Here is a 72,089-nt window from a genome sequence, read left to right as displayed (position 1 = left end):
TTGCCTGGTTATAACACATAAGTCATAATAACAATTAAAGAGAAAAGGAACATTTGCCTTTGCAATGTGATTGTGCCAAGTAGATTAGACAACCAACCACAAACATTACAAGTCAACAGCCAAACGCATGCGAAAGTCCTAAGGTAAGCTCCATAATACATGTTGAAACCAAAAGCCTAGAAACCATAAGAAAGGTAGCTCCACATCACAGTTCCACGACAGCAGCATACTGATCATAAAACATATATTAAGTCAGGACAGCTGCACCACTGGGTAAGCATCCATGGGGTCTGGCTCAAGAGCGAAGACTGTGTGAATGCTGCAAAATGTGGCTCTTGCCTCACCCCACCCATACATCTTATCATGGAACCTTACCAAATCAGCATGAATCATCTTGACATAAACATAGCTCCTCTCTCCATGCTGATGGGATTGAAGAATGCGCCAGTTGCAGTGCTTCAGCTTGTCAAAGAGTATGCAGGAGATGACGAAGCATGCTGGCTGGTCTTTTGTAGTGACAATGGCTTGGAGTAGCTGGTCCTGTGAACCACCCAACTGGATCTTTAGAGCTTGAAGGACAGTCCGTGCTATATAAGCTACCGTTGCTGACTTCAGCTCAGGTTCAGGTGAATAACAGCTGACATCTTTTCCTAGAGATGTAGATCCTTCTTGATCAGATTCAGCGGAATCATCACCACTACTTACAGGTGCGTCAGGTTCTACAGAAGGCACATCAGGTACATGCACCAGTTCATAGTGAGTCGGGTGGGATAGCACCGTTTGCTGAAATCTCTACAATACCAGCTCCAGGTAGACCACCAGTCTCTATAGAGGGTAAACCACCAATATCCACTTCAGAGGATTCTCGTGGCACGACACCTTTCGCTAGAGGCTCTACCCTACCAGCTCCAGGTCCACCACCAGTCAAGATCAGTGGGCATAGTCATGACGGGTTCTACCAATACAAAACCTCCTTCGGGTGCAGGATCAGCGTGCAACTCCAGCATCGGCACCCGATTAAATCGGTCTTGACAATAGGTAAACCGTTTTGCTCCAGTTCAGAGAATTCCCGTGGCACGACACCGTTCACTAGAGGCTCTACACTAGCAGCTCCAGCTGCACCACCAGTTTCTACAGCAGGGGGTAAACCCAATCCACAACCTTCTTCATGTGGCACGATGATGCCAGGTATAGGCTCATCAGTACCAGGTCCAGCTGCATCAGTCTCCATAGACAGTTAACAAGGTGGCATCGGAGGTTTAAAAGATTGGCATGCCATTTCACCTTTGTCATCAGACAATATAGAGTTTTCTTCAACTCTATGTTTCTGCAATAATAAGCACATGAACAGAAATTAGACCAGAGCATCTAGCCATCTAACAGGGGCAGCGGCAAAACAAGCGTCGGTCCATATGTTTACCTTGTCATCTCGGGATATCGTAACACACAGATTTAGAAGTCATTTCACATAGCATCCGCTTTTTCGTTCCTTCCCCTACGTCCATCTGGAATAAGTAATACTATTGATCACATAAAACTAATTAATCAAATATATGCATATGTTGAGAAGTTTGCACGGCAAATTGTGGATTCTGCTTTTATCACCTACGAATTGTCGTTCTATATATTTACCTTGTCATCTGGGATATCAGAAGTCACAGAATGAGAAGTCATCTCACTAAGTATCAGTTTTTTCGCTCTTTCCCCTCCATCCATCTGCAATAAGAAGTACTATTGATCACATAAAGCCAATTCATTGAATATATGCATATGTTGAGAAGTTTGCACAACAAATTGTGGATTCTACATCCAATCACCAAGTAATCTCGTGAGAAATGCATGATCAAGATATGTTTCTCCCTCTTGATCGACATCTGCATCTCCATTAAGACTAATCATCATGCGATGGTGCTCTTCAGAAGAGCGCATACACTTCCAATCACCAGACAAGCAAAAAATTGTTATTATGTGAACAAAAGTTGTGTGTACATATATATCGGTCAGAGAACCAAGATTGCATATTCATTGCCTGGTTATAACACATAAGTCATAATAACAATTAAAGAGAAAAGGAACATTTGCCTTTGCAATGTGATTGTGCCAAGTAGATTAGACAACCAACCACAAACATTACAGGTCAACAGCCAAACGCATGCGAAAGTCCTAAGGTAAGCTCCATAATACATGTTGAAACCAAAAGCCTAGAAACCATAAGAAAGGTAGCTCCACATCACAGTTCCACGACAGCAGCATACTGATCATAAAACATATATTAAGTCAGGACAGCTGCACCACTGTGTAAGCATCCATGGGGTCTGGCTCAAGAGCGAAGACTGTGTGAATGGTGCAAAATGTGGCTCTTGCCTCACCCCACCCATACATCTTATCATGGAACCTTACCAAATCAGCATGAATCATCTTGACATAAACATAGCTCCTCTCTCCATGCTGATGGGATTGAAGAATGCGCCAGTTGCAGTGCTTCAGCTTGTCAAACAGTATGCAGGAGATGACGAAGCATGCTGGCTGGTCTTTTGTAGTGACAATGGCTTGGAGTACCTGGTCCTGTGAACCACCCAACTAGATCTTTAGAGCTTGAAGGACAATCCATGCTATATAAGCTACCGTTGCTGACTTCAGCTCAGGTTCAGGTGAATGACAGCTGACATCTTTTCCTAGAGATGCAGATCCTTCTTGATCAGATTCAGTGGAATCATCACCACTACTTACAGGTGCGTCAGGTTCTACAGAAGGCACATCAGGTACATGCTCCAGTTCATAGGAGTCGGGTGGGACAGCACCGTTTGCTGAAATCTCTACAATACCAGCTCCAGGTAGACCACCAGTCTCTACAGAGGGTAAACCACCAATATCCACTTCAGAGGATTCTCGTGGCACGACACCTTTCGCTAGAGGCTCTACCCTACCAGCTCTAGGTCCACCACCAGTCAGTACTGTGGGCATAGTCATGACGGGTTCTACCAATACAAAACCTCCTTCGGGTGCAGGATCATCAGTAGCAACTCCAGCATCAGCACCAGTTAAATCGGTCTTGACAATAGGTAAACCGTTTTGCTCTAGTTCAGAGAATTCCCGTGGCACGACACCGTTCACTAGAGGCTCTACACTAGCAGCTCCAGCTGCACCACCAGTTTCTACAGCAGGGGGTAAACCCAATCCACAACCTTCTTCATGTGGCACGATGATGCCAGGTATAGGCTCATCGCACTGTGTCCAGCTCGCATCGATCTCCATAGACAAGAAACAAGGTGGCATCGGAGGTTTAAAAGACTGGCATGCCATTTCACCTTTGTCATCAGACAATATAGAGTTTTCTTCAACTCTATGTTTCTGCAATAATAAGCACATGAACAGAAATTAGACCAGAGCATCTAGCCATCTAACAGGGGCAGCGGCAAAACAAGCGTCGGTCCATATGTTTACCTTGTCATCTGGGATATCAGAACACACAGATTTAGAAGACATTTCACATAGCATCCGCTTTTTCGTTCCTTCCCCTACGTCCATCTGGAATAAGTAATACTATTGATCACATAAAACTAATTAATCAAATATATGCATATGTTGAGAAGTTTGCACGGCAAATTGTGGATTCTGCTTTTATCACCTACGAATCGTCGTTCTATATATTTACCTTGTCATCTGGGATATCAGAAGTCACAGAATGAGAAGTCATCTCACTAAGTATCGGTTTTTTCGCTCTTTCCCCTCCATCCATCTGCAATAAGAAGTACTATTGATCACATAAAGCCAATTCATTGAATATATGCATATGTTGAGAAGTTTGCACAACAAATTGTGGATTCTACTTCCAATCACCAAGTAATCTCGTGAGAAATGCATGATCAAGATATGTTTCTCCCTCTTGATCGACATCTGCATCTCCATTAAAACTAATCATCATGCGATGGTGCTCTTCAGAAGAGCGCATACACTTCCAATCACCAGACAAGCAAAAAATTGTTATTATGTGAACAAAAGTTGTGTGTACATATATATCGGTCAGAGAACCAAGATTGCATATTCTTGCCTGGTTATAACACATAAGTCATAATAACAATTAAAGAGAAAAGGAACATTTGCCTTTGCAATGTGATTGTGCCAAGTAGATTAGACAACCAACCACAAACATTACAGGTCAACAGCCAAACGCATGCGAAAGTCCTAAGGTAAGCTCCATAATACATGTTGAAACCAAAAGCCTAGAAACCATAAGAAAGGTAGCTCCACATCACAGTTCCACGATAGCAGCATACTGATCATAAAACATATATTAAGTCAGGACAGCTGCACCACTGGGTAAGCATCCATGGGGTCTGGCTCAAGAGCGAAGACTGTGTGAATGCTGCAAAATGTGGCTCTTGCCTCACCCCACCCATACATCTTATCATGGAACCTTACCAAATCAGCATGAATCATCTTGACATAAACATAGCTCCTCTCTCCATGCTGATGGGACTGAAGAATGCGCCAGTTGCAGTGCTTCAGCTTGTCAAACAGTATGCAGGAGATGACGAAGCATGCTGGCTGGTCTTTTGTAGTGACAATGGTTTGGAGTAGCTGGTCCTGTGAACCACCCAACTGGATCTTTAGAGCTTGAAGGACAGTCTGTGCTATATAAGCTACTGTTGCTGAGTTCAGCTTAGGTTCAGGAGAATGACAGCTGACATCTTTTCCTAGAGATGCAGATCCTTCTTGATCAGATTTAGCGGAATCATCACCACTACTTACAGGTGCGTCAGGTTCTACAGAAGGCACATTAGGTACATGCTCCAGTTCATAGGAATCGGGTGGGATAGCACCGTTTGCTGAAATCTCTACAATACCAGCTCCAGGTAGACCACCAGTCTCTACAGAGGGTAAACCACCAATATCCACTTCAGAGGATTCTCGTGGCACGACACCTTTCGCTAGAGGCTCTACCCTACCAGCTCCAGGTCCACCACCAGTCAGTACTGTGGGCATAGTCATGACGGGTTCTACCAATACAAAACCTCCTTCGGGTGCAGGATCATCAGTAGCAACTCCAGCATCAGCACCAGTTAAATCGGTCTTGACAATAGGTAAACCGTTTTGCTCCAGTTCAGAGAATTCCCGTGGAATGACACCATTCACTAGAGGCTCTACACTAGCAGCTCCAGCTGCACCAGTTTCTACAGCAGGGGGTAAACCCAATCCACAACCTTCTTCATGTGGCACGATGATGCCAGGTATAGGCTCATCAGTACCAGGTCCAGCTGCATCAGTCTCCATAGACAGTAAACAAGGTGGCATCGGAGGTTTAAAAGACTGGCATGCCATTTCACCTTTGTCATCAGAAAATATAGAGTTTTCTTCAACTCTATGTTTCTGCAATAATAAGCACATGAACAGAAATTAGACCAGAGCATCTAGCCATCTAACAGGGGCAGCGGCAAAACAAGCGTCGGTCCATATGTTTACCTTGTCATCTGGGATATCAGAACACACAGATTTAGAAGTCATTTCACATAGCATCCGCTTTTTCGTTCCTTCCCCTACGTCCATCTGGAATAAGTAATAATATTGATCACATAAAACTAATTAATCAAATATATGCATATGTTGAGAAGTTTGCACGGCAAATTGTGGATTCTGCTTTTATCACCTACGAATCGTCGTTCTATATATTTACCTTGTCATCTGGGATATCAGAAGTCACAGAATGAGAAGTCATCTCACTAAGTATCGGTTTTTTCGCTCTTTCCCCTCCATCCATCTGCAATAAGAAGTACTATTGATCACATAAAGCCAATTCATTGAATATATGCATATGTTGAGAAGTTTGCACAACAAATTGTGGATTCTACTTCCAATCACCAAGTAATCTCGTGAGAAATGCATGATCAAGATATGTTTCTCCCTCTTGATCGACATCTGCATCTCCATTAAGACTAATCATCATGCGATGGTGCTCTTCAGAAGAGCGCATACACTTCCAATCACCAGACAAGCAAAAAATTGTTGATTCTAGTAATGCTTAATCAGCAGTAGCCATGGAACAACCACAGATCGACCAAGCAAAAAAAAATCATCAGCCTACTGACCACCAGGCAAAACAAACTAGGCCCATACATGGCCTCACAAATCATCATCAAACGTCGATCAAACTAGCAAGTTTGAACATGGATTACTAATTTATTTTCTGATAAAGTGAGTATATTAATATCGAAAGATATTGATTACACTGAGCCTCAGCAACAACGCAATACCTTACTGGTAGTACGGATGCACATGGATTCCTAATACTCCCTCTGTTCGGTTTTAGTTAGTCGACGCGAGGGAGAGAAGAAAATGAACCGTCGATGCTTTCAACTAGAGTCAATTAAATACGAACGGAAGAAGTACGTAGTAGTATTGACAAATATCCGGATCTAGTCTAAAAACAAATTGGCATGTAAATCCTAGTAGTCTACTAATCAAGGATCAATACCCTAGATTAGGGTTGCAAGCGGCGTCCGCGAATCGTCCCGCAAACCAGAAAATTAGAGCAAATAGTGGTTGAGATTAGAGCAGATTTAAAGCACTCACACTGAAACTAGCTAGCCCGCTACCCACCCCGCTTGACACCCTGCCCTAGATGTGAATCTACACCAAATATTCAAACAAGGATGAGCAACCACCAATAAAATTTTATCCGCACATCATCATCTCTACCATACACAAGGGTATGGTGATTTCACATATAGCCATTGTTGCCGCGGGACGAGGATGAGTGATGCGCCGCGGAGAAGGTGCCTCACGCCTCTGTCGCCGCCGCCGTCGAAGAGGAAGTCGAAGCCGCGCGATTGTGGTCCGTCGCCGATATGGAGGTGGAGCTACTAGGGAAGAGGTGGAGGTGGAGGTGGAGAGGGAGTGATGGTTTGTACTAGTGGCGGCCGGTGAGGTAGTTATAAATACAGCCTCTCTCTCTTTTTTGGCAAGGAATGTTGCTTCTCTTGGAAGGCAACGAGGCAACGCACTCCAGATTTCGTATATTGCTATAATATAATATGGGCGGAGAAATTTGGACGCATCTGTGTTGTCTTGTCAAATGAATCACCAGGATTTGCTTTTAGTACTCCAGATTTGGGCGACCCAAGGAAGTAGAGATAGTAATGTACGCCATCTAGCTGCACGCTATCAAATCAAATAAATGGTCATGCCATTTACTTTTAAGATGGTGCAGCAGTTATTCTGACCAAAGAAACATGCACGTCTGCTGTTTATTTTGATAGTACTACTAGTAGTACTAATATTTCTGATGGGTATACATTTACCGTCCGCTAGCAAAGATTGTTTGGCACATTGTTCTTATGGCTTTCAACATCACACCCCTTAATAATATTATTAATCAATGTTTGGGCAATTAATTGAGTGTGTTAATAAAAAATTAAAACCCACAAATCCAACTGTACTATTATAAGGGCCATATGAAGGACAAGGAATGATTTTAAATGCCATATGGAGTACCTCCAACCATGTGAAATATGGTTCTGTCATGCAGGTGATACCCATGGCTTTGCATTGGATCCGTATGTTGTCCTACATACAGTCAACTATGAAGTACCACGATTTGGTTTTTGGGTGCAACCGGCTAGAGAATGATGCACGGGTTTGTACAGCCAGTACAATTCACATTAAGATTTTCTGATAGGATGTTGATGTGTATATGTAAGAATCATACACTAGAATGTCTTCTATGTTTAGATGGCTGATCTACGTTTATACTTTCTGTGAACCATGAGGTTAAGACCTTTGTACTGTAATAAATATTGCTAAATAACAGTATATATGTATGCCTCTAGGGACACTGAAACAGCCAAACAACCATGCATGTGTATAGACCGTATTTGATCAAATTACAAGAAGCACCTGGGTTCATGCAAATAGCATCAATTTATCACCTAAGTACATTAGCTATAAATAGTTAAATAGGAGTCAAGACCAACTGAGCTAGCTAGTAGTATGATCCTACTATTACATACATATCCCTAACTTTGATTGTCTTTGTTCCAGTCCAGCGCGTTGGTGTAGCTTGGGATGAACCAAAACCCCGTATGCCAGTTGGCCGCTGGACCGCTGCTTGAGAAAGAGATGCTTTGGTGGTCTTCGCCATTTAGACTGAAGCGGAAAATTTCTTGATGTAATGTGTCAAACTGAGAGCCAATGGCCTGAGGCGTGGTGTAGATGCAGTTTCTTCTTGTCAAATATCCTGGGGGAAATGTTGCACCACCCACTGGCATGAAAATCGGATAGTTCAACCCAGGGAACATAGAATAGTCTCCAAGATTAGTAACGCTTTCCCACGGGTTGGCTGGAAGTAACCGACTAGTGTCATTCGAGAATACCATGCAGGTATACCCCGAATAGCTGTGAACAGCGCGACTGCAATGGACAGAAGGGGTACTATCATAATAAGTTGGAGCACCGTCAGCGTCAAAATACATTACGCCACGTGCATAGATCAGGAGAAGTCTAGAACGATCTTGAGATCTTGCCAGCCACCACGTACGACTATTAGAGTCAAAATCATCATCGTCATCAAATCCAGCCGTCCACGGAAGGAATGGAGCAGGGAGCACTATAGGACCTTGAAAAAGGAAAGAACACGTCACATGAAAATATATTTCATGATTTATCTACTAGTGATATTGATTTGGTATTGTAGATGCCAATACTAGTACTTTATAAAATCATGGTCGAACATAAGATGGTTTGAAATATATTTCGAGCATCTTGGTAAAACTTCATATGGATTTAAAACATGTTCACCAAAATATTGGTCCAAATTTTAGATGGTTTGAATATAGTACTCCTTATTCTCTAGAACCGGGGGAATATAAACAAATGAAAGTCTTTATCAATATTGCATGGCACCTTTATTGATTCTATTTCTACTCTACCTTAAATTTTCCAGGGAGTAATAATAAAGAAACTTAATTACTAGGGGGCCTTTTTCCTACGGAACAACATGCACATTAGACCATACTAAAATTCCTATAGATGTTAAATTCTATATATGTCCATACCACAAGAGAGTTATGGTGTGCGCCTATGGAATTCCTTTAAGCCAAAAGATGCCAAGACAGTTCAACAAATAAGAGGTGAAATACTATATAAGTTACGTATATAAAAAAGATAGGGAGAAAATGTTACCAAATTGATTAGGATCCCATGCATAAACATTTCCAAGCTCAGTAACGGCAAACACAAGTCCGTTATGTATAATTGCATCGCAGTATATGGCGCCATACTGAAACTGGTTTTCAAGAAATATCCATGTATGAGGATATTCACCATGGAGGTAGGCAATTGCAGAGTCGAAGATTGCGACAAGGGAGAAATCTTTATACCCCCTAGCAGCTGTAGGAACTTGGCAAATAGCTATCTTCTCCAGTTGAATAGCATCACCCTGATACTCGAATATAAGTGGATTGCGTGTGGTTTCAAACTTCTTCCTCAAAGATGGAAGCTTAATCTTGCGATGAGTGTAGACATTGAGGAGGTTCCACTTGCCTTTGGGGCCAACCATGGCGATCCAATCTCCATTGGCGCCTGCCCGCTCCTCATCCTTACCGTGTGGCATTAGGCAATCATAGGAGAACCTGTCCAGCGGCACTAGTTTGCACTTGCTGTGCACCGGCAAATCCTCCTTAAACTCCCATGGTTTATCCGCCGGGTCACAACAGAGAACACACGGAAGGCCAAACGGCTGAGAAGCAGGCAGAGTGGTACTGTATTTGGCTGACTGAAGAATACTTTTGGAGGAACCGACTAGGGACGCGGCGGTGATGGCGTCGCACTGGCTAATGAGCACTTCAAGGGGGCCTTCCGTAAACACCTTGTGAAACAGCCCAGATCGACCCTGCTCGATTTCGCCATCGCAATGAGGCAGGTGGTACAATGGGGTTGGTATTTTCTTGGGAGATTTACTAATTCGAACTTTGGGAGAGAGATGGCGATCAATGGCGGCAGGTGGGGGTTTGAGTTGGAGAACAGAGGCTATCAAACTGGACACTGCTGGATAGGATGCGAAAGCGCCATGGCGGAGACGCAGGCGCGTGCTATTGAAGCTGGGCGGAGTGGGGATAGACGACGGAGGTGAACCGAGACGCTCCTCCTCTTATGCATATACTGCCTACTGCAGTTTCGAGGAGAGTGTGAATGTGTTCAAAAAAAGAGGAGAGTGTTAATGTGTTCAAAAAAAGAGGAGAGTGTGAATGTGTTCAAAAAAAGAGGAGAGTGTGACTGTGACCCGACACCCGAGTAGGAGCAGACGGACTATAGGAGTAGCCCCATCATTACAGTCCATTAATCGTGCTCCCTACAATAAATAAGTGAAACGTCCCAGGCTTGTGTTGTCTAATCAAATCGATGGCCATGTCAGTATTATGGTGAACAAATAAAACAAATACACACCAACCTTGTTCTTTTTGCAACATACACCAACCTAGCAAGGCATCAACCTTCTCGCCATCAACTAGGACTCCGTGGCTCCATCCCACCAAAGTTGTCCCAACTTTGTAAAAAAAAAATACAACCAAAAAATACACCAAAGGACTCCGTGGGACCGAGGGAGTACAAAAAAACTTTACTACTCCATGCTAGTATCGGCCACTTTTCGAAAAGTAATTCAAATTTCAACTCAAGGCGTGCTATTTTATGGTCCTGAAAATTGCCAAAAAAAATACAACCAAAAAATGCAACAGATCCATGTTAAGGGGGTACACCCTACGCAATACACATTAAGAAACTTAGAAACTTCAGCGACCTTGTAAGAATGCCCATGACAGTGCAGTTTTGCCAAATTAGGAAGAGACGAAATATGAATTCAACCAAAGAAATCTAAACGAATCCTTAGACAATAGCATAGTTAACACGTTCAGAAAAAAATGATGACTCCAAGAGAACAACATTAGCAAGAAATACTCCATTTTAGTTTGAACTTGCAGTCACATATATATAGTACTACCAAAATACTAATACTCCGAGCTGCATTCTAGCACTCCAACTAGCTAGCTAATAGTTCTGGAGTAGTAGTACTACTATACAAGTCCAAAATACATCCGAACGAACCCTATTTCGAACTAAACTACTCCCTCCGATCTTCGAGTAACTAAACGAAGATTATTGTATAACCTTCTTGTTGATGCAAACGCAGATAGGCAACACACGCTGCCCTCCATTCTGCTTCGCGTAACGGGGCGGCACCGCCAGGAAAGAAGTGAGCTGCTGCAACATGATCGAGCTAGGCTTCGGGGAGCTCGTCGGCTCGATTACCGCCATCAAGGTGTCCGTCGAGAGGTCACTGGTCCCAGCCGGCGCCGGCGCCGGTGGACCAATCACCAGCAGCTGCGCCTTGTACATCGGAAAAAAGCACGCGGCCGACCTGATGCACACACAGGACACAATGGTGGTCGGGCCGAGCGCGCCAATGGTGATGGCGAACACGCTACCGTCTTCTTCCCCACTGCCGATGAACAGGTGTCCCTGCGGTTGTACCGGAACACAAACTATGCACCAGGCGGGTATGCCATACTGGAACGTAAACACTGGGATGGAGTGGGATGCTTGGAGGTGTACCAGGAGCTCCCGCGGCGGGCCGGTGAAGCTGCAGCCGGTATTGATGGCCTCTGTGCAGCCGCACGGACCATGCGGGCACGCGATATAGTGCTTGTAGGACTCCGTGGAGGCGACCAAGCTCTGGCAGCCGACGCACTTGACCATTGCCCTAGATCGATTCGACGGCGGCAATCTTGCCCCAGATCGATTCGACGGCGGCAACCTCGCCGGCTGCTCGCACTTCTTGCACGGTGTGACGCCCCGGAACCGGTACCCTGAGGATTCCAGCGATCCCGCCGAAATCCGCACGATATCGATCCAGAGACGCCCTCAGACACGACGTGCGCGACGAATCACACACGTGATGCCAGAGGAATTAACACGAGCGGTAACATTACAACAGGATTACAATAGAGCCCACAAGAGACATATATACAACAACGACTCCAACGAGTCAAGATACAAATATACAATACAAAGATCCAAATCATACAGAAGATCGAATACGTCCGAGTACGGACAAGATACAAATTGGACTAAGAGTCCTGAAGATAACCAGCGGCGTCCATAACCCTGCCCAGGCCAAGCCGGAAGGGTAACCTTGCTAACGTCGTCTTCATCGAACATATCTTCATACCTGCCCGGTTATATCCCGTAGAAGCAGCAATAAGTACGGGTTCGTACTTAACAAGACTTCAAGACGTATAAGCATTCGTCAACCAGTCGTCCTTTGTACTTGAGGCACGCAGGGGACTTAGAGGACGCAAGAGGAACGTCATAGGAAATATGGTGGGGTTAAGCGGCAACGCGCAAGCACTAAAAACCTATAGAGACACTCTACAACATTCGTCTAATCAGAGAAGGTGAGAGAGCGCATAAACTAATAGTTCTATACTCTGCAAACATAACACAGCCGATGCGTTCCCCCTTCGCGAAGAAGTACTTACAAAGGCACTCACACGGTTGTCAAGTTTTAACCATTTATTATTAGAGTTGTGCTAACTTACTACACAAGTTATTATGATTGAAACAACAGGTGTAAGTTGTCTATGGTCGAGTCATACAGCTCCAAGTCGTCCATAACCGCGGACGCGGCTTATCGATAAGATTGTAACCCTGCAGGGGTGCCCAAATGTGCCCACACGCACGATCAACCCATTTACGACAGGTGGATATCACGACACGCACTCTCCTTCACTACAACAATGTCCAGGAAGCCACCTAACTGAGTTAACCCGTTTCGGAGCCCGATCGAAACTCCGACGCGGACTTAGCTGTTTGCGTCTACGGCTTTCAGATGGAAACAAAGGCTCCGCAGGGTGAATCCATCTTCAGCAATACGTACCGCATCCTACGAGCGTGCAAGAGACAACGGGGTTACAAGGCAACATGGCTTCCCCAAGAGTAACATCATATCATCTGACCACAAAGAAACAAGCTTGCACGCCCGGGAGAAACAAAACAAACATCCAAACTAGTTGTGGCCACTGGACAAAGCTGTAGATTCCGGCAGTGGTCGAGGGGAGACCCGGTAAGCATACCCACGTGTGGTTAGAGCGCTCAGTCTCGGAACAGATAACAAGAACTCGGGGTCCTAGGTTATTTAGGAAACACAAGTGAGCCGTCACAAAACGATCAGCTGACCCACCGATGCCTCCTCTAAACAAATATCAACAACTAAAGTAACCATGATTCTTCCCAACATATAACCCAATAAGATAACAATAACGGTAACGAGATAAAACAGCGCTAGCATGCACTACGACTCGCAAGGGCAGACTCGATAACCAAACAATAGCCGTAGGAGGTGGTGGTGGCAATATGGGCTGCTTGAGGTAACAAGTGGAAAGAACACGTGACAAGAACGCAACTTAAGGATAGCATGAGGGAGAAGGCAAAATAAAATAGGTGAGCGACTTCTGCAGGGGCAGAAGTATAGGGGAAATGCTTGCCTGTTAAGCTTGTCGAGGGACATCCGGAGAACTTGTCGTATCTCACAACACCACTTCGCGATCCTATCCGGGAAGAAGCAAATGCTGGACAAACAACGGATGCAAACTTACAACTACGGAAGAAGAATCGGCATGCTCATGATATGATATGCATGCATGACATGGCAAGGATGATGCGATGCACTTATCCAATTTAAGCGGAGTCGAAACCCCGGACAAACAAGTTAGGTTGGAGTTGCATTTTCTACCGACAAATTTAAGGGTGGATTAGCATAGCAAACATGGCAGGGGTGAGCTACTTCAATATTAAACGGAGCGGGGAAAACCTAGTTGGAATTCCGAAATACTCCGCATATATGTTAGGTGAACATGCACAACTATCAACGCGCGACATGATGCGAGATGCAAACAGATGAATGGATGGCATATTCATGTTCCTTGCATTTTTCTGATCAACTTTCATGTATAACACTTATTATTTGGAATTATAGTTTGCAAGATATGATTTTAGCAATAATTACACAATTCCTGCAAAAACAAAACAGAACCAAATGGGCAGAGACGAATTGGGCTGAACCTGCGCTGTTTTCTGGGCCGGTTCTAGGCTATTGCTGGCGCAGGATAGAGGACTGACGCCGGGAAGGGAACCTGGGCCAAGGCCCATCCACGGATCTGAAGAAAACAACAACAAAAAGGTGCTGCTTAATTGATAGAAGTAGGGTTTGAACTCAGGCTTCACGGGATCAAGATTAAGTGTCAAACCACTGAGCTGGAGACTCGGGTTTTGATTAGAACGAGACGTGCGGCCATTTTGACCCAGTACAAGGCGGAGGTCTGGGACAAAAACGCCATGACTGAGCTCACAGTCAAGCATGAATCTGGAGATTCTGGCCAACCCGGGACGGGCGAGACGGCGTCGGGGGGTGCGGCAGAACGTGGGGAACCGGATGGTGGTGGTGAGGCGTCCAGGGGGTCGCCGGAGTACCGCCGGCGTCGAGCTCCTGCGGAGATTACCGGTGGTCAACGTCGGTAGAAAAAAAAAAGGACGAGAACGAGACGGGGAAGAGGTCTGGAGGAACGAGGACATCACCAGGGAGCCGTGGATGAGGTCGGAGAGGACGGGGGAGGCCTCCAGCGGCCGGAATCGACGATTTACTCGCCGGAGTCGGAGAAGGTAACGGCGAATTTGCCGTTGATTGAACGAGCCCCGGCTCGATTCCTTGGAGCAGGTTGAAGAGGAGGCCGAGGCGCATCTACGGGTGGCATTAGATTGACGCGGGGAGGCCGGAGTTGGTCGGGCGCCGGCGAGGAGCACACGGGCAAAACCCTCTCCGGTTGTTCTCCTTGGAGAGGAAGAAAGGAGGAGGGAGGAAGAGACGTGGGCGAGGATGTGAGCCAGCTGTGGCTGCTGTGGTCCAGGAAAAAGTAGAGGAGGGGGAGGCTCACGCGAGGGAGGTTGGAGGTGGGGATCGGCTTCGACAACGACAGAAAAGAGACGAGCACGCGCCCTGCGTGCGTGAGGAAGAAAGCGAGGTGGACTCGGTCTCCTTGCAGTGAAGGGGTACGGGCCGCGTGGGGAAGGTGGGTCGGGCCAGGATGCTGCTGGGCTGGACTGCGTCGGAGGAAACAAAGAGGGCCCAGGGAAGGATAGCTGATAGGGTTTTCTGTTTTCTTTTATTTCTAGAACTATTTTGAATTTGAGGCAAAGGTGAGAGAGATTTAAAATGTAGTTTTCAAAATATTTACATTGTTTGTTATCAAAAACAAAACACCTTTTTATACAAAAAATTATTTATTGGAAAGACTTAGTTATAAACTAAGAAATATGAGAGGAAGAGGATAAGGTTTTATTTAAAGGAAAGACAAGGGAGGGGTTTATAAAATACTTTTATTTAATAAAATCATGGATGACATGATGCATATGCCATGATGACTTGGAACGACACGGAAAAACGAGCTGCGAAGAAAAACTAATATATGGGGTTTTTCCGGGTCGTTACAAACGACACCACTAACAAGGAATCTCGCCCCGAGATTCCACGCCATGGTACGGGGAAGAGAGGTGAACTATCGGATCTTCGGGCGTCGTGTCGATCTCCTCGACACCACTAACAAGAGTTCTTGCTCCATGTTGATCGGCGACACCACTAACAAGAATTCGTTGTTCCGCTGTTGATGATGCACTTCTGTCGGATCCTCCGAAGAACAAACCTAATAGGTGAGGGGCAAAGATCGTCCAACCCACGTCGGAACCTAAGACTCAGAGAACTCGGATAAGGGAGAAGACTCAAAACGCGCATAGGTAAGAAGAGAAAGAATAATATAGGTAAGGAGAAAAATCAGAGCTAGTCAGATCTATCCAACGAGTTTTAGAAAATAGTTTTAACACTCTAAACTGAACGACCGTTGGCAAGGTTAACCTACAGGCTGGACTAGTGGGGTATCGCAACCTGGCTCTGATACCAACTTGTGAGGTACCGTCAACCTGGCTCTGATACCAACTTGTGACGCCCCGGAACCGGTACCCTGAGGATTCCAGCGATCCCGCCGAAATCCGCACGATATCGATCCAGAGACGCCCTCAGACACGACGTGCGCGACGAATCACACACGTGATGCCAGAGGAATTAACACGAGCGGTAACATTACAACAGGATTACAATAGAGCCCACAAGAGACATATATACAACAACGACTCCAACGAGTCAAGATACAAATATACAATACAAAGATCCAAATCATACAGAAGATCGAATACGTCCGAGTACGGACAAGATACAAATTGGACTAAGAGTCCTGAAGATAACCAGCGGCGTCCATAACCCTGCCCAGGCCAAGCCGGAAGGGTAACCTTGCTAACGTCGTCTTCATCGAACATATCTTCATACCTGCCCGGTTATATCCCGTAGAAGCAGCAATAAGTACGGGTTCGTACTTAACAAGACTTCAAGACGTATAAGCATTCGTCAACCAGTCGTCCTTTGTACTTGAGGCACGCAGGGGACTTAGAGGACGCAAGAGGAACGTCATAGGAAATATGGTGGGGTTAAGCGGCAACGCGCAAGCACTAAAAACCTATAGAGACACTCTACAACATTCGTCTAATCAGAGAAGGTGAGAGAGCGCATAAACTAATAGTTCTATACTCTGCAAACATAACACAGCCGATGCGTTCCCCCTTCGCGAAGAAGTACTTACAAAGGCACTCACACGGTTGTCAAGTTTTAACCATTTATTATTAGAGTTGTGCTAACTTACTACACAAGTTATTATGATTGAAACAACAGGTGTAAGTTGTCTATGGTCGAGTCATACAGCTCCAAGTCGTCCATAACCGCGGACGCGGCTTATCGATAAGATTGTAACCCTGCAGGGGTGCCCAAATGTGCCCACACGCACGATCAACCCATTTACGACAGGTGGATATCACGACACGCACTCTCCTTCACTACAACAATGTCCAGGAAGCCACCTAACTGAGTTAACCCGTTTCGGAGCCCGATCGAAACTCCGACGCGGACTTAGCTGTTTGCGTCTACGGCTTTCAGATGGAAACAGTGCCCGCAGGGTGAATCCATCTTCAGCAATACGTACCGCATCCTACGAGCGTGCAAGAGACAACGGGGTTACAAGGCAACATGGCTTCCCCAAGAGTAACATCATATCATCTGACCACAAAGAAACAAGCTTGCACGCCCGGGAGAAACAAAACAAACATCCAAACTAGTTGTGGCCACTGGACAAAGCTGTAGATTCCGGCAGTGGTCGAGGGGAGACCCGGTAAGCATACCCACGTGTGGTTAGAGCGCTCAGTCTCGGAACAGATAACAAGAACTCGGGGTCCTAGGTTATTTAGGAAACACAAGTGAGCCGTCACAAAACGATCAGCTGACCCACCGATGCCTCCTCTAAACAAATATCAACAACTAAAGTAACCATGATTCTTCCCAACATATAACCCAATAAGATAACAATAACGGTAACGAGATAAAACAGCGCTAGCATGCACTACGACTCGCAAGGGCAGACTCGATAACCAAACAATAGCCGTAGGAGGTGGTGGTGGCAATATGGGCTGCTTGAGGTAACAAGTGGAAAGAACACGTGACAAGAACGCAACTTAAGGATAGCATGAGGGAGAAGGCAAAATAAAATAGGTGAGCGACTTCTGCAGGGGCAGAAGTATAGGGGAAATGCTTGCCTGTTAAGCTTGTCGAGGGACATCCGGAGAACTTGTCGTATCTCACAACACCACTTCGCGATCCTATCCGGGAAGAAGCAAATGCTGGACAAACAACGGATGCAAACTTACAACTACGGAAGAAGAATCGGCATGCTCATGATATGATATGCATGCATGACATGGCAAGGATGATGCGATGCACTTATCCAATTTAAGCGGAGTCGAAACCCCGGACAAACAAGTTAGGTTGGAGTTGCATTTTCTACCGACAAATTTAAGGGTGGATTAGCATAGCAAACATGGCAGGGGTGAGCTACTTCAATATTAAACGGAGCGGGGAAAACCTAGTTGGAATTCCGAAATACTCCGCATATATGTTAGGTGAACATGCACAACTATCAACGCGCGACATGATGCGAGATGCAAACAGATGAATGGATGGCATATTCATGTTCCTTGCATTTTTCTGATCAACTTTCATGTATAACACTTATTATTTGGAATTATAGTTTGCAAGATATGATTTTAGCAATAATTACACAATTCCTGCAAAAACAAAACAGAACCAAATGGGCAGAGACGAATTGGGCTGAACCTGCGCTGTTTTCTGGGCCGGTTCTAGGCTATTGCTGGCGCAGGATAGAGGACTGACGCCGGGAAGGGAACCTGGGCCAAGGCCCATCCACGGATCTGAAGAAAACAACAACAAAAAGGTGCTGCTTAATTGATAGAAGTAGGGTTTGAACTCAGGCTTCACGGGATCAAGATTAAGTGTCAAACCACTGAGCTGGAGACTCGGGTTTTGATTAGAACGAGACGTGCGGCCATTTTGACCCAGTACAAGGCGGAGGTCTGGGACAAAAACGCCATGACTGAGCTCACAGTCAAGCATGAATCTGGAGATTCTGGCCAACCCGGGACGGGCGAGACGGCGTCGGGGGGTGCGGCAGAACGTGGGGAACCGGATGGTGGTGGTGAGGCGTCCAGGGGGTCGCCGGAGTACCGCCGGCGTCGAGCTCCTGCGGAGATTACCGGTGGTCAACGTCGGTAGAAAAAAAAAAGGACGAGAACGAGACGGGGAAGAGGTCTGGAGGAACGAGGACATCACCAGGGAGCCGTGGATGAGGTCGGAGAGGACGGGGGAGGCCTCCAGCGGCCGGAATCGACGATTTACTCGCCGGAGTCGGAGAAGGTAACGGCGAATTTGCCGTTGATTGAACGAGCCCCGGCTCGATTCCTTGGAGCAGGTTGAAGAGGAGGCCGAGGCGCATCTACGGGTGGCATTAGATTGACGCGGGGAGGCCGGAGTTGGTCGGGCGCCGGCGAGGAGCACACGGGCAAAACCCTCTCCGGTTGTTCTCCTTGGAGAGGAAGAAAGGAGGAGGGAGGAAGAGACGTGGGCGAGGATGTGAGCCAGCTGTGGCTGCTGTGGTCCAGGAAAAAGTAGAGGAGGGGGAGGCTCACGCGAGGGAGGTTGGAGGTGGGGATCGGCTTCGACAACGACAGAAAAGAGACGAGCACGCGCCCTGCGTGCGTGAGGAAGAAAGCGAGGTGGACTCGGTCTCCTTGCAGTGAAGGGGTACGGGCCGCGTGGGGAAGGTGGGTCGGGCCAGGATGCTGCTGGGCTGGACTGCGTCGGAGGAAACAAAGAGGGCCCAGGGAAGGATAGCTGATAGGGTTTTCTGTTTTCTTTTATTTCTAGAACTATTTTGAATTTGAGGCAAAGGTGAGAGAGATTTAAAATGTAGTTTTCAAAATATTTACATTGTTTGTTATCAAAAACAAAACACCTTTTTATACAAAAAATTATTTATTGGAAAGACTTAGTTATAAACTAAGAAATATGAGAGGAAGAGGATAAGGTTTTATTTAAAGGAAAGACAAGGGAGGGGTTTATAAAATACTTTTATTTAATAAAATCATGGATGACATGATGCATATGCCATGATGACTTGGAACGACACGGAAAAACGAGCTGCGAAGAAAAACTAATATATGGGGTTTTTCCGGGTCGTTACACACGGGTTCGGCGCAAGCTCGCCGACGCAGCGCCGACAGCCCATATGACCGCCCTTGCACTGCACGGAACAACGTACGTGGCATCAGTTGTCATTGACATTTCTCACAGGTGAACCTAAGAATGAAATCGGAAGGGAGCGACCTTGGATATGGGGGGTTTGAAGGGCAGCAGGCAGAGGGGGCACAAGAAGAGGGCCTCCTCCATCTTCAGAGAAGAGTGATCGGGAACACGAGAACGGGATGGGTTCTTTTTTATATACATGCCTTGGAGTGGAGTATGGATACTACTACTTATAGGAAGAACTTCCTTGCTAAGAATCGGCGTCGGCCGTACGCAACCATAGATGCACCAGCGGCTCTGCAGTTTGTCAAAATAAAAGGACAGAGCTGTAGTGACTTGAAGCCTCCAAATCTCATTGTGACTTGGTGCCACCATCTACCATCCATTTGAGATCCAACGTTCCAAACTATCTCTTATTTCGAACATAAAAACAAAAATTATTCAGAAAATTATGAAAAAAAATCCAGTAAAATGTAGATGCATTGTTCTAAAATCTGTGAATATTTCACTCCCACTCGGACGACTAGCTTGTGATTAAAGAGCTTTTTACGTATACAAGCACTAGTTTAAACTAAATACTCCATATATTTTCTCACAAACCTTTGATTCAAATCGAATGAAACTTCACCAAAATATAAATCGAAATATGCACGATTAACGGGAAGTTCTTGAAATATTTTTGAGCAATTATAATAATTATTTACTTTAAATTCTAAGTTGATCGCATACATTGGATCTGAGATGTATGCTGGATGGTGGCACCAAGTCACTATGAGACTTGGAAGTATCAAGTCAGTGAAGCTCTATCCCAAAATAAAAGCTTCATGAAGGGGGCAGTTTGGTTCAAAAAAGAAGACAGTGCCAAGCAGTTGTCAAACAGTACCCATATAGTCAGATGTACTCCCTCTGATTCAAAATTATTTGACTCAACTTTGTCTAGATATATGGATGTATCAAGTCACTGAAGCTCTATCGCAAAAAAAGCTTCATGAAGGGGGAAGTTTGGTTCGAAAAAAAATACAGTGCCAAGCAGCTGTCAAATAGTACCATAATGTCAAATGTACTCCCTCCGATTCAAACGAAATGACTCAACTTTGTATTTTGCATGTTAAAGGTTTTTCGTAAAACTTGGCCAATCTTAACATAGTTTGCCTTTCTAAAAATAAATATAAGCCCTAAGGCTCCTTTGATTCATAGGATGGGAAAACCATAGAAATATGAAAAACATAGGATTGAGATGCAATAATAAAATCCTTAATATGCCTTGAAAACCCACACGTACGCTCTTTCTAGGACAGAGGCAGTATGAGGTAATGCACCCACATGCTGTCATCTGCCCGTTCGTGCTATGTCTCCCAAATCTTGAAATATCGTCAGTTATCCATTTCACGTCCACACTTCTCCCTCTCTCCACGGACTAGGAAAAAACCCTCTCTTCACTTCCCCTTCCCATTCCACCGATGGAGAGCCCAACCGACGCCGTCAACAAAGCGAAAGCGAAAGCCGCGCGGCTGGCCTTAGCCGCAGAGGAGGCGTCCAGAGCCGCGACCGCAGCACGCATGGCCGCAATGGCGGCGATTATCGCCGCAGTGGATGCCAAAGACGAAGCGGAGGCCATTGCCGAAGGTCGGGCCATCGGTCGCTCATCGGCATCTGATGCTGTTGGTAGATGGGTCCACTCTCTTGGGAAGCATCCCCTAGATGACGAGGACGAGGTTGAACTCATCTTTGAACCGCCGCCGCCGACCTTCGACGAGAATATCGTCGACGAGGGGGAGGAAGTATGTTCCGATTCTCCTCTCTCCCTTATTCAACATAGCCCTGTATCGATTTGCGCTACGGTCTCTCCCTCTTTTTTTGCGCTATAGCGTTTTGAATTAGCGGCATAATCTTTTTAGATTCATATTCAGTATTAGTTTCAACTGCTACATATTTGCTTCACATCCGATTCACCTCTCTCCCTTATTCAACATAACCCTGTATCGATTTGCTCTATGGTCTCTCCCTCATTTTTTTTGCGCTATAGGGTTTTGAATTAGCGTCAGAATCTTTTTAGATTCATATTCATTATTAGTTGCAACTGCTACATATTTGCTTCACCTGTTTATTTGGCATGTATCAGGTTGCTACTGATGAGGTTGACAGCGATGTCGAGTCGCGTCATAGGAAGGCCAGGGCCACTCTCAACAAGCTTAAGGCGGGGAAGTTCGACAAGTATTGGAGTGAACCCCCGGATCGGTGCCAGGAACAGCTGCCCCTTCTGCACAAAGAGCATAAAGGTTGACTTTCAAAGCGTCCTGCAGCATGCCGAAGCCGGTGGATCCGGCTGTGTCAAAGTTGGGGAAACTGTTAACCGATCCGGCTTCATAGCCAACCACATGGCCTATGGGCTATTCCTAAGGAAGAAATTGAACCAAGCTATCGAGACCGGTCGTGTGCCTCCTCCCAAGCCCAAGCCACCAAAGATTAAAGGTATGGGTAGCAAGAAGCAGAAGAAGCGGTAACGGGAGGAGGCGACAGGAAGAAGATGGTAAATATACTCCGTAACTGTTGTGCATGTTTGTCTCTCCTACTGCTTCAAAAGCAGCATCTTTTGTTGAACTCTGTTTATGTTTGCTGCTCAGCAGCGTTTGTGGTGAACCTATTAGCTTAATTAGGGATTGTTGAACTATGTATGTGTTGAACCTTGCTTAATTAGGTTGTGTTGAACTCTGTTTGTGTTGGCGTGGGAAGGGGGGCATGATGCTACCCTGAATTTGCGGGACCCCCAAAAAACTTGCAAATACGAGTGATGCATCCAAAAGGAACAAACTTTTACATGGTAGACCCCAGTCAAAGCAAGAAATGCAATCGGGTCCTTAATGTGCCCACCGCCCGGATTGATCGGGGATTTTGCCTGCCTACCGCATGTGACTTGTGCTCACTGAAGTTTGGGACCTCACGCATGGGCACCACACGTAAGTGACAGACCTGTTGGTGTAAAAACTCGGGTGATTATTATACTGCATTAGTACAAAGTTTCCTATGGATTCAAGGGTTTGAAAGCCAAGTTAACTCATTTTCATGACTAAGAAGGAGCTAGGCTTACTTTTTCATTTTCATGTTTTAAACTTGTTTAAATCTTGGTCAAACAAAGGAATTGACCAGGATTCAAATGGGCATAAAAATTCAAAAAAGAAATAAAAAAAAACAAAGCACATAAGCTTCTTATGTCATATATTAAGCATTAAAGTTGATCAACGAAGTATAGACATATTCAAACCAGAAAAATCATGTATATACCCCCTAACCTTAAACTCTGTCTTATGAAGTCAAGCATGAAGAAAAGTGGTTATGGGTTTCAAACATGGAAATTAAAAAAACTCCCAAAAGCTCATTTTGGAGTGACTAACAAGAATCCAGGCTTACCTTTTCATTTTCATGTTTTAAACTATTTTAAATCTTGGACAAACCTAGGATTTGACCAAGATTCGAATGGACATAACAAATTCAAAAAATCAAAACCAAACACATAGACTATTGATGTCATATAGTAAGCATTCAAGTTGATAAACAAAGTCTAGACATATTAAAACAAGAAAAATCATGTATATACTTGGCCCCTAACCCTAAACTCTGTCTTATGAAGTCAAGCATTAAGAGAAGTGGTTTTGGCTTTCAAACATGGAAATTCAAAAAAACCTACCAAAAGCTCCATTTTGGAGTGACTAAGAAGAATCCAGGCTTACTTCTCATTTTCATGTTTTAAACTGTTTTAAATCTTGGTCAAACCTAGGATTTGACCAAGATTCAAATGGGCATAACAAATTCAAAAAAAAACACATAGTGTCTTCTGATGTCATGTAGTAAGCATTCAAGTTGATAAACAAGGTCTAGACATATTCAAACCAGAAAAATCATGTATCTACCCCTACCCCTAAACTTTGTCTTATGAAGTCAAGCACGAAGAGATGTCATTTTGGGCTTCGAACATGGAAATTTTAAAAACCCTCCTAAAAGCTTCATTTTGGAGTGAATAAGAAGGATCCATACTTAATTTTCATTTTTATGTTTTAAACTTGTTTAAATATTGGTTAAACCTGCTAGGATTTGACCAAGATTCAAATGGGCATAAAAATTCAAAAAAAAGAAATAAAAAATTAAACCGAAAACCACTTCTCTTCGTGCTTGACTTCATTAGACAGAGTTTAGGGTTTGGGGTATATACATGATTTTTATTGTTTAAATATGTCTAGACTCCGTTGATCAACATGAATGCTTACTATAACTTAAGAAGCTTATGTGCTTTGGTTTTTCATTTTTTGAATTCTTTATTGAATTTTTATGCCCATTTGAATCTTGGTCAAATCCTAGGTTTGACCAATAATTAAACAAGTTAGTAACATGAAAATGAAAAGGTAAGCCTGGATCCTTCTTATTCACTCCAAAAATGAAGCTTTTGGTAGGGTTTTTGAATTTTCCATGTTTGAAACCCAAAACCATTCCTCTTATATGCTTGACTTCATATGACAGAGTTTAGCGTTAGGGGGTAGATACATGATTTTTCTGGTTTGAATATGTCTAGACCTTGTTTATCAACTTGAATGCTTACTATAAACCAAAAATTCATGTATCTACCCCGAACCCTAAACTATGCACGAAGAGAAGTGGTTTTGGGTTTCAAACCTGGATATTTCAAAAACCCTCCCAAATTCTTCATTATGGAGTGAATAAGAAGGATCAAGGCTTAATTTTTCATTTTCATGTTTTAATCTTTTTTAAATCTTGGTCAAGCCTAGGATTTGACCAAGATTCAAATGGGCATAAAAATTCAAAATAAATCAAAACAAATGAAAAACCAAGGCACATAGTCTTCTTATGTCATATAGTAAGCATTCAATTAAGTTGATAAACAAGGTCTAGACATATTCAAACCAGAAAAATCATGTATCTACCCCCTAACCCTGAACTTTGTCTAATGAAGTCAAGCATGGAGAGAAGTGATTTTTGGTTTCAAACATGGAAATTTCAAAAACCCTCCCTAGAGCTTCATTTTGAAGTGACTAAGAAGCATACATGCTTACTTTTTCACATTCATGTTTTTAACTTTTTCAAATCTTGCTGGAACCAAGGATTTGACCAAGATTCAAATGGGTATAAAAATTCAAAAAACAAGGTCTTCTTATGCTATATAGTAAGCATTCAATTAAGTTGATAAACAAGGTCTAGACATATTCAAACCAGGAAAATCATGTATCTACCCCCTAACCCTAAACTCTGTCTTATGAAGTCAAGTGTAGCGACCTCACCTTTTAAGGTGCCGATCTCTGTGCGTATCTGTGCTAGTCCCTGGATCAATCGCTAGCACACACAGTACAAGATGTAATACCAAGAAACAAAGGTCTTTATTACATCGTATGATCCAAAATTTACATAAAGGATTACAAATTGCATAGCACAAGGCTAGCATAACATCAGAGTTTCACAACGAATAAACATAGACATCATGGAGTCCTTCGTCTTCATGTGCCACATGCGAGCATGTTGAGGATAGACTCGTAACCCCTAACATTTCCTTACTCATCGTCTGAAAAACCTGCAACATGATACGTTGCAGCCATGAATGGTCAATACATTTGAATTGTATTGGCAAGGACACTTTTGTGGACTCGAAAGGCATCCTATACCTACGTGCACATCTGGTAGGTAGAGCTCAAGTTCATTTTGCATAAAGCCAATTTTTCTCTATCTTTTATCAAAACATTTTCTTTCAATCTAATTAGCAGTAACATTGGTAAAACCCCAATGTACCAAATTAACAGTAGCATTGGTAAAGCCCCAATGTACCTTCCTACCCTTGTTCACCCATTCAAATTTTATTTAAGAAATTGGGATGAGGAGATCTTCGAACAAAGACTTGTCAGTTCGCTCAAGTTGTCCATAACCGGGGACATGGCTAAGTACTTAGATTTACACTCTCGTGAGGTTGTACACCTTTACCCACATGGCCAGGTCAATCCTTCTACCTCGATGCACATTTTGCTCAAAGGACAGGTGCAGACCGTGGCCGAGACCTTCTGTGTGTAATCATCTGAACCATTCCCTAAGGGCCACGTTACACCTACAGTATCCCTCTACCACCACCTGGCCCCTAGGATCCGGGTTCATACAACATACTTTGTCAAGCAAGAGCCATAGTAGCATGTGGTTGTACGGGAAGCTAATGAGCAAGGTTTGTCTACAATCTCTTTAAGCCTGGGTGACTTTCCGCAAGTGTGCACTAGCACCAGGGTCTTGCCCCCTGATACAGCCACCCTCTCCATAACTCCACAATTCACCCAGGTAATTCATTAAACTTAGTTGTTTTTCCTTAACCTCTATCAAAACATTTTCCATGGCATAGCAGGATACAACTAAATTTAATGGAGGCTAAAGTAGTCTAGGAGTGGTGTAGCTAAACTACTAGGATTTATTAGCAGGCATAAAGCATAAACCCTAGGCATGTCTACTATAAAAACACTACGGTGCAAGAATTAAAACTGGGACATTTGGTGTGTGTCACTTGCCTTTTTGGTAGTCGAAGAGCGTTCACTTCTCTTTCAACAAAACACGTCGCTCTCCATACGAACTCTAAGATAAAAATAGCACAACATAAACACGCCATTCATTGCAATATAATCAAACAAGACAACAATCGGAAATCGCTCTATGGTACTAAGGTGTGGCATGAGGTTTGGCTTGCAGGATATGAATTTAATAGATTGAAGATCTGAAGTCAAATTCTTGGAATCGGATCGTCTAAGATATAGTGGAAAAAATTGGTAGGATACTTAAGCATAGAGGGAATTTGAATGGAATTTGAATGGCCCAGTTTGCTGCCATGTTTTTTTTTCATGTTTTCTTTTTGTTATTTTTCTATTTTATTTTGTAATATATTCACAATTCATTTTAATTCAAAACTGATTCAAAATGTTTAGAAAAAAATATAGTACCAATGCAGAGCTCATCCAAGATTGAACACGTACCACTGTTTTTTTTTGTTTAACATAAATTTCAAAAATCAGAATATTGCATGTAGGTATATCTGGCCATTCTATGCACACTTTTAAAATAGGGGTTTGTTTTCAAATAAAATCAAAGGTTTATGAAATTTCCGCTTTTAGAAAAGTGTTTTAACTAATACACTAAAGTTTAAATTCCCTATGGAATTTTCAATAAAGACAAACAATCAAGCATATATTTTATTTTTATTTCACATTTCAAAATTTGGAAAACTTTGGGATGTGACAGACTACCACCCTTAAAAGAAATCTCGTCCCCGAGATTTGAAGAGGCTAGAAATAAAATAGGGTTTGACATATGACGAGGTGGGCTACCACCCTTAAAAGAAAATTTTGTATGTAGTCTTAGGTCTAGGGTTTAGGATAAGCTCTTCTTGGATATGACTTGGCACATCCGAGGTTATGGCTTGACCTCCGGTCATCTTTTGAAAACATCTATGGCTTATGGCTTCTGAGTTAATATCCGATAGGTGGTTGTTTATTCACATATAGTGAACAACAAATCTCTCCAAGGTGAGTGTGTAGGTTTCCTTACTTGTCGAGATGTCGTCAACGGTCTTCCACTATTCTTCAGCTAGAGGTTGGACCTTCAAACTAAACATAGTTCTACGTTTGGCAACACTTGCCATACTATAGGGGTATAATATTTTCCACCCCAAGGTTTAGGCTTAAACGTCGACATCTCTTTTGTAGGTATGTCTCTCTAGATTCGCAAAGTCAACATTACGAAAGATAATAATAAGAGTAATAGGAATGGTGATCAATCCATTCCGCACCCAGATCATTACTTCACATTTGATTTATTGAATCTCGAATTCTAACCCTTGGTCAACCTCACAAGTTTGATAAAAAAGATTCCATCAAGAATTTAATCAATGTTTCCATCTCATTGATTGAATTGTTTTGAAAACATTTCTATCGATCCTAACTAGGGTTTTGCGTATCTCACATCCTATGCTTCTTCATCTTGATGGGAACCATCATGGTTGGTTTCACTAATGATGTCTTCATGGCGATTTGCCGATAAAACATTTGCTGGGTTGGGTATAGATGAGAATAGATAGAAAGATTCTAAGGGAAAATTCCTACCCAAACACAGCAGATCAAAACAATTCAACAAACAACAATAATCTAACAAACATCAATAAACATGGTTCAAACACAAACAAACTAGTATGGTCATACCACAATTTGGTAAGATCAATACTTTATTAGGATATTGCCGGTTCAATAAAAGAGAAGAATGGTGGTCTGGTCTATTTCTATTTTGGATGTTCAAGTTTCTATTCTACTCCATCAGTGTATCTTCGTGTGTTGTGAAGTCTACATCGAAGTCTTTATTGAAGTCCTTCATTGGTCTCCCATGCAACCCTTCTAGCAAAGTCGGAGAATGTCACATGAAGTAGCAGTCCTGTACTTCAGGCACAAGGTCATCATCTCTACTTCCTTGATTGGTTCATAAGGTAGGTCATCTAAGATAAGAAGAAAACATTTTTGAAGATGGAGTAGATGAGAATACTAGAAGTTCACAAATCAACCGTCTTTTTAATAGAAGTAGGATTAGATAGATATTTCATCCTAGGGTCTTCCTATGTTCTAATCCAAACCTAGGGTCACGAACCTATGGTCAACACAATGCTCTGATACCATCTGCAGCGACCTCACCTTTTAAGGTGCCGATCTTTGTGCGTATCTGTGCTAGTCCCTGGATCAATCGCTAGCACACACAGTACAAGATGTAATACCAAGAAACAAAGGTCTTTATTACATCGTATGATCCAGAATTTACATAAAGGATTACAAATTGCATAGCACAAGGCTAGCATAACATCAGAGTTTCACAACGAATAAACATAGACATCATGGAGTCCTTCGTCTTCATGTGCCACGGGCGAGCATGTTGAGGATAGACTCATAACCCCTAACGTTTCCTTACTCATCGTCTGAAAAACCTGCAACATGACACGTTGCAGCCACGAATGGTCAATACATTTGAATTGTATTGTCAAGGACACTTTTGTGGACTCGAAAGGCATCCTATACCTACGTGCACATCTGGCAGGTAGAGCTCAAGTTCATTTTGCATAAAGCCAATTTTTCCCTATCTTTTATCAAAACATTTTCTTTCAATCTAATTAGCAGTAAAATTGGTAAAACCCCAATGTACCAAATTAACAGTAGCATTGGTAAAGCCCCAATGCACCTTCCTACCCTTGTTCACCCATTCAAATTTTATTTAAGAAATTGGGATGAGGAGATCTTCGAACAAAGACTTGTCAGTTCGCTCAAGTTGTCCATAACTGGGGACACGGCTAAGTACTTAGATTTACACTCTCGAGAGGTTGTACACCTTTACCCACATGGCCAGGTCAATCCTTCTACCTCGATGCACATTTTGCTCAAAGGACAGGTGCAGACCGTGGCCGAGACCTTCTGTGTGTAATCACCCGAACCATTCCCTAAGGGCCACGTTACACCTACAGTATCCCTCTACCGCCACTTGGCCCCTAGGATCCGGGTTCATACAACATACTTTGTCAAGCCAGAGCCATAGTAGCATGTGGTTGTACGGGAAGCTAATGAGCAAGGTTTGTCTACAATCTCTTTAAGCCTGGGTGACTTTCCGCAAGTGTGCACTAGCACCAGGGTCTTGCCCCCTGATACAGCCACCCTCTCCATAACTCCACCATTCACCCAGGTAATTCATTAAACTTAGTTGTTTTTCCTTAACCTCTATCAAAACATTTTCCATGGCATAGCAGGTAACAACTAAATTTAATGGCGGCTAAAGGAGTCTAGGAGTGGTGTAGCTAAACTACTAGGATTTATTAGCAGGCATAAAGCATAAACCCTAGACATGTCTACTATAAAAACACTACGGTGCAAGAATTAAAACTGGGACATTTGGTGTGTGTCACTTGCCTTTTTGGTAGTCGAAGAGCGTTCACTTCTCTTTCAACAAAACACGTCGCTCTCCATACGAACTCTAAGATAAAAATAGCACAACATAAACACGCCATTCATTGCAACATAATCAAACAAGACAACAATCGGAAATCGCTCTATGGTACTAAGGTGTGGCATGAGGTTTGGCTTGCAGGATTTGAATTTAATAGATTGAAGATCTGAAGTCAAATTCTTGGAATCGGATCGTCTAAGATATAGTGGAAACAATTGGTAGGATACTTAAGCATAGAGGGAATTTGAATGGAATTTGAATGGCCCAGTTTGCTGCCAGGTTTTTTTTTCATGTTTTCTTTTTGTTATTTTTCTATTTTATTTTGTAATATATTCACAATTCATTTTAATTCAAAACTGATTCAAAACGTTTAGAAAAAAAAGTAGTACCAATGCAGAGCTCATCCAAAATTGAACACGTACCACTGTTTTTTTTTTGTTTAACATAAATTTCAAAAATCAGAATATTGCATGTAGGTATATCTGGCCATTCTATGCACACTTTTAAAATAGGGGTTTGTTTTCAAATAAAATCAAAGGTTTATGAAATTTCCGCTTTTAGAAAATTGTTTTAACTAATACACCAAAGTTTAAATTCCCTATGGAATTTTCAATAAAGACAAACAATCAAGCATATATTTTATTTTTATTTCACATTTCAAAATTTGGAAAATTTTGGGATGTGACATCAAGCATGCATGAAGAGAAGTGGTTTTTGGTTTCAAACATGGAAATTTCAAAAACCCTACCAAGATCTACATTTTGGAGTGACTAAGAAGGATATATGCTTAATTTTTCATATTCATGTTTTAAACTTGTTTAAATCATGGTCAAACCTAGGATTTGACCAAGATTCAAATGGGCATAAAAATTCAGAAAAAACACAAAATGAAAAATCAAGGCACATAGTAGTCTTCTTATGTCATATAGTAAGCATTCAATTAAGTTGATAAACAAGGTCTAGACATATTCAAACCAGAAAAATCATGTATCTACCCCCTATATATCCCTAAACCCTGACTTAATTATGAAGTCAAGCATGAAGAGAAGTGGTTTTTAGTTTTAAACATGGAAATTTCAAAAACCCTCCCAAGAGCTTCATTTTGGAGTGACTTAAGAAGCATACATGCTTACTTTTTCATATTCATGTTTTAAACTTGTTCAAATCTTGGTCAACAAACCTAGGATTTGACGAAGATTCAAATGGGTATAAAAAATTAAAACCAAGGTCTGCTCATGTCATATAGTAAGCATTCATTTAAATTAATAAACAAGGTCTAGACATATTCAAACTAGGAGGAGAATCATGTATCTACCCCCTAACCCTAAACTCTGTCTTATGAAGTCAAGCATGCATGAAGAGAAGTGGTTTTTGGTTTCAAGCATGGAAATTTCAAAAACCCTCCCAACAGCTACATTTTGGAGTGACTAAGAAGGATAGATGCTTAATTTTTCATATTCATGTTTTCAACTTGATTAAATCATGGTCAAATTAACCTAGGATTTGACCAAGATTCAAATGGGCATAAAAATTCAAAAAAAAACAATGCACATAGTCATCTTATGTCACATAGTAAGCATTCAATTAAGTTGATAAACAAGGTCTAGATATATTCAAACCAGAGAAATCATGTATCTACCCCCTAACCATATACTCTGTCTCATGAAGTCAAGCATGAAGATATGTGGTTTTTGGTTTCGAACATGGAAATTCAAAGAGAAGGTGGTAATAAAAAATCAAAATTGGCAAAGCAAAGCATTAAATCAAAAAATTGTGATGCACTCTGGCTATGAAAAGTATCAAACAATGCAAACTAAGATGATTTTTTAGAGAAACACTAGTTCAACTTATTTAATTTTTTATTTGTAGGCCAAAATCGAACCCCGTAGTTGGATTTTTTTTCAACTAGATCTGTAGTACTGGGCAAAACCCTAGTTTAACCTATTTAATAATAGATTCGTAGTCGATTCTTTTACTTTTTTATTATTACTATGCAGCACATGTGTGTTTGCCCGTCGAGTGAAACTCGGAGGAAGAGGAATCACACGGAAGGAGAAGAAGGGATAGCAGTCACGGGGCCCCTCTTATTTATGGTGTATATTCTTTTTCTGGTGATGTTGACAGTTGTGCAGGGTTTGTCAGTGCGCAGGAGGTGCGAGCGAGCGAGTCGAGCAAGGCCAAGAATGAGAGAGAATTTTCTTTGTGTGAGAGGGACAACCGAAGGATCCTGAAGGACCCACAGACTTTCCGATACGCATGCTGATGCGTCTTCTCTTGACAAAGAAGATGGCTGGGATTTTGCCTACCTACCGCAGGTGACTTGTGCTCACTGAAGTGTGGGACCTCACGCATGGGCACCACACGTAAGTGACAGACCTGTTGGTGTAAAAACTCGGGTGATTATTATACTGCATTAGTAGAAAGTTTCCTATGGATTCAAGGGTTGGAAAGCCAAGTTAACTCATTTTCATGACTAAGAAGGAGCCAGGCTTACCTTTTCATTTTCATGTTTTAAACTTGTTTAAATCTTGGTCAAACAAAGGAATTGACCAGGATTCAAATGAGCATAAAAATTCAAAAAAGAAATCAAAAAATCAAAAACCAAAGCACATAAGCTTCTTATGTCATATAGTAAGCAGTAAAGTTGATCAACGAAGTATAGACATATTCAAACCAGAAAAATCATGTATATACCCCCTAACCCTAAACTCTGTCTTATGAAGTCAAGCATGAAGAAAAGTGGTTATGGGTTTCAAACATGGAAATTAAAAAAACTCCCAAAAGCTCATTTTGGAGTGACTAAGAAGAATCCAGGCTTACCTTTTCATTTTCATGTTTTAAACTAGTTTAAATCTTGGTCAAACCTAGGATTTGACCAAGATTCAAATGGACATAACAAATTCAAAAAAATCAAAACCAAACACATAGTCTTTTGATGTCATATAGTAAGCATTCAAGTTGATAAACAAAGTCTAGACATATTAAAACAAGAAAAATCATGTATATACTTGGCCCCTAACCCTAAACTCTGTCTTATGAAGTCAAGTATTAAGAGAAGTGGTTTTGGGTTTCAAACATGGAAATTTAAAAAAAAACCTCCCAAAAGCTTCATTTTAAAGTGACTAAGAAGAATCCAGGCTTACTTTTCATTTTCATGTTTTAAACTGTTTTAAATCTTGGTCAAACCTAGGATTTGACCAAGATTCAAATGGGCATAACAAATTCAAAAAAAACACATAGTGTCTTCTGATGTCATGTAGTAAGCATTCAAGTTGATAAACAAGGTCTAGACATATTCAAACCAGAAAAATCATGTATCTACCCCTACCCCTAAACTTTGTCTTATGAAGTCAAGCACGAAGAGATGTCATTTTGGGTTTCGAACATGGAAATTTTAAAAACCCTCCCAAAAGCTTCATTTTGGAGTGAATAAGAAGGATCCATACTTACTTTTCATTTTCATGTTTTAAACTTGTTTAAATATTGGTTAAACCTGCTAGGATTTGACCAAGATTCAAATGGGCATAAAAATTCAAAAAAAGAAATAAAAAATTAAACCGAAAACCACTTCTCCTCGTGCTTGACTTCATTAGACAGAGTTTAGGGTTTGGGGTATATACATGATTTTTATTGTTTAAATATGTCTAGACTCCGTTGATCAACATGAATGCTTACTATAACTTAAGACGCTTATGTGGTTTGGTTTTTCATTTTTTGAATTCTTTATTGAATTTTTATGCCCATTTGAATCTTGGTCAAATCCTAGGTTTGACCAATAATTAAACAAGTTAGTAACATGAAAATGAAAAGGTAAGCCTGGATCCTTCTTATTCACTCCAAAAATGAAGCTTTTGGTAGGGTTTTTGAATTTTCCATGTTTGAAACCCAAAACCATTCCTCTTATATGCCTGACTTCATATGACAGAGTTTAGCGTTACGGGGTAGATACATGATTTTTCTGGTTTGAATATGTCTAGACCTTGTTTATCAACTTGAATGCTTACTATAAACCAAAAATTCATGTATCTACCCCTAACCCTAAACTATGCACGAAGAGAAGTGGTTTTGGGTTTCAAACCTGGATATTTCAAAAACCCTCCCAAAATCTTCATTTTGGAGTGAATAAGAAGGATCAAGGCTTAATTTTTCATTTTCATCTTTTAATCTTGTTTAAATCTTGGTCAAGCCTAGGATTTGACCAAGATTCAAATGGGCATAAAAATTCAAAATAAATCAAAATAAATGAAAAACCAAGGCACATAGTCTTCTTATGTCATATAGTAAGCATTCAATTAAGTTGATAAACAAGGTCTAGACATATTCAAACCTGAAAAATCATGTATCTACCCCCTAACCCTAAACTTTGTCTAATGAAGTCAAGCATGGAGAGAAGTGATTTTTGGTTTCAAACATGGAAATTTCAAAAACCCTCCCAAGAGCTTCATTTTGAAGTGACTAAGAAGCATACATGCTTACTTTTTCATATTCAAGTTTTTAACTTTTTCAAATCTTGGTGGAACCAAGGATTTGACCAAGATTCAAATGGGTATAAAAATTCAAAAAAACAAGGTCTTCTTATGTTATATAGTAAGCATTCAATTAAGTTGATAAACAAGGTCTAGACATATTCAAACCAGGAAAATCATGTATCTACCCCCTAACCCTAAACTCTGTCTTATGAAGTCAAGCATGCATGAAGAGAAGTGGTTTTTGGTTTCAAACATGGAAATTTCAAAAACCCTACCAAGATCTACATTTTGGAGTGACTAAGAATGATATATGCTTAATTTTTCATATTCATGTTTTAAACTTGTTTAAATCATGGTCAAACCTAGGATTTGACCAAGATTCAAATGGGCATAAAAATTCAGAAAAAAACACAAAATGAAAAATCAAGGCACATAGTAGTCTTCTTATGTCATATAGTAAGCATTCAATTAAGTTGATAAACAAGGTCTAGACATATTCAAACCGGAAAAATCATGTATCTACCCCCTATATATCCCTAAACCCTGACTTAATTATGAAGTCAAGCATGAAGAGAAGTGGTTTTTAGTTTTAAACATGGAAATTTCAAAAACCCTCCCAAGAGCTTCATTTTGGAGTGACTTAAGAAGCATACATGCTTACTTTTTCATATTCATGTTTTAAACTTGTTCAAATCTTGGTCAACAAACCTAGGATTTGACGAAGATTCAAATGGGTATAAAAAATTAAAACCAAGGTCTGCTCATGTCATATAGTAAGCATTCATTTAAATTGATAAACAAGGTCTAGACATATTCAAACTAGCAGGAGAATCATGTATCTACCCCCTAACCCTAAACTCTGTCTTATGAAGTCAAGCATGCATGAAGAGAAGTGGTTTTTGGTTTCAAGCATGGAAATTTCAAAAACCCTCCCAAGAGCTACATTTGGAGTGACTAAGAAGGATAGATGCTTAATTTTTCATATTCATGTTTTCAACTTGATTAAATCATGGTCAAATTAACCTAGGATTTGACCAAGATTCAAATGGGCATAAAAATTCAAAAAAAAAACAATGCACATAGTCATCTTATGTCACATAGTAAGCATTCAATTAAGTTGATAAACAAGGTCTAGATATATTCAAACCAGAGAAATCATGTATCTACCCCCTAACCATATACTCTGTCTCATGAAGTCAAGCATGAAGATATGTGGTTTTTGGTTTCGAACATGGAAATTCAAAGAGAAGGTGGTCATAAAAAATCAAAATTGGCACAGCAAAGCATTAAATCAAAAATTGTGATGCACCCTGGCTATGAAAAGTATCAAACAATGCAAACCAAGACGATTTTTTAGAGGAATACTAGTTCAACTTATTTAATTTTTTATTTGTAGGCCAAAATCGAACCCCGTAGTTGGATTTTTTTTTCAACTAGATCTGTAGTACTGGGCAAAACCCTAGTTTAACCTATTTAATAATAGATTCGTAGTCGATTCTTTTACTTTTTTATTATTACTATGCAGCACATGTGTGTTTGCCCGTCGAGTGAAACTCGGAGGAAGAGGAATCACACGGAAGGTTAAGAAGGGATAGCAGTCACGGGGCCCCTCTTATTTAGGGTGTATATTCTTTTTCTGGTGATGTTGACAGTTGTGCATGGTTTCTGAGTGCGCAGGAGGTGCGAGCGAGCGAGTCGAGCGAGGCCGAGAATGAGAGAGAATTTTTTTTTTGTGTGACAGGGACAACCGAAGGATCCTGAAGGACCCACAGACTTTCCGATACGCATGCTGATGCGTCTTCTCTTGACAAAGAAGATAGCTGGGATTTTGCCTGCCTACCTGTAACACCCTGACTTTTGCAACCATGTTTATTTGTCCAATGTGCAAAAATCAGGGGGAACAAAAACTTTTTATGTTCTGCATGTATTGATTTGTTTTTTTTTATTGGAAATGCTTGTCTGACTTTGTTTGACGAGTGATGGTTGCTAAATAGTGTTAAGTGAAGTACCTCAACCCACGTCTTCATGTCTCAAGAAAAACACTCATGCTATGGCCACTCTTGTATTATCCTAACCTCCTCTCTTCAAGAGTGTTTGAACTTTCTGACAAAACACAAAACCTCTTTTGTTTTGTCCTATGACTCTTAGTCTTAATTCAAAAGATCTTGTCAAAAACCTTTTCTTTAAAATTGGCTATGGTCACCTCAGATCATTGTATAAAGAAAAAAAAGAGTTTCCAAAGTTGTTTTATTTTGACACAAAGTAATTTCCTCATGGCTTACCCTTACTTGGTGTGCCTTTAAATTTTATTTAAAAAAATAAAAGCTTTTATATGAAGTTTTGGTTTCCAAAAAAAATAAATGGGATTATCCATATTTTATTCCACTTCACCTATGGGTCACTCAACCCTTTCTAAAAGCCTCTCTTGTTTCCAAACATTTCAAATGATATTTCTTATTTAGTTTAAACCAAATAAAGGTCTTAGACACCAAACTAAATTTAAGACTATTTGATCTTTGATCAAATATCCATGGCATTGTAGTTGCCATTAATACGTCTCTCAGATCCATCATTTAAGATCACTACTCCGTCCGGTCATGATCTTGGTAGATGATCTTTTGTCCAACAAAAGAATAATCTCGCACCCATATCTCTCCTAGATCACCAACTTGGCCTTAACCCCCCTTTTTTTCAAAAATTGGAGTTCCCTCCAATTTCCCCCAACAACCTAAAACTCTATCTCTTCTTTATTTTCCCTATAAAGTTACTTCTAGTTTTATTAAAAACCTTTTTAAAATATTTTCTCAAATAAAATAGGGAGTTTGACCGGTATTTTATGCCTTCTCTTTTCCACCCAAAATTAATCTCTACAAAATTATTTTCCCTATTATATTTTCTTTTAGAAAAATGCATGTTTATGTTACTTATGTCCGTTATTTCTAAAATAGGAGGAAAAATCTTCTATCTTGGTTGGGCAAGTAGAACATTTTGGGCTCAAAATATTATTTTGCTTCCTTCAAAAATTTCAAAAGCTTTTTCAAATGTATTACCTTCAAATTTAGCCTTAGTCTTATATAGTGTTTCAAACCAACATCGGTTGATTATAAAATAAATGGTAACCCTTGGACCTCTCATGCACCTCTCGGATCTATCTTTCATCATCCATTTACGAGATAATATTTGATCGGTTAGATGATTAATGCTCATTTCCACATCTCTCACTCTTATTTTTTTTCTTCAAGTCTTCTTCCAAAGATAAATTGTGGGTCTAGCCATCGTCAATACTTTCACCTTGCTAATCTATCTTGCCCATTTGTGCAATGCTTAGGCATGACACACGTTGTGGAGATGGTCATGCCGACCAGGGCCTTGTGCCATGCATCCATCCTTGTCTCTCTTCCCTACCTGTACTCCCTCTTTATTATTTCTTTTCTCTCTCCTACTCCCTGGTGTTTTCACCCCACCCTTTCTCTTGATCATTGTGTGCAGCCGTAGTGGCTTAGGGCTTGCTCGGAATGGAGAGGCAAGGGCATGGCCGAGTCCGTGCGCGCATGTGCATTCTATGCCTTAGCCGCATCTCCCACTCTCACATCTGGCCAAACAAATAGACACACTGAATCCTGCTACCTCCTGCAGGCCCCTACCCTCCATGCATGTACCCCTAGCCATCACTAGACCTCCCTCTAATTCTTTTTCCTTGGAACCTGATGGTGGTGACCACCGTTCTCTCTCTTCTCCCTGCTGACCGTGCACGCCCAAACCCTGGACGAGACGAGGCCATCCTCTTCACACACGCTCGGAGAAACCAGGCCGTGCCCGAACCTGCACGCACGCGGCCTCCTTGCTTCTCAGTTCTTGTGTCGAACAGTTGGAAGGCGGACATGACCCCTCCTTGACCTTCGATTCCCTCGCGACCCCGACGTCCACCTCGTTCCAAAAACCTTCAGCACGGTCTGGAGACACCGCAGCTCCACCCCTGTTTCCCTCCTTGTCCCTTCCTCCTGGCCGCGCTCGCCGCCCTTGATCGCCAACCCACGGATGCCACGTCGAGGCAGAGCACGATCTCGTCCTGGTCAAAAGCCTCTAACCCTCTCCACACCCTCCTCTCATTCCTTCGTTGCACTCCAGGACGCCCTCAGAAGCACCTCTTCCTCCTACCTCGCTCGCCCTGATCAAAGGAACGCCACGACCGTCGCTCTGCATGTCGATCGGCGTCGGCGTCGAGGCCGTCGCCTCACTCCGCGCGCCTTCTCTCTCTCTCGGTCTCCATGCCTTCCTCTTATGCGTGCGCGTCTGACCCGTCCCTTTTCCTGGCCAGGTATCCATGAGGACCGTCGCCGTCGAGTTTAGTTCTGGCAGTTGCTGTCCCGGACGTGGAGCACCGAGCACAACCTCGTCCACGATGACCGTGAGCACACCGACGCGTCCTGGGCGACATTGCAGCACCATCGCGCGAGGAAGCTCCGTGACGCCTCCGTCATTCTTGAGCAGCCTCAGTGAGCTTTCACTTCGTCGCCGATGTTGGAGTCCGTCTGCGCCGACGCGGAACGCGTCGCTGTCCGAGCCCACGCCCTGGAGCACCACCAGCTCCGCCCACCCGTCCGAGACAGCTAGGCTGAGCAGCAGCGCGTCTCATTGCCGTCCGCCGCTCCTCCTCTGCGTTGTCTCCCTCGTCCCCGAGCTGCCCCGTCTCCGTCTTCGTCGCCGACGGGGCCGTGCTGCATGTCGTCGTCTGCGTCACAGTTGTCACCTGTCCATCCGTCTCTCTGTCTCTCCATGATACCCTCCCTCGTGCGCTTCTGACTCCGCTCTTGTTCGTGTCCAGGAGCTCACGAGGAGCTCATCGCCGTCGCCGTGGCGCTGCTCGTACCGACGCGACCGTACGTCTCCGTCCGCGCGCGCAACCTACAGCCACGTCTGCGCGTCCAAGGCAGCCAGAGCTGGACACCTCTCGTCTCCACCTTCATCCGTGACTTCCTCGTCGTTCCAGCATCCCAAGGTGAGCCTTTGTCCCGCCTCCGTCTTGCGTATCGCGGTCGCGCCGCCCGACTTCGGTCGTTGCGGGAGAGAGCGCCCAGAGTCGCTGATCATCGATCTGATGATTGCATGCGCCATGCTGGGCTGTATGGCCGGCCAGGCCCCATGCTCACCTTATCACCAGCGTGCGTGCAGCTGGTGCTGTTAGGTCGACCAGCACTGCTCCGATAGGTCTGGCCAGTTTGGCCCAGCTCGTTTTCTTTTTTCCTTTTCCTGAAAATAATCTCCAGCCAGATCTGTTCTAGGTTTAAAACCACCAAATATTCCTGGAACATCCTAATTGCGTGATTCAAATTTTGTAGCGTTCTATGTTACAATACTGACCACCTCAGATAAAAACCATCCACGTATCGTTCCTATATATCCCACAGTAATTAAAATGGTAAAGCCATGCAGTGGCAGTATATATTCAAATGTGTGAGTTTTAAATAGAGTTTCGTGCCAAAGCAAATTTTGGAGTAATCTACATGCAAATGAATACAGCTTGACACTGGTTCGCATGCATAGAACGTAAGTATGTGCATGTGATCCAGAGATCAATGTTACACAAGATCTGCGTTTAGAAAAATCTTGCGGAAGCTAATAAAAATATTTTGGAGTGAAACCACTTTTTGTTGTCTCAATCTGATGTTGCTAACAACATATCCAAAACTCATATTTTTCTGAGCATCAGAGTATGTCTGGGGAAAAAAAAAACCATAAAACCCTCTCTGGTCATTGTTTTTATATTTAAAATTAATCTGTAAGTCGAAATTTCGCAAACTAAATTTTGTGAAGTTTTGTGAGGGATTATCTACCTTTAGGTGTAAGTCTTGCTTGCAGATTCAAAACGTTGATCTGTGATCAAAAAAGTAAAACCGCGTTATTTCTGTTTTTGTAAATTCGTTAAATTGTTTTTTTATAAAAATGGTTTTGACTCAAACCCAGTGCATGAAGGTTCTATTTGTTGACATATACCTGGGCATATGCTTTGTATACCGAGGAGAAATTTTCTTTGTGCATTTTAGGACTCATGTCCTATTTTCTAAGCAAAATAAATGGTTTTCTCTAACTAAAAATGACTTAGTTTATTATTGCTTAGGCTTAGGATTAGTTAATACTTCATATAGTTTGTGTATTTATTTTATAATGCTTATGAGTGCTTGTTTGATTAAGTGCCCCTCGTGTTGTTTGTTCTCCTTGTATTTTGCGACGTTAGAATGCGAACATTATCGGAGATGGAGAGGGTCTTGGTGAGAATTTCGAAGAGGAAGGAAGAGCAGAGGATCATGAAGAACAAGTCCAGGGACAAATAGCCAACCAAGGCAAGCCACCTCTTGATGCATATCTCATACTAATTCTCTTACTCTTGCATTGTTAGCAGTTTTATAAATTGCATTGTTTACTTATTTATGTGGGTGGTTATTGCTACCCAGAGTTTTATTATTCCACCCTTAGGGTGCAGCCCTCGATGGTACCTACTGATCAACCCCCTATTAGTGGTATGGTGCTTATCACCTTATCATCCTTGTCGCCACTTTTCAAGAAAAGTTAGACTATAGGTTGGGAGCCCTTTGAAAAAGTTGTTTTATGAAAAAGTTTTGAAGAAAGAAGTTCTTCGAAAACCTTGGAATGGGGCAACCCTGCCCAAGTGTGAGTTTTTGAAAAGAAAAAGTGTTTGCAAAAGGAGTTTTGCTGGAGGCAAGTGGAGGAAAGAAAATGTTTTCGAAAACTTTAGCGCCTAAGTACTCACCCGGACTAAAAGACAGTGCAACCACATTACCCCAAAGTGGGCACGGGGCGTAGCGTAGTAGTTTGTCTCGCCTTAGTTTGGGTCCTGCAAGTGTAAGGGGTAGTCCGAGCATGGACACCTATCGACCGGGCCTTCCCGACGTACTGGGGACGCCTTTCCTTCTCTTTAGATGGCAGGGGTACAACCTATGAGCTCCCATTGAATAATGCCCCGCAGTTGGTCGCGGCATTCCGGAGGGCCGAGCTGGTCGGGGAATTTGCTACTCCTGGGTAAACGACCCCTCGGACTCTGGCGTTGGGAGGTACAACTCTAGGCGGCATGTCTTAGGCTAAGGCGAGCAAGCGAAAAACTGCGATCGATTATCCGAATCTCGTGTTTTGACGCTTGGTGAACCAGGGATGATCCCGGCGGATCTATCGGATCTTGTGGGGAAAGTGTACGACCTCTGCAGAGTGAAAACTATTCGAATAGCCGTGTCCGCGGTTATGGACGGTTGGGAAGGCTGTTGCTTAGCCTGAAGAGTTTTGGTTTATAAAAGTGTTTTCTCAAAAAAAATGTTTTGGGAAAATGATGCCAGTGGGACTGGTGGAAATGTACCTGGGAGGTACGGTGGAAAGTTGGGAAAGTTGGTTTGGCCATATGAGATGGCCGAAAAGGAAAATGGGTCACCCTTACCTATTAGTCTTCAAAAGAAACTTGTTTACGAAAAGGTTTTCAACAAAGATATAGAGATGTCATACTCTCGAGAGAAACTATCTCTCACTCCTTGTAACCCTAGAATAGTGCCTGTTCCTTGCTACCGCCAAATTGCATATCCTTTACTTCTCTCTAAGGTGGTTTGCGAGTACAATTTGTAATGTACTCATGGCTTTGTCCCTGGCTATTTATTTGGCCAGACTTGGTGGAATCCGACAGATGAAGAAGGAGTCTACGACGTCTATGCGAGCTAGGAACGTCTTCCCAGTCAGTTGCCTGTAGGGTTATGGCATGACTTGGGCCATGTGAACGCTTTCGTCTAAAGTATTTCCGCTGTGTAATTGTTGATCTCCTGCCATTGCAGCTCTTATGTGAGTATTGGTCATGTGACCTGTTGTAATCTTTTTATTCGGTATTGTAACAGATGATGTATTTGATACCAGTTCGGTTATGCTTTCACGACACACTGATCATGGGATCGTGAATGTATATGCATAACGGGTGTTTCGGACAGCTAGTCCGGGGCCCCACAGAGCTGGTATCAGAGCCATCCTGACTGTAGGAGACCTTAGTTAGCATGGACGTTAGTTAGGAAACCAGTATTTTGGGAAAACTTATTTACAAAAAAAAAATTATTTTGGTAGACGAAAGAATATCTTCTAATTTTCTTATCCCTTCAAAACTTCTAATTCTTACCATGCTCTATGATTTCCAAAGATCTTGAGAGCTTTGATTCTAATATCTCACCCTCTTCCAAATAAACAATATTGGACGATATCCCCAACTCAGACTCGGAGACTCGAAGTCGAAGATGGATCAACCTTTCAGGAAGTCTCAAGTATATATCTTTGACTGCAGCTATTGAGGATTGGATGCCGACTTAGCAGTACGCGTATAGGGATAATAAGAACATATCTTTGGTTTTCACCAAAGTCTGTCAAGGAGTGGACCTTGTTCCTCCGTGGACTTGCACTTTTGTAGTCGTCTCTGATCAAGTCCTTACTTCTTGACTAGTAATTTTTAGGCCAGTCACGAGAAGTTGTCAACTTGGAGTACCTCAACAGCTACCCATCTGAACCCCTCCGAATACCTCACGTCCCTGGGATATTGAGACCAGAAGATCTACGCATCATTCGCCTCTTCACCTCAACATCGATGACTCAACACCAAATCTGCTTCAGCACCACCGGCACCGAGGATCAACGTTAATGTCGATATCAGCAAGATGAAGACGTCTACATCTGTGACCAACCGAAGCCTATAGGATGGATAGGACAAACTTAATTGTTTTTCATTAAGCTACCCCGCGTATCAGGCATCCCTGGGTACTTAAAGTACCTCGTGTAGTTTTCATGATTTCTTGTGGTGTTGTGAAATTGCTGGTTGAGTGCTTGTGATTGCTTGTTGTGTGTATGCTTGCTCTAGCCTTTAGGCCTGAAAAACCCCTTTTGTGTGATAACCCAGTCTAGGAAACCCTTCCTAAGTTGTTTTCCTCGCATTCTGTCAAAATTCTATTAGAAATTCTAACCTTTAGTTTACAAAGTTAACGGGAAACTCTAAATCTAATTGGGGTAACAAATAGATCTAACCCTGTTCTCCTGGAATTCCCAACTTCAGTGTGCCATTTCAACCCCAGACACCCTGCGACGCCACGGAAGCAGAAGCCAATGCCTTCAAGATCGACTGCAACCCCACGAGAAGATGAAGCCATACAAATTTTGTCTAAACGTAGAGCATAATCACGCTAACTTTGAGGTTATTTTCTTAAAAACTCACCCTGACTCACCATCTAACAAGCGAAGGGAGATGTATCATCGGATCCAAGTTACCCTGGAAGGTTCATTTGGTCCTCATCAAGTGAAGCCCTTGAAGACAATTCAAGACTCAAGATTTGGTGTACTTTAATAAACACTAACCTTAAAGTTGAAGATTGTCTTCGACGATTGATGCCGCTTTATGTGAAGACCCACCAGGAGTTCCGCTGACTTACTAACTTAACGAGTGCCTTACAGAACTGTAAACGCCGTGCGTGCCTCTTGAAGCTGCAGACTGCACGTCGCCCCCTAAAGATTCTTCACTCAAGACGGAAGATCGATGGCTTCTTCAAAAGCGCTCGACAGGACCCCATGGCTGAAGATTTGAGTTTTCTCGAACCCCCGATGAACAATCTTAAGGGTGGAAGACTACGTCTTCCACTAAAATTGAAGCTAACTCAAAAAAAAATAATCAAAACAACCTTTCTAAAAGCACCGTTTGGATGCTTTGACCCTCCAAGAATCATGGACCCCTCGAGGATTGTTCGGAAGCTACAAATCTAACACCGGCATAGAGCAGTCAACCTCTTCACGAAGCTTGCCCTCTGCGGAAATCTACAATGTCTATCAGAAGCTGAAGCTATGACCCTTTTGACAACGGCACGTCTACCGGAAGATGAAGTCTAACTTCAGTTAACCTTTAAAACCTCTCTAGTCCTACGCTTAGTAATCTTGGGACGAGATTATTTTAAGGGTGGAAGGTCTGTAACACCCTGACTTTTGCAACCATGTTTATTTGTCCAATGTGCAAAAATCAGGGGGAACAAAAACTTTTTATGTTCTGCATGTATTGATTTGTTTTTTTTATTGGAAATGCTTGTCTGACTTTGTTTGACGAGTGATGGTTGCTAAATAGTGTTAAGTGAAGTACCTCAACCCACGTCTTCATGTCTCAAGAAAAACACTCATGCTATGGCCACTCTTGTATTACCCTAACCTCCTCTCTTCAAGAGTGTTTGAACTTTCTGACAAAACACAAAACCTCTTTTGTTTTGTCCTATGACTCTTAGTCTTAATTCAAAAGATCTTGTCAAAAACCTTTTCTTTAAAATTGGCTATGGTCACCTCAGATCATTGTATAAAGAAAAAAAAAGAGTTTCCAAAGTTGTTTTATTTTGACACAAAGTAATTTCCTCATGGCTTACCCTTACTTGGTGTGCCTTTAAATTTTATTTAAAAAAATAAAAGCTTTTATATGAAGTTTTGGTTTCCAAAAAAATAAATGGGATTATCCATATTTTATTCCACTTCACCTATGGGTCACTCAACCCTTTCTAAAAGCCTCTCTTGTTTCCAAACATTTCAAATGATATTTCTTATTTAGTTTAAACCAAATAAACGTCTTAGACACCAAACTAAATTTAAGACTATTTGATCTGTGATCAAATATCCATGGCATTGTAGTTGCCATTAATACGTCTCTCAGATCCATCATTTAAGATCACTACTCCGTCCGGTCATGATCTTGGTAGATGATCTTTTGTCCAACAAAAGAATAATCTCGCACCCATATCTCTCCTAGATCACCAACTTGGCCTTAACCCCCCTTTTTTTTCAAAAATTGGAGTTCCCTCCAATTTCCCCCAACAACCTAAAACTCTATCTCTTCTTTATTTTCCCTATAAAGTTACTTCTAGTTTTATTAAAAACCTTTTTAAAATATTTTCTCAAATAAAATAGGGAGTTTGACCGGTATTTTATGCCTTCTCTTTTCCACCCAAAATTAATCTCTACAAAATTATTTTCCCTATTATATTTTCTTTTAGAAAAATGCATGTTTATGTTACTTATGTCCGTTATTTCTAAAATAGGAGGAAAAATCTTCTATGTTGGTTGGGCAAGTAGAACATTTTGGGCTCAAAATATTATTTTGCTTCCTTCAAAAATTTCAAAAGCTTTTTCAAATGTATTACCTTCAAATTTAGCCTTAGTCTTATATAGTGTTTCAAACCAACATCGGTTGATTATAAAATAAATGGTAACCCTTGGACCTCTCATGCACCTCTTGGATCTATCTTTCATCATCCATTTACGAGATAATATTTGATCGGTTAGATGATTAATGCTCATTTCCACATCTCTCACTCTTATTTTTTTCTTCAAGTCTTCTTCCAAAGATAAATTGTAGGTCTAGCCATCGTCAATACTTTCACCTTGCTAATCTATCTTGCCCATTTGTGCAATGCTTAGGCATGACACACGTTGTGGAGATGGTCATGCCGACCAGGGCCTTGTGCCATGCATCCATCCTTGTCTCTCTTCCCTACCTGTACTGCCTCTTTATTATTTCTTTTCTCTCTCCTACTCCCTGGTGTTTTCACCCCACCCTTTCTCTTGATCATTGTGTGCAGCCGTAGTGGCTTAGGGCTTGCTCGGAATGGAGAGGCAAGGGCATGGCCGAGTCCGTGCGCGCATGTGCATTCTATGCCTTAGCCGCATCTCCCACTCTCACATCTGGCCAAACAAATAGACACACTGAATCCTGCTACCTCCTGCAGGCCCCTACCCTCCATGCATGTACCCCTAGCCATCACTAGACCTCCCTCTAATTCTTTTTCCTTGGAACCCGATGGTGGTGACCACCGTTCTCTCTCTTCTCCCTGCTGACCGTGCACGCCCAAACCCTGGACGAGACGAGACCATCCTCTTCACACACGCTCGGAGAAACCAGGCCGTGCCCGAACCTGCACGCACGCGGCCTCCTTGCTTCTCAGTTCTTGTGTCGAACAGTTGGAAGGCGGACATGACCCCTCCTTGACCTTCGATTCCCTCGCGACCCCGACGTCCACCTCGTTCCAAAAACCTTCAGCACGGTCTGGAGACACCGCAGCTCCACCCCTGTTTCCCTCCTTGTCCCTTCCTCCTGGCCGCGCTCGCCGCCCTTGATCGCCAACCCACGGATGCCACGTCGAGGCAGAGCACGATCTCGTCCTGGTCAAAAGCCTCCAACCCTCTCCACACCCTCCTCTCATTCCTTCGTTGCTCTCCAGGACGCCCTCAGAAGCAGCTCTTCCTCCTACCTCGCTCGCCCTGATCAAAGGAACGCCACGACCGTCGGTCTGCATGTCGATCGGCGTCGGCGTCGAGGCCGTCGCCTCACTCCGCGCGCCTTCTCTCTCTCTCGGTCTCCATGCCTTCCTCTTATGCGTGCGCGTCTGACCCGTCCCTTTTCCTTGCCAGGTATCCATGAGGACCGTCGCCGTCGAGTTTAGTTCTGGCAGTTGCTGTCCCGGACGTGGAGCACCGAGCACAACCTCGTCCACGATGACCGTGAGCACACCGACGCGTCCTGGGCGACATGCAGCACCATCGCGCGAGGAAGCTCCGTGACGCCTCCGTCATTCTTGAGCAGCCTCAGTGAGCTTTCACTTCGTCGCCGATGTTGGAGTCCGTCTGCGCCGACGGGGAACGCGTCGCTGTCCGAGCCCACGCCCTGGAGCACCACCAGCTCCGCCCACCCGTCCGAGACAGCTAGGCTGAGCAGCAGCGCGTCTCATTGCCGTCCGCCGCTCCTCCTCTGCGTTGTCTCCCTCGTCCCCGAGCTGCCCCGTCTCCGTCTTCGTCGCCGACGGGGCCGTGCTGCATGTCGTCGTCTGCGTCACAGTTGTCACCTGTCCATCCGTCTCTCTGTCTCTCCATGATACCCTCCCTCGTGCTCTTCTGACTCCGCTCTTGTTCGTGTCCAGGAGCTCACGAGGAGCTCATCGCCGTCGCCGTGGCGCTGCTCGTACCGACGCGACCGTACGTCTCCGTCCGCGCGCGCAACCTACAGCCACGTCTGCGCGTCCAAGGCAGCCAGAGCTGGACACCTCTCGTCTCCACCTTCATCCGTGACTTCCTCGTCGTTCCAGCATCCCAAGGTGAGCCTTTGTCCCGCCTCCGTCTTGCGTATCGCGGTCGCGCCGCCCGACTTCGGTCGTTGCGGGAGAGAGCGCCCAGAGTCTCGCTGATCATCGATCTGATGATCGCATGCGCCATGCTGGGCTGTATGGCCGGCCAGGCCCCATGCTCACCTTATCACCAGCGTGCGTGCAGCTGGTGCTGTTAGGTCGACCAGCACTGCTCCGATAGGTCTGGCCAGTTTGGCCCAGCTAGTTTTCTTTTTCCTTTTCCTGAAAATAATCTCCAGCCAGATCTGTTCTAGGTTTAAAACCACCAAATATTCCTGGAACATCCTAATTGCGTGATTCAAATTTTGTAGCGTTCTATGTTACAATACTGACCACCTCAGATAAAAACCATCCACGTATATCGTTCCTATATATCCCACAGTAATTAAAATGGTAAAGCCATGCAGTGGCAGTATATATTCAAATGTGGGAGTTTTAAATAGAGTTTCGTGCCAAAGCAAATTTTGGAGTAATCTACATGCAAATGAATACAGCTTGACACTGGTTCGCATGCATAGAACGTAAGTATGTGCATGTGATCCAGAGATCAATGTTACACAAGATCTGCGTTTAGAAAAATCTTGCGGAAGCTAATAAAAATATTTTGGAGTGAAACCACTTTTTGTTGTCTCAATCTGATGTTGCTAACAACATATCCAAAACTCATATTTTTCTGAGCATCAGAGTATGTCTGGGAAAAAAAAACCATAAAACCCTCTCTGGTCATTGTTTTTATATTTAAAATTAATCTGTAAGTCGAAATTTTGCAAACTAAATTTTGTGAAGTTTTGTGAGGGATTATCTACCTTTAGGTGTAAGTCTTGCTTGCAGATTCAAAACGTTGATCTGTGATCAAAAAAGTAAAACCGCGTTATTTCTGTTTTTGTAAATTTGTTAAATTGTTTTTTTATAAAAATGGTTTTGACTCAAACCCAGTGCATGAAGGTTCTATTTGTTGACATATACCTGGGCATATGCTTTGTATACCGAGGAGAAATTTTCTTTGTGCATTTTAGGACTCATGTCCTATTTTCTAAGCAAAATAAATGGTTTTCTCTAACTAAAAATGACTTAGTTTATTATTGCTTAGGCTTAGGATTAGTTAATACTTCATATAGTTTGTGTATTTATTTTATAATGCTTATGAGTGCTTGTTTGATTAAGTGCCCCTCGTGTTGTTTGTTCTCCTTGTATTTTGCGACGTTAGAATGCGAACATTATCGGAGATGGAGAGGGTCTTGGTGAGAATTTCGAAGAGGAAGGAAGAGCAGAGGATCATGAAGAACAAGTCCAGGGACAAATAGCCAACCAAGGCAAGCCACCTCTTGATGCATATCTCATCCTAATTCTCTTACTCTTGCATTGTTAGCAGTTTTATAAATTGCATTGTTTACTTATTTATGTGGGTGGTTATTGCTACCCAGAGTTTTATTATTCCACCCTTAGGGTGCAGCCCTCGATGGTACCTACTGATCAACCCCCTATTAGTGGTATGGTGCTTATCACCTTATCATCCTTGTCGCCACTTTTCAAGAAAAGTTAGACTATAGGTTGGGAGCCCTTTGAAAAAGTTGTTTTATGAAAAAGTTTTGAAGAAAGAAGTTCTTCGAAAACCTTGGAATGGGGCAACCCTGCCCAAGTGTGAGTTTTTGAAAAGAAAAAGTGTTTGCAAAAGGAGTTTTGCTGGAGGCAAGTGGAGGAAAGAAAATGTTTTCGAAAACTTTAGCGCCTAAGTACTCACCCGGACTAAAAGACAGTGCAACCACATTACCCCAAAGTGGGCACGGGGCGTAGCGTAGTAGTTTGTCTCGCCTTAGTTTGGGTCCTGCAAGTGTAAGGGGTAGTCCGAGCATGGACACCTATCGACTGGGCCTTCCCGACGTACTGGGGACGCCTTTCCTTCTCTTTAGATGGCAGGGGTACAACCTATGAGCTCCCATTGAATAATGCCCCGCAGTTGGTCGCGGCATTCCGGAGGGCCGAGCTGGTCGGGGAATTTGCTACTCCTGGGTAAACGACCCCTCGGACTCTGGCGTTGGGAGGTACAACTCTAGGCGGCATGTCTTAGGCTAAGGCGAGCAAGCGAAAAACTGCGATCGATTATCCGAACCTCGCGTTTTGACGCTTGGTGAACCAGGGATGATCCCGGCGGATCTATCGGATCTTGTGGGGAAAGTGTACGACCTCTGCAGAGTGAAAACTATTCGAATAGCCGTGTCCGCGGTTATGGACGGTTGGGAAGGCTGTTGCTTAGCCTGAAGAGTTTTGGTTTATAAAAGTGTTTTCTCAAAAAAAATGTTTTGGGAAAATGATGCCAGTGGGACTGGTGGAAATGTACCTGGGAGGTACGGTGGAAAGTTGGGAAAGTTGGTTTGGCCATATGAGATGGCCGGAAAGGAAAATGGGTCACCCTTACCTATTAGTCTTCAAAAGAAACTTGTTTACGAAAAGGTTTTCAACAAAGATATAGACATGTCATACTCTCGAGAGAAACTATCTCTCACTCCTTGTAACCCTAGAATAGTGCCTGTTCCTTGCTACCGCCAAATTGCATATCCTTTACTTCTCTCTAAGGTGGTTTGCGAGTACAATTCGTAATGTACTCATGGCTTTGTCCCTGGCTATTTACTTGGCCAGACTTGGTGGAATCCGACAGATGAAGAAGGAGTCTACGACGTCTATGCGAGCTAGGAACGTCTTCCCAGTCAGTTGCCTGTAGGGTTATGGCATGACTTGGGCCATGTGAACGCTTTCGTCTGAAGTATTTCCGCTGTGTAATTGTTGATCTCCTGCCATTGCGGCTCTTATGTGAGTATTGGTCATGTGACCTGTTGTAATCTTTTTATTCGGTATTGTAACAGATGATGTATTTGATACCAGTTCGGTTATGCTTTCACGACATACTGATCATGGGATCGTGAATGTATATGCATAACGGGTGTTTCGGACAGCTAGTCCGGGGCCCCACACTACCGCAGGTGACTTGTGCTCACTGAAGTGTGGGACCTCACGCATGGGCACCACACGTAAGTGACAGACCTGTTGGTGTAAAAACTCGGGTGATTATTATACTGCATTAGTACAAAGTTTCCTATGGATTCAAGGGTTGGAAAGCCAAGTCAACTCATTTTCATGACTAAGAAGGAGCCAGGCTTACCTTTTCATTTTCATGTTTTAAACTTGTTTAAATCTTGGTCAAACAAAGGAATTGACCAGGATTCAAATTAGCATAAAAATTCAAAAAAGAAATCAAAAAATCAAAAACCAAAGCACATAAGCTTCTTATGCCATATAGTAAGCATTAAAGTTGATCAACGAAGTATAGACATATTCAAACCAGAAAAATCATGTATATACCCCCTAACCCTAAACTCTGTCTTATGAATTCAAGCATGAAGAAAAGTGGTTATGGGTTTCAAACATGGAAATTAATAAAACTCCCAAAAGCTCATTTTGGAGTGACTAAGAAGAATCCAGGCTTACCTTTTCATTTTCATGTTTTAAACTAGTTTAAATCTTGGTCAAACCTAGGATTTGACCAAGATTCAAATGCACATAACTAATTCAAAAAAATCAAAACCAAACACATAGTCTTTTGATGTCATATAGTAAGCATTCAAGTTGATAAACAAAGTCTAGACATATTAAAACAAGAAAAATCATGTATATACTTGGCCCCTAACCCTAAACTCTGTCTTATGAAGTCAAGCATTAAGAGAAGTGGTTTTGGGTTTCAAACATGGAAATTTTAAAAAAAACCTCCCAAAAGCTTCATTTTGGAGTGACTAAGAAGAATCCAGGCTTACTTTTCATTTTCATGTTTTAAACTGTTTTAAATCTTGGTCAAACCTAGGATTTGACCAAGATTCAAATGGGCATAACAAATTCAAAAAAAAAACACATAGTGTCTTCTGATGTCATGTAGTAAGCATTCAAGTTGATAAACAAGGTCTAGACATATTCAAACCAGAAAAATCATGTATCTACCCCTACCCCTAAACTTTGTCTTATGAAGTCAAGCACGAAGAGATGTCATTTTGGGTTTCGAACATGGAAATTTGAAAAACCCTCCCAAAAGCTTCATTTTGGAGTGAATAAGAAGGATCCATACTTACATTTCATTTTCATGTTTTAAACTTGTTTAAATATTGGTTAAACCTGCTAGGATTTGACCAAGATTCAAATGGGCATAAAAATTCAAAAAAAAAAATTAAAAAATTAAACCGAAAACCACTTCTCTTCGTGCTTGACTTCATTAGACAGAGTTTAGGGTTTGGGGTATATACATGATTTTTATTGTTTAAATATGTCTAGACTCCGTTGATCAACATGAATGCTTACTATAACTTAAGAAGCTTATGTGCTTTGGTTTTTCATTTTTTGAATTCTTTATTGAATTTTTATGCCCATTTGAATCTTGGGCAAATCCTAGGTTTGACCAATAATTAAACAAGTTAGTAACATGAAAATGAAAAAGTAAGCCTGGATCCTTCTTATTCACTCCAAAAATGAAGCTTTTGGTAGGGTTTTTGAATTTTCCATGTTTGAAACCCAAAACCATTCCTCTTATATGCTTGACTTCATATGACAGAGTTTAGCGTTAGGGGGTAGATACATGATTTTTCTGGTTTGAATATGTCTAGACCTTGTTTATCAACTTGAATGCTTACTATAAACCAAAAATTCATGTATCTACCCCTAACCCTAAACTATGCACGAAGAGAAGTGGTTTTGGGTTTCAAACCTGGATATTTCAAAAACCCTCCCAAAATCTTAATTTTGCAGTGAATAAGAAGGATCAAGGCTTAATTTTTCATTTTCATGTTTTAATCTTGTTTAAATCTTGGTCAAGCCTAGGATTTGACCAAGATTCAAATGGGCATAAAAATTCAAAATAAATCAAAAACCAAAGCACATAGTCTTCTTGTGTTATATAGTAAGCATTCAATTAAGTTGATAAACAAGGTCTAGATATATTCAAACCAGGAAAATCATGTATCTACCCCCTAACCCTAAACTCTGTCTTATGAAGTCAAGCATGCATGAAGAGAAGTGGTTTTTGGTTTCAAACATGGAAATTTCAAAAACCCTACCAAGATCTACATTTTGGAGTGACTAAGAAGGATATATGCTTAATTTTTCATATTCATGTTTGAAACTTGTTTAAATCATGGTCAAACCTAGGATTTGACCAAGATTCAAATGGGCATAAAAATTCAGAAAAAACAAAAAATGAAAAATCAAGGGACATAGTCTTCTTATGTCATATAGTAAGCATTAAATTTAATTATAGATTCGTTTGTCGATTTTTCTTCGTACATTTTTATTATTACTCTACTATGCAGCACATATGTGTTTGCCCGTCGAGTGAAACTCGAAGGAAGAGGGATCACTCGGAAGGAGAGAAGAAGGAGGGAGAGCATTATGGCGTCTCTCCTTTTTCGGTTGATGATGTTGACTATTGTGCAGCGTTTGTCAGTGAGCAGGAGGTGCGAGCAAGCGAGCGAGTCGAGCGAGCCCGAGAATGAGAGAGATTTGTTTTTTTGTGAGAGGGACAAACGAAGGATCCTGAAGGACCCAGAGACTTCCAATACGCATCCTGAATTCCTGATGCGTCTTCTCTTGACAAAGAAAATGGATGGGAGTTTGCATACCTATTGCACGTGACTTGTGCTCACTGAAGTGTGGGACCTCACGCATGGGCACCACACGTAGACCTGTTGGTGTAAAAATTCGGTTGATTATTATAGTGCATTAGAACAAAGTTTCCTATGGATTCAAGGGTAGGAAATCCAAGTTAACTCATTTACATGACATTATTTTTTGCATGAAGCAAAGTTAACACATCTATCAATTGGTACATTTTGGAGTGACTAAGAAAGATCCATGCTTACCTTTTCGTTTTCACGTGTTAAACTTGTTTAAATCTTGGTCAAACCTAGGATTTGACAGAGATTCAAATGGGCGGAAAATTAAACAAAAAACAGAAAAATAAAAAACCAAAGCACATACGTAGTTTTCTTACGTCATATAGTAAGCATTCAAGTTGATAAACAAGGTCTAGACATATTCAAACCATACAAATCATGTATATACCCCTAACCCTAAACTATGTCTTATGAAGTCAAGCATGAAGAGAAGTGGTTTTGGGTTTCAAACATGGAAATTTCAAAAAACCTCCCAAAAACTTCATTTAGAGTGACTAAGAAGGATAAATGCTTCCCTTTTCATTTTCATGTTTTAAACTTGTTTAAATCTTGGTCAAACCTAGGATTTGACCAAGATTCAAATGGGCATCAAAAATAAAAAAAATCAGAAAAATGAAAAACCAAAGCACATAGTCTTCTTATGTCATATAGTAAGCATTAAATTTGATAAACAAGGTCTAGACGTATTCAAACCAGACAAATCATGTATCTACCCCTAACCCTAAACTCTGTCTTATGAAGTCAAGCATGTAGAGAAGTTGTTTTGGGTTTCAAACATGGAAATTTCAAAAACCCTCCCAAGAGCTACATTTTGGAGTGACTAAGAAGGATAGATGCTTAATTTTTCATATTCATGTTTTCAACTTGTTTAAATCATGGTCAAACCTAGGATTTGACCAAGATTCAAATGGGCATAATTTTAAAAAAAATGAAAAATCAAGGCACATAGTCTTCTTATGTCATATAGTAAGCATTCAATTAAGTTGATAAAGAAGGTCTAGACATATTCAAACTAGAAAAATCATGTATCTAACCCCCTATCTATATAGCCCTAAACCATGACTTATGAAGTCAAGCATGAAGAGAAGTGGTTTTTAGTTTCAAACATGGAAATTTCAAAAACCCTCCCAAGAGCTTCATTTTGGAGTGACTTAAGAAGCATACATGCTTACTTTTTCATATTCATGTTTTAAACTTGTTCAAATCTTCGTCAACAAACCTAGGATTTGACGAAGATTCAAATGGGTATAAAAATTAAAACCAAGGTCTTCTCATGTCATATAGTAAGTATCTATTATATAATTAAAACACAAGACAAATAACGGCTCGGATTAGCCTACCGTATGACACCAAAGAAAATAATGGCTCAGATTCATACGTAACGATTCGCTGTAGATCGGAACCAGTTATTATATAATCAATCACGTCTGGTGCTGTCAAAAAAAAAAAGAATGGCTCAGATTCATACCTAATGATTCGCTATAACAGATCAGAACCAGTTATAATCAATCACGTCTGCTGCTGTCAAAAAAAAAATCACATCCGCTAACAGTATACGCCCCACCCCCACGTCCCATGCCCTAAAAATCCTAGAGCCCCGCATATTATCACCGCCCCGCCGCCACCAGTTCAACGCCGTCGTCGCCGATGTTCTCCTTATGCTTTTGCTGGACAGGCAAACCGCCGTGGACTCACCTATACCAGCTATACCAGACCCCAGCGCTACTCGCCACTGCTGTCACCTGCACTGCATGCCAAATCCGGACAGGTAGCGCTGTTGGATTCTCTTGCCTCCCTAATCCATGTCTAGAGGTAAGCACATAATGTTTTTATGTTGTTTGTCAAGTAGTGCTTCATCTCTCTTAATTGCTGGCAGTCACACGCTCGGAACTGGCTGAACACTGGTGCTGATGTCCTATTGCAGGTGTATATATACTATACACCATTCACATGTTTGACAAAAATTCCCAACCATTTAAGTTACACAAAATCAGCCATCCACGGTAGTAGCAGTGCCATGCATCTTTGTCAATCTACTTTTCAGAGGTGAATTTTTTTCTTAATTTTCTTATGTGATTATATATGAAAAAAAGTACTTGCAGGTCCTAATAAAACATGTTGCTCCTTTACAAGTTAAGCTCACCGCGGCTATCGCGGCAAGATCGAACAAGACATTCAAGCAGTTGGATGCCTGCTTCGGGGCGATGACCACCATCGCGATAAAATCGTGCTAGACAGGCAAGAAGCCGGATGCATGCTTCGTGCATTTATCCATTCATCTTATTTATTTATATATTTAATTTTAGGTGCTCTTTTTAGGGAATGTTTCACTAACATCGGCGTTTGATTCACTTATATAGTTAATTTCATACTTCATATTCAGTCCAAAGCACACATATGTATATTTGAGGTGTTTTTTCTTAATCTTAAGCATCTCAAATTTTCACTATCACGTATTTTCTGAATCTTAAATTCTTAATCGACTACATATAGGAAGAGCCATATACCGGTCAGATGGCAATTAGAAGAATTTATTTTGTGGAACATGTTGCATTACTAGATTAATTAGCATTGCATTTTATCAGATACACAACACAAAACATGAATGTGGGCATGTAGCGGATGTAATCTAACAGTATAGGATGTCTAAAAAGAGCTATACTCTACCAGTTTTATCAAATGATCAGCGTGAGGTGTAGCAGAAGAAATGAGGCGAGGGTTCCCTAAAAAACAAAAGAAGATGTGAGGCCAAGGATATTTTATTGTTTATTAAGAACTGTAAGGCAAAGCCAAAGGTAAGCCTAAAAAAATCATGTAGAGACTCGATTCAAATGATGATAGTTCTATTACGTTTAAAAATGAAAATGTAATGGTAGAATAAATATCTAATTATGAAAAATATTTTTGTGATATGCAACAGAGAAATAATTTATTTCTATGTCTAAACTATTTGATCAGAATATCTTCAACAAATGATAAATTGATGTGCCAATCCATCATATCAGATAGCAAGTATAGTGTTGGTTAAACAACAATAGTCTTTCTTCACCCAAATAAATAGACACACATACACATTTTCATTACGAAAGAATAATGTCATTCATCTGAGCTTAACATATGTGTTTGTTTTTGTGAGTAATCAGATCAGTTATTGATGTTCTATGTAATTTGAAGAAATCAATTATATAGTGCTTCCAGTGTAAATTGATGTAGCCTTTGAATCTCCAGAACTTGCAAGTTCAGACAACAATGCAATCCACGATGGTTGATGCAACGGAGGAGGGACATGTGCGGTCAATCATGATGGAATTACGAAGCAGATTACTTCCACCGGACGCAACACTGCTTCCGGCGGCGCCGATTTCTCATCGATTGCACTGGTCGAGGTTTATGGTGCACGCCACGCATCTATGTCCGGCTTTTCTTCTTGATGTCTATAGTAACTTAGCATGTAACCATGCATCAGGTATCATATTATATTCTCTGGTAATGTCTCCAGCTCCATCATGATATTTTTCAGAGTAGGCATCTTTCCTCGGCTGCAAAACTGGTATGGTACATTGGTACATGCTCTGATCTTCCAAGCATCCGTAAAATACATCTCAGATTTGTAAACCTATTCAGTTTAAGATGATTATGGAACAATGGTTATTATCTAGAGAAGTAAAGAGACCATGGTGATGCTGCTGCCTATACGGGAGAGTATTCTTTTTCTAGAATGCGGAGGTCCTACTCTACAAGTGTCCAGGTATTTCTTGCTTTCAATCTTTCTTGGTCTAATATAATATCTTAATAATTCCTGTATCACACTGAATTCCATTGAGATAGTTTGTTTGTTTGGTGAAAGGATTGAGTTGGCTCTCCATGGTATAGATCAACTTCTGAAATTTATGTCCAATCTGAAAGTGCACTGTGTGATTTCTGAATTATATTAGTCCGCATCTCTCTGATGCCTCTACTCGCCACCACTCTTCCAAATTAGCCGTTACGGATGTCCTGCAGATTACTCCTTCCTCTACCTCACTGCTACCGACTGCCCTTCCCCAGTCGATGTTAGCGAGAGACACTGTAAGATACATCAGATGAACAACCCTCAGTTGGGTGGTCAAAAAATCACAGACGGAATGTGTTGGCACAAGGCAAGGTAAGGGGATGGTAGGGTAACTACATGCTGCCCATCCATTCCGATTGTCCTCGATACTTTCCTTCAGTACCAGAATTCATCAGTTATACTCTGTTGTGGAATCTACCTTACTAAGAATTGATAAATGATTATCTTACACTTTTGGCTGCTAAAGAAAATTTAGTAATGTGAGATATAGAGGAATCTTCAATCTCTGTATCTGACAAAAGAAGTGAACTTATATGGCTTTGTACATTCTAAGAATACTACAGTGTTATTTAAAATTCAAGGTGTGTTTTTTCAGTTGTCAGATCCATTTACAATGCTCAGAACGGGCGATACCCGCAGATATGGAAGATTTAGGCTAATGTGGATGAGCAAGAGTTTGATGGCGCCATGGTGCATCCTTGATCGAAAGATGTGTGCATGCTAATCATGCAGTGGAGCAGATGCACCAATGTAAGTTTGAATTAAACGACATGAATGTCGGCCGTTATTGCAATTGGGAACTATGGAAGACACCTTCAAGCAATTCTATCCGATCCCTCGCATAAGCATCATGCTCAACATTGATCACACCAACAACGAGAGAGTATTGTACGGCCAACGACATGTTAGAAGACCAACAGTGGCATCACTCAACGTTGTGTGGTGTCCAGGCACACAGTGATGTACAAGTGAGAAGTGACAATGTGACAACATCTCTTCTTTCGCTCATTGTGGATTCATACTGATAATTTTATGAGTAATTTCCCATTACTCACGTTTCTAATAGACTAATACTCATTAATTACTTCTCAATGTCATGATTCATTCATAATTTAAATTTCTGCCGTGTTACTTCAAACAAAGGTTCATGTTACCATTTTCTTAGAGCTAAAAAAAATACTAAAAACTTGATCCGTATGGTTTGAAGCTTGGAAAAGTAGCTTCAGAAAATGGAGTTTGATGTTTGTACAAACTCCATGTGGGCATGGTCTTGGTTCAGAATCCATATGGAATCCATAATATATATGTTTGTTGGTTAAATAATATAATTATATTAATGTATAATTGTTCAGTGATTCTGTTTTCCTATTACATACAGATTGAATAATGTAGGATTTAAATTCTATGTGAAGTTAAAATTGTAAGATACATAAAGAACATTATGAGGAAATGTTCAGGTTTTAATGTCTAAATATGTTTTTTACAAGAGTTGTAAGACAAATTGAGAAAAAGGAGAAAATAAAAATATCCTAATATTTGTTATTAAGTATCTTAAGTATTATATGAGTCCTCTAAATATAATACAATAATCTAGCCGCGCAAATGCGCGGGTGACCCTGCTAGTTCATTTAAATTGATAAACAAGGTCTAGACATATTCAAACTAGCAGGAAAATCATGTATCTACCCCCTAACCCTAAACTCTGTCTTATGAAGTCAAGCATGCATGAAGAGAAGTGGTTTTTGGTTTCAATCATGGAAATTTCAAAAACCCTCCCAAGAGCTACATATTGGAGTGACTAAGAAGGATAGATGTTTAATTTTTCATATTCATGTTTTAAACTTGATTAAATCATGGTCAAACCTAGGATTTGACCAAGATTCAAATGGGCATAAAAATTCAAAAAATAAATGAAAAACCAATGCACATAGTCATCTTATGTCATCTAGTAAGCATTCAATTAAGTTGATAAACAATGTCTAGACATATTCAAACCAGAAAATTTATGTATCAAGCTACCCCTAACCCCAAACTCAGTCTTATGAAGTCAAGCATGAAGAGAAGTACATGGTTTTTTGGTTTCAAACATGGAAATTTCAAAAACCCTCTCAAGATCGAGCTTCATTTTGGAGTGACTACGAAGGATACATCCTTAATTTTTCATATTCATGTTTTAAACTTGTTTAAATCATGATCAAACCTAGGATTTGACAAGATTCAAATGGGCAAACATATGATAAGTGATGCAAATATCATTTCTAAGTGCGGGCAAACCAGCCTTTAGCTTAACATATTACAATGTTTCAGAAAATTGATTGGGGGCGGCTGCCCCCCTTGGCTATAGTCTGGATCCGCCCATGCTATAGTTTGAGGCCATTTGGATGACGTCGAACAAATTCTTTGATTAGAAATGGGGTTGTTCGAACCCCGTAGTTGGATTTTTTTGAACCTTGATCTGTAGTACTGGGCAAAACCCTAGTTTAACCTATTTAATTATAGATTCGTAGGTCGATTTTTCTACGTACCTTTTTATTATTACTCTACTATGCAAAAGACATATGTGTTTGCCCGTCGAGTGAAACTCGGAGGAAGAGGGATCACTCGGAAGGAGAGAAGAAGGAGGGAGAGCATTATGGTGTCTCCCCTTTTTCGGGTGATGATGTTGACTATTGTGCAGGGTTTGTCAGTGAGCAGGAGGTGCGAGCGAGCGAGCGAGTCGAGCGAGGCCGAGAATGAGAGAGATTTGTTTTTTTTTGTGAGAGTGACAAACGAAGGATCCTGAAGGACCCAGAGACTTCCAATACACATCCTGAATTCCTAATGCGTCTTCTCTTGACAAAGAAAATGGCTGGGAGTTTGCGTACCTATTGCACGTGACTTGTGCTCACTGAAGTGTGGGACCTCACGCATGGGCACCACACGTAGACCTGTTGGTGTAAAAACTCGGTTGATTATTATAGTGCATTAGAACATAGTTTCCTATGGATTCAAGGGTAGGAAATCCAAGTTAACTCATTTACATGACATTATTTTTTCCATGAAGCAAAGTTAACACATCTATCAATTGGTACATTTTGGAGTGACTAAGAAGGATCCATGCTTACCTTTTCGTTTTCACGTATTAACTTGTTTAAATCTTTGTCAAACCTAGGATTTGACAGAGATTCAAATGGGCGGAAAATTAAACAAAAAACAGAAAAATGAAAAACCAAAGCACATACGTAGTTTTCTTACATCATATAGTAAGCATTCAAGTTGATAAACAAGGTCTAGAAATATTCAAACCATACAAATCATGTATCTACCCCTAACCCTAAACTATGTCTTATGAAGTCAAGCATGAAGAGAAGTGGTTTTGGGTTTCAAACATGGAAATTTCAAAAAACCTCCCAAAAACTTCATTTAGAGTGACTAAGAAGGATAAATGCTTCCCTTTTCATTTTCATGTTTTAAACTTGTTTAAATCTTGGTCAAACCTAGGATTTGACCAAGATTCAAATGGGCATCAAAAATAAAAAATCAGAAAAATGAAAAACCAAAGCACATAGTCTTCTTATGTCATATAGTAAGCATTAAATTTGATAAATAAGGTCTAGACGTATTCAAACCAGACAAATCATGTATCTACCCCTAACCCTAAACTCTGTCTTATGAAGTCAAGCATGAAGAGAAGTTGTTTTGGGTTTCAAACATGGAAATTTCAAAAACCCTCCCAAGAGCTACATTTTGGAGTGACTAAGAAGGATAGATGCTTAATTTTTCATATTCATGTTTTCAACTTGTTTAAATCATGGTCAAACCTAGGATTTGACCAAGATTCAAATGGGCATAATTTTGAAAAAAATGAAAAATCAAGGCACATAGTCTTCTTATGTCATATAGTAAGCATTCAATTAAGTTGATAAACAAGGTCTAGACATATTTAAACCAGAAAAATCATGTATCTAACCCCCTATATATCCCTAAACCATGACTTATGAAGTCAAGCATGAAGAGAAGTGGTTTTTAGTTTCAAACATGGAAATTTCAAAAACCCTCCCAAGAGCTTCATTTTGGAGTGACTTAAGAAGCATACATGCTTACTTTTTCATATTCATGTTTTAAACTTGTTCAAATCTTCGTCAACAAACCTAGGATTTGACGAAGATTCAAATGGGTATAAAAAATAAAACCATGGTCTGCTCATGTTATATAGTAAGCATTCATTTAAATTGATAAACAAGGTCTAGACATATTCAAACTAGCAGGAAAATCATGTATCTACCCCCTAACCCTAAACTCTGTCTTATGAAGTCAAGCATGCATGAAGAGAAGTGGTTTTTGGTTTCAAGCATGGAAATTTCAAAAACCCTCCCAAGAGCTACATATTGGAGTGACTAAGAAGGATAGATGTTTAATTTTTCATATTCATGTTTTAAACTTGATTAAATCATGGTCAAACCTAGGATTTGACCAAGATTCAAATGGGCATAAAAATTCAAAAAATAAATGAAAAACCAATGCACATAGTCATCTTATGTCATCTAGTAAGCATTCAATTAAGTTGATAAACAATGTCTAGACATATTCAAACCAGAAAATTTATTTATCATGCTACCCTAACCCCAAACTCAGTCTTATGAAGTCAAGCATGAAGAGAAGTACGTGGTTTTTTGGTTTCAAACATGGAAATTTCAAAAACCCTCTCAAGATCGAGCTTCATTTTGGAGTGACTACGAAGGATACATCCTTAATTTTTCATATTCATGTTTTAAACTTGTTTAAATCATGGTCAAACCTAGGATTTGACAAGATTCAAATGGGCAAACATATGATAAGTGATGCAAATATCATTTCTAAGTGCGGGCAAACCAGCCTTTAGCTTAACATATTACAAGGTTTCAGAAAATTGATTGGGGGCGGCTGCCCCCCTTGGCTATAGTCAGGATCCGCCCATGCTATAGTTTGAGGCCATTTGGATGACGTCGAAAAAATTCTTTGATTAGAAATGGGGTTGTTCGAACCCCGTAGTTGGATTTTTTTGAACCTTGATCTGTAGTACTAGGCAAAACCCTAGTTTAACCTATTTAATTATAGATTCGTAGGTCAATTTTTCTACGTACCTTTTTATTATTACTCTACTATGCAGCACATATGTGTTTGCCCGTCGAGTGAAACTCGGAGGAAGAGGGATCACTCGGAAGGAGAGAAGAAGGAGGGAGAGCATTATGGTGTCTCCCCTTTTTCGGGTGATGATGTTGACTATTGTGCAGGGTTTGTCAGTGAGCAGGAGGTGCGAGCGAGCGAGCGAGGCCGAGAATGAGAGATATTTGTTTTTTTTGTGAGAGTGACAAACGAAGGATCCTGAAGGACCCAGAGACTTCCAATACGCATCCTGAATTCCTGATGCGTCTTCTCTTGACAAAGAAAATGGCTGGGAGTTTGCGTACCTATTGCACATGACTTGTGCTCACTGAAGTGTGGGACCTCACGCATGGGCACCACACGTATACCTGTTGGTGTAAAAACTCGGTTGATTATTATAGTGCATTAGAACATAGTTTCCTATGGATTCAAGGGTAGGAAATCCAAGTTAACTCATTTACATGACATTATTTTTTCCATGAAGCAAAGTTAACACATCTATCAATTGGTACATTTTGGAGTGACTAAGAAGGATCCATGCTTACCTTTTCGTTTTCACGTATTAACTTGTTTAAATCTTTGTCAAACCTAGGATTTGACAGAGATTCAAATGGGCGGAAAATTAAACAAAAAACAGAAAAATGAAAAACCAAAGCACATACGTAGTTTTCTTACGTCATATAGTAAGCATTCAAGTTGATAAACAAGGTCTAGAAATATTCAAACCATACAAATCATGTATCTACCCCTAACCCTAAACTATGTCTTATGAAGTCAAGCATGAAGAGAAGTGGTTTTGGGTTTCAAACATGGAAATTTCAAAAAACCTCCCAAAAACTTCATTTAGAGTGACTAAGAAGGATAAATGCTTCCCTTTTCATTTTCATGTTTTAAACTTGTTTAAATCTTGGTCAAACCTAGGATTTGACCAAGATTCATATGGGCATCAAAAATAAAAAATCAAAAAAATGAAAAACCAAAGCACATAGTCTTCTTATGTCATATAGTAAGCATTAAATTTGATAAACAAGGTCTAGACGTATTCAAACCAGACAAATCATGTATCTACCCCTAACCCTAAACTCTGTCTTATGAAGTCAAGCATGAAGAGAAGTTGTTTTGGGTTTCAAACATGGAAATTTCAAAAACCCTCCCAAGAGCTACATTTTGGAGTGACTAAGAAGGATAGATGCTTAATTTTTCATATTCATGTTTTCAACTTGTTTAAATCATGGTCAAACCTAGGATTTGACCAAGATTCAAATGGGCATAATTTTAAAAAAAATGAAAAATCAAGGCACATAGTCTTCTTATGTCATATAGTAAGCATTCAATTAAGTTGATAAACAAGGTCTAGACATATTTAAACCAGAAAAATCATGTATCTACCCCCCCTATATATCCCTAAACCATGACTTATGAAGTCAAGCATGAAGAGAAGTGGTTTTTAGTTTCAAACATTGAAATTTCAAAAACCCTCCCAAGAGCTGCATTTTGGAGTGACATAAGAAGCATACAAGCTTACTTTTTCATATTCATGTTTTAAACTTGTTCAAATCTTCTTCAACAAACCTAGGATTTGATGAAGATTCAAATGGGTATAAAAATTAAAACCAAGGTCTGCTCATGTTATATAGTAAGCATTCATTTAAATTGATAAACAAGGTCTAGACATATTCAAACTAGCAGGAAAATCATGTATCTACCCCTAACCCTAAACTCTGTCTTATGAAGTCAAGCATGAAGAGAAGTGGTTTTTGGTTTCAAGCATGGAAATTTCAAAAACCCTCCCAAGAGCTACATATTGGAGTGACTAAGAAGGATAGATGCTTAATTTTTCATATTCATGTTTTAAACTTGATTAAATCATGGTCAAACCTAGGATTGGACCAAGATTCAAATGGGCATAAAAATTAAAAAAATAAATGAAAAACCAATGCACATAGTCATCTTATGTCATCTAGTAAGCATTCAATTAAGTTGATAAACAATGTCTAGACATATTCAAACCAGAAAATTTATGTATCAAGCTACCCCTAACCCCAAACTCAGTCTTATGAAATCAAGCATGAAGAGAAGTACATGGTTTTTTGGTTTCAAACATGGAAATTTCAAAAACCCTCTCAAGATCGAGCTTCATTTTGGAGTGACTACGAAGGATACATCCTTAATTTTTCATATTCATGTTTTAAACTTGTTTAAATCATGGTCAAACCTAGGATTTGACAAGATTCAAATGGGCAAACATATGATAAGTGATGCAAATATCATTTCTAAGTGCGGGCAAACCAGCCTTTAGCTTAACATATTACAAGGTCTTCTTATGTCATATAGTAAGCATTCAATTAAGTTGATAAACAAGGTCTAGACATATTCAAACCAGGAAAATCATGTATCTACCCCCTAACCCTAAACTCTGTCTTATGAAGTCAAGCATGCATGAAGAGAAGTGGTTTTTGGTTTCAAGCATGGAAATTTCAAAAACCCTCCCAAGAGCTACATTTTGGAGTGACTAAGAAGGATAGATGCTTAATTTTTCATATTCATGTTTTAAACTTGTTTAAATCATGGGCATAAAAATTTGACCAAGATTCAAATGGATAAAAATTAAAAAAGAAATGAAAAACCAATGCACATAGTCATCTTATGTCATCTAGTAAGCATTCGATTAAGTTGATAAACAAGGTCTAGACATATTCAAACCAGAAAAATCATGTATCAACAAGCTACCCCTAACCCCAAACTCTGTCTTATGAAGACAAGCATGAAGTGAAGTACGTGGTTTTTTGGTTTCAAACATGGAAATTTCAAAAAACCTCTCAAGAGCTTCATTTTGGTGTGACTACGAAGGATACATGCTTAATTTTTCATATTCATGTTTTTAACTTGTTTAAATCATGGTCAAACCTAGGATTTGACCAAGATTCAAATGGGCATAATTTGAAAAAATGTAAAATCAAGGCACATAATCTTCTTATGTCATATAGTAAGCATTCAATTAAGTTGATAAACAAGGTCTAGACATATTCAAACCAGAGAAATCATGTATCTACCCCTAACCCTAAACTCTGTCTCATGAAGTCAAGCGCATGAAGATATGTGGTTTTTTGTTTCAAACATGGAAATTTCAAAAACCCTCCCAAAGAGCTTCATTTTGGAGTGACTAAGAAGGATCCATAGGAAACTATGTACTAATACAGTATAATAATCACCCGAGTTATTAGAGCAACAAGTCTGTCACTTACGTGTGGTTCCCATGCGTGAGGTCCCACACTTCAGTGAGCACAAGTCACGTACGCTAGGTAGGCAAACTGCCAGCCATCTTCTTTCTCAAGAGAGAGACATCAACACTCTCTGTGGGGCCCCGGACTAGCTGTCCGAAACACCCTGTAATATCCCAGGTAATGGGGTTACAAAAATAGAGGAAACAGATGTGTGCATTGCATTCATGCATAGAAAATCTGGGGAATTTTCGCGCTTTAAAGTAAAACAGTCACAGTAACTGAAGTTTCACCTGACCTTGGTGGAATTGAAGTAGCTCATCAAGTCAAGCGCTATAAACCTCAATGTGACTTTGTTAAAACCTTGTTTTGGGGTAGAGATGATTTGATCTCAGGGGTTAGATCAAATGGAATTAAATCTAACACAACAACACTTCAATCAATGATCCATTGCTTGATCTTATAACAAACCATAATATGGTAATCCTTGCCATAACATATGAACATCCATTTAATTAGAAATCAAGTAACAATAAAATGGAAAAACCATTCTTGACTATCTTCTCCCTGTCTTAAATCTAATCCATAATCCTACCATGAAACCTCAGGGTATTCACTCCACTTCAACATTGGAGTTATAATAAGAAGATCCCCTTCAGAAATAGATATTCTTCTCCATTCCAAGTTATTACACATCAAACCTAGAGAGGTGAGAGTTCTATTATAATTATTAGAGAAGCAATAACAAACCTTGAGCTAAACCTTGGATATACATCCAAGTATTCAAATCATCATCTCTAAGAGAAATCCTAGGATATTATCCAAGACAATTCCTAGAGAGATAAATCATTTATATTTAACATAGACATTGATGATCACATCAACCTCTAGGAAGCCTAACCTTAGGTTAGTATTAAAGTCCTTCCCAAATAAGAGAGAGACCAATCATGCCAATCTTAGCTTTACCTATTTAAGAATAAAGGACAACCATTGCACTAAAATATTAGGAGTACACCATAAACCCTAGAATAACTATTCCTATATGAGAGAACTCAAGTTATGGTGTTACACTCAAATTAATGAGGCAACACTTGGACTTGGGAAAGAGAACTATCCATATACTCAGATGATTATATCATCATTCCCTGGAAAGAACCCTAAGAATTATCTCAGGCAATCTCCTGGGATATAAATTATAGAGGCCACCATAATAGCTCATCCTAGAAAATAAAATAGAAGTGCTATACCTTAGTTCATCAAGACAATGCTTGATCATGGAAGTGAGAAACCCATTTAATGAGAGATCCCTTAGGAAGCCAAACCTTGATCATTATAAATTGAGTGATGATCATAAACCCTAAGAACTTGAGGTAGAGATATTAAGAACAAGTTGATCATGCCTAATCCATGATCATGCTCTTGAGGTATGTGAGGATAAGTTAAACCCTAATATGATTATTAGATATTATTCCCCACATGAAATCATAGGGAGGTAACTAGTAAACAAACCTAGACTTATATCCTAAACCCTAACTTGTGAACCACTTGGTGATCACAAGTAGAATTCTACCACACCTACATTCCACTTATTCTTCATCTAAGAAAGCTTTAGAGTAAAACTCCATACTTGATATGGTGAGAAATCATCAATCCATATGACCAAAGTTAACTATAAAAAGAACTATAACCAATGTAGTTACTTAAATGATAAATTGAGGTTAATAATAGAAGCCAATTGGTAGAAAATAAAACTAATTCTCAATATCATAGTAACTAGAGGAGAACATAAAATGTTAAGTAAACAACCACCTTATCATGGTTAGGGGAGATTAAACCCTAGCACATGCAATATGGTGCCATTTCACCTCTATAACCTATAATTAAACCATATGTGTAGTGATCAACCATTTATCTTTGTAAACAAGATAAACCATGATGGAAACAATCCTTACTGAGATACTTTCAAATGTAGTGATAGTATTAACCTTAACAAGGGGGTTATACTAGAACTGATAGAATCCTAGTATGGCGCATTAATAAAATCTTTAGCTTCAATTATTGAATTTAATACATTGGAGCTCACATAAAATCATGTGCAATTGACCAATTCCTCAAATATGAAACCAAGTCATAATAATAACTTCCAAAACAATTGGAAGAGGCATAACCAACTCTAATTATTCAACAGAGAGTTATATCATAAATGAAAAAGGAAATTAAAATTAATACCTAAATTCTTGCCTAATTAAAAATTGTAGCAAGGCCACATATATATATCTATTAATATTTATTCAAGAACAATGTAGTAACATAATGATTTTCTTACTAGTCCTCATGAAATTGCAGTTATCAAACACCTGCAAAATAGAAAAGGGTTCAAATTTGAATTTAAAATAGAATGCAAATTAGAAAAGGAAAACAGAAAATAAAAATAGAAATGGAAAAAGAAAAGGAGAGGAGAAAATCTCACCTGGACCTCCTCTGTCCGCAGCAGCCCACCAAAGACAGCCTCACTGTAAGCCCAAATTTTCTGCCCAAAGACAGCCCAACCAGCCCACCATACCCCTTCGGCAGAAAAATAAAACGGAGGAACTCGTCCTCATCTTCTTCACGTCTGGTGGCCAGCGAGACGCCGTGGCCAGCTTCTCCCTTGCGCTGGCGCCTTCTCCTCGCCCGACGGTGTGACGAGGCAACCTCCGACGCCGTATAAAAGTTCCGGGACGAACCCATCTTAGCTCGCTTTAATTCGTCCTAGACCATGATCGAGCCATATGCCTGTGAGCTCCGCCGCGGTATCTCGTCGACGGCCACACTCCGGTGACCTAATCGGGGCGGCGCCGCCACAGGATGGTTCACCGCGACGTGTTGAGTCGAACAAGCCCAGTAGTGCGTCTGCGGGGGCAGCCCAACGCCGGCGCCATCGCCGATCGATCGCCGGTAGTGCGCTCCCCTTGCCACATCATCGCCACCTGGGCAGCTGATGTGGACCACTGGTCCACCAGTCAGCGGCTAGGGGTAGCTTAGGTCCGGGTGCACTTAGTAGAATTGAGTTTAATTTCAAATTCATTAATTACTGCAACTTTGCAAATTCATATAAAATTCAATATAGCTCAGAAAAATATAAATGGTACATCAAAATTCATAGAAAAGGAAACTCTGCCTAGTAAAAATATAATATGAAATTTTTATTTTTAATAAAAATTTAATTGTTTTATACTTCATAATTAAATCTTTTCTTTTATTCCTAATTAAATTAAAATTCTATAATTAGGAAAAAGGTATAAAATAAATAAAAACCAGTAAATAAATAAAGAAAACATTAAAACTAAATTTCTTTAATTATTAATTTGTTAAATCCTTATTAGAAGGATTTAAACCCTAATTAATAATTACCTTAATTATTAATTCATTGAAAATAATAAAATGCCAAATCCAATATTTAATTTTAATTCAAAGTTATTAATAACTTCAACCTTAAAGTGAAGTTATTAATTCAAGAACTTTAGGGTATTTAGAAAACCCTATTTTCAAAAGTAATAGAACCAGGAACTCATCATTTCATGTGTAATCCTAAAACCCTAACTCCACTTGGAATCCTAGTTCCATTATTACATGTGAACCCTAATTTGCTTCTAACCTAAACCCAAGGTTAGAACAGGTGATCATGGTACTTTATTTCAAATCATAGAGCCATCATTAGCAACTAAAAGACATACCTATGTCCACATAAAATGTAGAACCCTATCACTAGCAATTTAGTATTCCCTGTATGCATATCTCTAAACCTAGTTGATCAAGTAGGATCAACCAGATTTAAACCCTAGCTTCTACTGTCAAGACCATCATCCTTATTCATCCATGCTTAGCATCACACTATTGTGATGAACCCAAATAGCAACCATGTTTATTATCTTGCATTACCTAACCATACTCCACTAAACCCTATTAGTATAAGATAATTATTTATCATCCCACTTAGGAGTCAACTATTTCTTACTTAGTAAATCCAATAGAAAAACCTAGACAACCTTAAAACTAATTGAGATACTTCTTATTATTTAAGAAGTATGTTCTTCAAAAGTTATTCTTTTGAAGAAAATAAGGAATCATCATCAATCCTACCTAATAGGACCTATAGCCAATAACCAGTTATCATCAGCAAGGTATACCAACCTTGATGGCAACTATTTATAATAAATTGCTCAAGATGCTTAAGCTTAACTCAACCCTACAAGTTCTAGTTATTGATGAATTCAACTATGTTGTGATCCATCTAATACTTACTCCAGAAACTAAATAAAACCATAGTCAACCATAGAACCCTTCAACCTAATTATCATACTTGTTCTTTATTAAAGAACATGTTCTTCAAAAGTTATTCTTTTAAAATATATGATAATTAATCATTAACCATGCCATATAGTACTAAAACTGACCACTATTCTTTACTTGTTAACATTATGCCAATTATCATTCTTTGTGTGCTCAATTGATTACTATGCTTTATCATCTACCTGCTTATGATAACAAGCAACCAAATCTGAATAAGAACCTTGTTTGCAAATCACTCTAAAAGTGCAACACACCCTAAACCAATCATTACAACTCACTGATCCTAAATCATCGGGATTAGGTCACGCTTAGAGCGATTGCATCTCATTCTTATGCATTATTGCATCATTGCCAATCTTTTAAACATCGTCCTTACCGGACGATGATGCTATTTCAGAATTTGGAGTTATTACGCATCGAAGACCTTGTCTGCATAATCTTGCAGCCAAGAGAGGCAAGTTCATCACTTGCTCATGTCATTTGAGTATTTCTATCAAATTACTTGCAAAGTATTATGGTTATCAATATTGCATAAAAACCAAAACCACTATTTTCATAACTATGAATATGACTATGTGGTGGGCAATGGAACCATGGATTGTGTTGATATGGTGGAGGTTCCATTGCAAGGGTTATATCCATCTAGGATTAAACAACAAATGTCGCCAGTGATTCTTGTGCTGTAATATCCGTGTTAACCATAAGATCCGGAGTGGGACGGAGTAGTCAAAAGTGTTTCCACCTCTCGTTCATCAACGGATGCTCATTACCGGGTGCTCATGATCTTGCGAGACTTGATGCAGGGGTGGGAACCCGTAGAAGTCCCAACGGTAATGAGGTCTATGATGGGTTGCATCTGCCGGCGTAGGAATGTATGGTAGAGCCCTGCATTGACGTCGTGGTCGGAGTCCACCCTGAAATCTATGGGAATAATGGGGCCGGCGTGGACCCAGGGTCGGAGTATGCAACAAAGGGTGGGTGTTCGAGGTAGCGGAGGAACATGATTGGCTAGACCTTATACCGGGCCTCACACCATAGGAAGTGTGGACGGGAAGATCACCCGGTTGGCACCAAGGTTAAGATCTCTTATGGGTAAAGCAACACACCTCTGCAGAGTGTAAAGAACCGTGACCCGTCACTCCCTGTTCCGGGATATGGAACTGCGAACGCGGCCGGAAAGGAGCTCCATGAAGTTCTAGTAAACCGGTGAAGGCTGTCGGACATAGTTCTTCTGAATAAAAGCAACCTTTTGAAGAAATGATTATGAAAACCTGCATTGGTATTAGACTTTCTGGTCTAATGTCGTAGCTAGTGCATTAAACACCTCTTTCCTATAATGAACTTGTTGAGTACGCTCGTACTCATCCCACTCTTAAATCCCCTGCTTAGATATGGAGGCCACGAAGGAGGATCTACAGTGCAACTCGAAGGCCGAGGAGTCAACAACTACTTCAAGAACAGGACCCTGCCAGAGGAGTCAAATACCACATCCAGCAAGGAGAAAACCTAGTTTAGCCGTAGAAGGGAACTAGCTTCCTCAACCTAGCTCCTACTTAGGTAGAATCTATTCTTAGTCTCTATAGCTAGTCAAATACTCTACAAATAGAGTTCGTGATAGAATAAGACTACGGATCGTCTTCTGGAGTTTATTTGCAGATTTACCTCATTGTAAAGTAGGAGGCTGTGCTGATCTTATGTAACAGAGTCAATGTTGTAATTCTATAGACATGCCTTGGACCCGCATATGTTTCTGTTGTACCACTCTGAGCGATATAATACTAGTGGAACGGTGTTTCATTGGTGTTACATCAGACTTGCATACTACACCATGCAGTGGTATGCCGGGTCACCTCACACCGGTTATGCATACACATTCATGATCCCATGATCATTGTGTCGTGAAAGCATAACCGAACTGGTATCAAATACATCATCCATTACAGTACTGAATAAAAAGAATTACAACAAGTCACATGACCAATACTTACATAAGAGCCGCAATGGCAGAAGATCAACAATCACACAGCGGAAATACTTCAGACGAAAGCGTTCGCATGGCCCAAGTCATGCCATAACCCTACAGAAGTAACAGCGGGCGGGAAGACGTTCCTAGCTCGCATAGACGTCGTCGAGTCCTTCTTCATCTGTCGGATTCCACCAAGTCTGGCCAAGTAAATAGCCAGGGACAAAGCCATGAGTACATTATGAATTGTACTCGCAAACCACCTTAGAGAGAAGTAAAGGATATGCATTTTGGCAGTAGCAAGGAATAGGCACTATTCTAGGGTTACAAGGAGTGAGAGATAGTTTCTCTCGAGAGTACGACATCTCTATATCTTTGTTGAAAACCTTTTTGAAAACAAGTTTCTTTTGAAGACTAATAGGTAAGGGCGACCCATTTTCCTTTCCGGCCATCTCAGTATGACCAAAACAACTT

At 40.9% G+C, this 72,089-nt stretch overlaps 4 long non-coding RNA genes across 10 annotated transcripts; 2 read left to right on the top strand and 2 right to left on the bottom strand.

The window, feature by feature from the left end:
* Positions 1 to 12,902: 12,902 nt before the first annotated feature.
* On the bottom strand, positions 12,903 to 14,912 carry LOC127333400 (uncharacterized). Its single transcript, XR_011750979.1, has 3 exons — positions 14,298 to 14,912; positions 14,113 to 14,207; positions 12,903 to 13,619 (listed from the first exon to the last, which is right to left on the bottom strand). It is a non-coding gene; the product is annotated as an uncharacterized lncRNA (long non-coding RNA).
* Positions 14,913 to 16,191: 1,279 nt separating this feature from the next.
* On the bottom strand, positions 16,192 to 19,113 carry LOC139836070 (uncharacterized). The gene is made up of 3 exons (XR_011751985.1): positions 18,499 to 19,113; positions 18,314 to 18,408; positions 16,192 to 17,820 (listed from the first exon to the last, which is right to left on the bottom strand). It is a non-coding gene; the product is annotated as an uncharacterized lncRNA (long non-coding RNA).
* A 19,214-nt stretch (positions 19,114 to 38,327) lies between these two features.
* LOC127333401 (uncharacterized) lies at positions 38,328 to 50,318 on the top strand. The gene is made up of 7 exons (XR_011751984.1): positions 38,328 to 39,008; positions 39,092 to 39,265; positions 40,502 to 40,607; positions 41,932 to 47,148; positions 47,232 to 47,405; positions 48,643 to 48,748; positions 50,073 to 50,318. It is a non-coding gene; the product is annotated as an uncharacterized lncRNA (long non-coding RNA).
* A 2,160-nt stretch (positions 50,319 to 52,478) lies between these two features.
* LOC127333403 (uncharacterized) lies at positions 52,479 to 58,059 on the top strand. Of its 7 annotated transcripts, none has more exons than XR_007871122.2 (4): positions 52,479 to 54,911; positions 55,020 to 55,189; positions 55,282 to 55,381; positions 56,372 to 58,059. It is a non-coding gene; the product is annotated as an uncharacterized lncRNA (long non-coding RNA). The 7 variants fall into 7 exon arrangements; XR_011751982.1 differs by having other exon boundaries at positions 52,479 to 55,189; positions 56,372 to 56,693; positions 56,803 to 58,059; XR_011751981.1 differs by having other exon boundaries at positions 52,479 to 55,189; positions 56,372 to 56,891; positions 56,991 to 58,059.
* Positions 58,060 to 72,089: the final 14,030 nt, after the last annotated feature.

The sequence above is a fragment of the Lolium perenne genome, chromosome 2 (assembly GCF_019359855.2).
Source record: "Lolium perenne isolate Kyuss_39 chromosome 2, Kyuss_2.0, whole genome shotgun sequence".
NCBI classification, from domain to species: Eukaryota; Viridiplantae; Streptophyta; class Magnoliopsida; order Poales; family Poaceae; genus Lolium; species Lolium perenne.
Note: the sequence above shows the minus strand (reverse complement) of the source record. Positions and strands in the feature narration are given on the sequence as shown.